The sequence below is a fragment of the Thermobia domestica genome, chromosome 12, assembly GCF_964235325.1.
Source record: "Thermobia domestica chromosome 12, izTheDome1.hap1.1, whole genome shotgun sequence".
NCBI classification, from domain to species: domain Eukaryota; kingdom Metazoa; phylum Arthropoda; class Insecta; order Zygentoma; family Lepismatidae; genus Thermobia; species Thermobia domestica.
In genome coordinates this window covers 64372207-64444295 of record NC_137465.1, presented here as the reverse complement: position 1 = coordinate 64444295, position 72089 = coordinate 64372207, and positions in this window count along the sequence as shown.

Genomic DNA, 72089 nt, shown 5'->3' with positions numbered 1-72089 from the left:
GAAAGTGATTGTCTTAATGACTTCATGACTCTTCTCGATCAAATTTTCAACATAGATGAGGTATGGTCCTGGGGTGGTTTTTATTATATCACTTTGACGGTGCAACTTAGAAGAGCCAGAAGGAGAGGAACATTTACAAATGATCGAAGACGACCGATATTAGTGTCGAATCTATAGTTTTCTGAAATGTCTCTGAGATGAACGGTGACACTTCCGATCCCGTTTAAAACAAAATTCAGCTCCTCAACTTGAGGAGAGGAAGATATATAAAAGTGATCAAAAATGATCAATAATGGTGTCAAATTAATGACCAATATAGTTTTCGGAGTTGCTGAAATAAATGGTGACACTGTCGATCCTGTTTACATTGAAATTTAGCCCTGCATCTTGGAGCAGAAGGAAAGAAATACATAAAACTGATTAAAGAAAACAACCCATATTAATGTCGAATCCATAGTTTTCCTGGTAGCTGATATGAATGGTGACACTTCCGATACCGTAATCCGCAAAACGACGTAGGAGGAAAAGACCAATAAAAATGATCGAAAATGACCGATATAATCCATAGTATTTGGAGTCGCTGAGATGAACACCGACACTTCCGATCCCATTTAAAACCAAATTCAGCCGCGCAACTTGGGAGAGTGAGAGATATATAAAAATGATCTGAAATTAGTGAAATTAGTGTCGAATCCATAGTTTACGGGGTCGCTGAGATGAACAGTGATCTTTCTGATGCCATTTACATCGATGCCACTAAGAACGAAAACAGCATATTTCATGGCAACCAAACAGATGAGATTCGATATTGTGCATTTAAATTTTCATTTTAAACCAGCGAAGTGGGCAGTCGATGCTAATACTGACTAAATTATAAGTTAAATGATGAAAACACAATTGTTTTCGCCCCAAATTTTAGCAATTCCCGACTCGGAAATTTTAAGGGAACTCCAAAAGCTGTCAAATATGGAAATTTTCCTATTTCATGCTTTGTACGATACGGACAGGGACATGTACCCAAAAATATAAACAGTCCGTACAAAATACGGACATATGGCAATCCTAGCTTTGGAGTACTACTCAGGAATATTCAAAACGTTAATATAGAACAGATTATGTGTCATTCAATAAACTTTTTGAGTTTACAAAATCCCAGAATAGTTAAGAAGGTTATAGTTCTCTAACCGTAACTACACCATCGGCAGGACACGAGCGCATACAGCGTGATTTAAATTTTTTCCATTATTTCTTCCATCAAAATGTTCAATATATTAGTGGTTCAAGTTGCTCTATAAATTCAAGTTGCTGTAGTATTCATTTGTAGATGGATAGAGGCAGGGGTGCACCCACAGGAGGTTCATCGGATCTGAAACTCGCTCCTAAAACTTTCTAACTCAACATATGTTTGTACTCTTTCTGAATAAAACTATATTTGTTAAATAAGGAGATTATTGATGTACCATGAAAACTTGATTTTAGACTTCATTTCATCTGTACCTTTTTCTAAATATAGGTCAAAGTATTTTACTATTACTTATCGTCTCTTCGGGTGCACCGTTCAATACTGCACAGATGTAGTGGCTTATAGTATTGGACCCCCAAAATTTGGACCCCTTACAACCGGTCGTTCTTTCAGAAAGTGTTCCTGGGGGCACACTTAGTATTCCTGCGGCACTGCTGGTAATATTCTATTTATTATTATATTATACATGTGTTATTTTGGTCTCCTCCGGGGGGCACTCTCAGAGCTCCGGGAGGGCAGTATCCCCCAAAAAAACGTCTAGAAGAAACACTGCTTCCAACAAAAACTTGCGCCTGGATAGAGGTGTAAAATTCAAGTAGTGTTTTGTGATCACTCTTGAGCAAACAACACATTTCTGCAACAACATAGAATTGTGATAATAAGATAATTGGTATTTTTGAATACCAGTTCTACATGCTTTGGTTTAAAGTAAGCTCTGGAAATATATTTTGAAAAAATCTACTTAGCGCTGTTTACTTCCTAGCTTCGCTCAATTTAATGTTCCGAAGTCACAGAGAAAATGAGAACGTCAATGTTAGCAGTAATTTTTGGATTTATCAAATATATTACTGGAGTTGATGCTACTTCATATCTAATGACGAACAAGGAGATTAATGATCACTATCTCGGAAGAAAGTATTTAAAATGAATTTATAAAACTCATGGTAATAAAAGGCAAAAATTTGCCAGTTGTTAAAAATTAAAGATCACATCTTTTTCTTGATTACGCACGAGATGCCATTTGTGTTGAGAAGTTCTCTGTGGTTTTGTAATTAGTAAACAAAGACACCACTGAATTAGAAAATGATTCTATTTGATTCTAGATATTTTGATAGGAGAGATTTGTTCCTGATATTTTTACTTTTGATATTGTGCGTTGAAAACAGCGAAGGATCCTGCGCATGTTCATCGCCTTACGCCCTTTAAAGTCGAAGGTCGCTTCAGAGAAATGAACGATAAATTCTTTACTAAGTCACTGCATACAATTTATAGATTTCGGAATAAAATTGTACAGAAATATACGAGACGTGCTTTTTCTTTTCTTAAAAAAAATAAATATCATTCTGAAATTCGGACGCTGCAGCGTTGTGGTCGGCATCTCACGCATGAGCGATGCCTATTTACATTAATTGTTGGCAAGGCACAGACGCCATTACATAAATATTCGACAGTGTTTACGTTTGTTTGCCAGTAGTTAGCGTACCTCTGCCCAGTCGTTCTTTCAGAAAAAATGTTCCTGAGGGTACAATTAGTATTCCGGAGGGGCACTGCAGGTACTATTCTATTTATTATTATATTATAGAGTATTATTTTGGTCTGCTCCGGGGGGGGGGGGCAGTACCCCCCAAAAAATCATGTCTGGAAGAAACACTGCCTCTGCCGATTGAGAATTCCGCTGACTGTGAAATACGAGGTGCTAAAGGCCTGAAAACTGTTGAAATTAATAGCTAGATTTCTGAAGTGTACGAAGGAACATCAAACATTATGAGCGATGGAATGAAATGGAAATGGGTTAGAATTTATAAAGATGTTTGCACGAATGTTCATAATGATGAACAAAGTGGGCGACCTTCTGTCATCACTAAAGGCTTGGTGAAGAAAGTTGACGAAAACATGAAATAGAACAGACACTTTAAGATTTCATCGTTATCTGATAAGTTTCCTCAAGTTTCAAGAAGCATCTGATTGGTCAGCGCAACTGCGAGGAGGTTGAGACCGAAATGGCCGGTTGCAATGGTTGTCAAATCAGCCGACAAACTTCTATGAAGGTGATATTCAGAACCTTGTTATACGATACGACGATAGATACCTTAATATTGGTGGAAACTACAAAAGCAGATTAAGGTACACGGTTTTTTATAGCGATAAAATTGTTAGGAAAAGAATATTTGTTTCTCTTTTTATCTCAAAATAATGCTTCAAAACACGCTTCGTAGAAGCCGGGAGTGAAATAAATGAAATTATTTCACTTTTACATGCCGTAGATGGTTTATTATGAGAAAATACACAGTAATTACTCATTTCTGCATCTTCTGCTAGTGGCAGAAAAAAAGTGTTAAACCAATTTTCTACTTTTAAATTAGTATGCTGTATTTAAATGCAAAATATAACTTTTTTTTATCTGTTAGGAACAGTGTATGCAATACCCTCACGTAAACATGGTAATTGATTTCGAATATCAAGATAATAAATTGTTCAACACAAATTTTGTGTGTGTATGTGTATTTCAGTTGTTTTCACCAAATCGAAAAATGTTCTGAAAACCGTTTTAAGATCGTAATAATATCCAAAAATTATTTAATTTCCTTAAGAAAAAGGAAAACATATAGGAAAAAATAATGATATAATTTGAAGGTAACCAAGTTAAAGAAAACGAAAGAAAAACTAAATTTTTATCGCCTTATCGCAACTTGTCTTTCATTTAAGAAGTTTAAAATTCGTTCCTGGTAGAACTTTCACAAGTATTGCACATTTCTAAACATAATATCCTCACAAGTAAAGGATACAAATGGATGAATCGAGTTGTGGGATAAGACATAGTGCGCCTGATAGAGGATGTGAAAATATGAGTATGTGCAAAGTTATAGCGGCTGAGCACCATAAGAAGGGGAAGGGGTTAAAGTGTGTATAAGAAGGGCTATGCTGTTATAGATATACATCAAATAAACTGTTAGAACGTAAAAATAGTGAAAGATAGACTATGCAAACGATGGTATATACACATATTGGCAAAAGAAGAATTGGCAGAGTAGATTACGAACTCCGCCGCCATCTTGAAATCCGCCAGTTTGAAATATGTGATTCTTTTTGAAACGGAAAGGTAGTCATGTGATATATCAATTAGGGCCAGCACATTCTCGTAAAGTCAATTATGTACTTTAGTGATCATTATCTGCACTTATTTGGAAGATTTGAGATAATCTTTATAGTTATTTACGAAAATCTGGGAGACTGATATTCATATATTGAAAGTTTGAATTATCATAAAAACATATGTAAGTTAAACATATCTACAAGCCAATAAAACTTTCAGTGAAATTTGATATCCAAGTTGTATATCATTACATAATTATTTATGTCATTACTTCCAATTTGCTTCAAATAGAGCCGAAGAGAACTGTTACGGTCTGGAAGAACCGCTTCCGCTTGACTTGTTTGTTTTTGTTTTGCATTATTTCGTTTCTTGCACTTTTCGTTGAAAACAATGTGAAATTTACATAGCTCTTGTTAAATGACATATTTACTAATATAGACCATAACACAATAAAATCTGATAGATTGGAATGCAATTATTACGTACTGTACGTAAACCGCAATATTTTTTACCACTTGCTACATTTTTCACTCAACTTTCTTTGTCCACCTTCGTAAGCAATAGAAACTTGGGATGAGTGTAACATGTGATATCTAAATGAAAAGTGGACTACTGCAGTCGAATACAACAATGAAGTTGTAGCGGAAAATAAGTTATCGGGTGAGGTGACTTTCTCGAGTGTCTGTCGGGGGACGAGGTGGCTCAGTGGCAGAGCGTTAACCTCCAGTGCTTGGGGTCCATGGTGCGATCCCAGCTCGCACCGTGTGGACTTTCTGGTGGACAAACACCGTGCCCGTGGGTTTTCTCAGGGTTCTCCCGTTTCCTCCTACTTTCTTCATTCCACCATTTCACTCATTTCTCATTATCACCGTCTCCTTTAGCCTAACCGACATAACCGTGGGACGTTAAAGTTAAAGATTTCATTTAAATTCTTTTCGAGTGTCTGTCCTGTCGAATTATGTTCGATCGATTTGTTTGAAATATGAATTTTTCGATTATTGTGACAATGTTAGCACAAGACACGATTATTGTGTCCTTCTACGATGGATCATCATTGTAAGCTCCCAACTCGCAAACCAACATTGGCACAATAATCAAAGGCGAATCAACCGCGAACCAATCTTTCAACATACGAGTATCAGTCCCCTAGATTTTCGTAAATAACTATAAAGATTATCTTAAATCTTCCAAATAAATGCAGATAATGATCACTAAAGTTTATAATTGACTTTTCGAGAACATGCTGGCTCTAATTGATATATCACATGACTAGCTTTCCATTTCAAAAAGAATCACATATTTCAAAATGGCGGATTTCAAGAGGGCGGCGGAGGTTCTCGATCTACTCTGCCAATTCTTCTTTTGCCAATATGTAAAAAATAATGATATAATTTGAAGGTAACCAAGTTAAAAAAACGAAAGAAAAACTAAATTTTTATCGCCTTATCGCAACTTGTCTTTCATTTAAGAAGTTTAAATTTCGTTCCTGGTAGAACTTCCACAAGTATTGCACATTTCTAAACATAATATCCTCACAAGTAAAGGGTCCAAATGGGTGTTATTTTTCATTATTTTTACGATTCAACAGTTTATTTGATGTATTTCAATAACATAGCATAACCCTTCTCCCACCAACTTTGATCCCTTCCTCCTCCGTTTCTTATGGCGCTCAGCCGCTATAACTTTTCACATACACATATTTTCACATCCTCTATCAGGCGCACTATGTCTCATCCCGCAACTCGATTCATCCATTTGGACCCTTTACTTGTCAGTACCGGGAGGTATTTCTAATATTTACCAGGCCGCATTTCCTTAATACTCATACTACGCACTAGAATACGAAGAACAGATCTTAAGTGTCGATTACGTGATGTATTACAATTTTGTTCTCAATGAGACGGTAGTTATCTTGAGACCAATGATTACTTCATGTTTTGAAATGTACTATAGTATGTACGTTATCGTTAGAATTATGTATGTTACTGTTTCGAGTATAAGAGGAATTGCTAGGAGTATGTGTGTTAGCACTAGAATAAGGCAAACAACATTGTTGACAGTTATTCACCTACAGTATATAGAGTTAGATAAATAAACAATCTGTCCTAGCAGAATAAAGATGATAAAAATTATGGACAACGAACAACATTCTTTTTTTAGGCCCATACATATTAGTTTTCTGTCGACTTTCTCAGAAATTACGCATGAGCATTCGCTTCTAACCATCTCATTATACTCAACTCAGTCTCATCTATTGATTGGTGTATGTAACATTATTGAATAATGCCATATTCAAACACAAATTAAAATGTTAACGTTAATCCTATGTTGGGCTATATGTCATTCATTACCCATACGTTTTTAATGTCGTTCTGCTGTTGTTATAACGAAATACTTGTTGAGAATATATTTCATGTTTTAGATCCTACTGAGATCAACTTAATCAAATTTTTGTTTATTGTATACAATTTAGCCAAAACTGTACGTCAAAATATGTCATGCTTTATTTTAATGATCGCAATGGTATTATGTTGTTAGACAATTTACTGAATGAACATAAAGATCTTGTTACTTTTTGACACGTTGTATTCGTTCCTTTTGATCATAATGTAGGGAAAATTGTAGAGCGTCAGTGTGGACAAAATTGGTGAACAACTGTGACCATCATTGGAAGAAGGGTTTCAATGATGGCCACTGCATCGTTTTCGTTTCCTTGAAATGGTTTGAATCTAATAAATTTTCTCTCCCTTTTTTTGGTGGCTGTATATCACTTCATGCACATAAACTTTTATAAGTATCATCGAAAAATCTCGCATGTTATCAAACAAAATACGTTAAGGTGGACATCCCAGCTTGCGGATTTTATGCGTCTAAAGAGGATTTTGCGGTGGACAAACACCGTGTGCGTGAATCTTCTCAAGGTTCTTTCGCTTCCTACCATTTACTTTATTGCACCATTTTATTCATTGCCTTCATGATTACGGTCTATTTTAGTCTCTTTCCATAATCGTAGGGTGATATGTTAGGAATTTAATATCATTTTCGTTACATTTCTGGAAGTGGCTATCAATTCTGGGTTAACAATTTTGTTATAAAATATTAGTTTTGATCATTTGAAACTAATCGTTCATTCATACGCCTTTATCCGAAACGATTATTCATATTAACAGTTCTTTTCATAATAGTACCAACTTTGTTTATCACACGGTAGCGCAGCTTAAACCTACTATCCGAATTTTTAAACAAGGTACTACACTAACTGTATACTTTTTTTACTGTACAATACTACGTACTGCCTTTAATCTGAAATTATATATTTCTCTTATTGTATTTTTTCCTCATGCCATTGCAGAACAGACTATAGGAAGTGGTAGGTATAAACAATATATTACGATTTCAAATATGACATCAATAATTAATGAACATTTTTACCCTACTGAGGTTTCTACGAAACCGTTGTAAAGTTATATATGTCGTATTTTACCTCTATTATTTTCAGTTTTCATTAGTTTTGTGTTTTTTCACCGCAGAGAGAGCTTCTCCACCCTATTTGTCCAAAAGAGCATGTTTTCCCCCTCTCATGTTCCACATTTGTTATCATTGGTTCCATTCATTTGACATTTTTGCAGTGAAATATGAGAATTTCTATGTAACTGGTATGGATATGCAAGAAGGGATTAAGCCAAGATGAATTAGGATACTGTACATGCCTTTCTATCTGTTTACCTGGAATTTACTGGTGAGTGCAGCCCCATACGTTGAGATTTGTATAACTATAGAAAACATGGTCATGTTCAACTCATATTCATTTTACACTGGTGCAGTGACCTAGTTTATGAAAGATTGAAAATCCAATAAGCGAGTAACAGTAAAACAAAGTTATGTTATTTTTAATTGTTGCATCATTTTCTTTAATATCATTCTCGTCTCTCTTTTTCTCTCACTTTATTTCACAGACATACACACACTCCATTAATCTACTTTCTGTATAACGTTGGGGAAGGCGTTCAGACGTGTTTCTTTGCCTCTCTCTCCTTTTTTTTTAATATACTTATATAGTCCTCAAAAAGGTTTCTACAGATATTATAAAGTTTAAATATTATTGTGTACCGTAAAATAAATATACTATAATCTCATGCTAAGTTCTACTAAAAACAAACATCCTTCACGCACATGAACTTAAAATGTAACAAATGATAGTAGTTTGTACTTGAGCCATTACTCATGTTTTCACAAGATCATTCACATCAACTTGATCGAGTATGTCCTTATGCAAATGACACAATGCCATAGTGTTCAGATCGCTTTTGCACTTTGGACTTCGTAGATAAATCTTGTGGTGTAGCAAATAGTGGCAGATCTAAAAGGTAAAAATTGGGGACCCAGCCAGAACCCAGACTATGAAAGGTGAGTTTACGCAGATCATTTAAATTTGAAATATGTTTACGCACTTCGTTAACAGGAACTAGGAATATCTAATGTTTCGAAAATTTTCCAATAAACAATAAAACACAATGCTTAGTATAAACTTTCAAAAATATATAAATAATATTTTAATTATTTTTTGTCACTCTAAAGACTAGGGGATGTAGGAACTCCTCAGCCCCGGGCTAGATCCGCCACTGACCACAAAGTGGTAAAAGTACGTTCAGCTTCGCAAAACGAATCAGGTATAGTTAGTAGTAGAGGAACCAGCGTCTCAACTTTGTTAGTCTAAATAGTACTTGAATCTGCAAAGTATCACAGGATCACTTAAAGGAGTATTTTAGGGTAAAATAAATAAATAGTTTATTTTCTTTACCATATAAATAAAGAATACTTATTGGAATTTCATATAAAGTAAATTTATTGAGATATTTACCTTTATGGCATTCAAAAAAGGCATAGATGGCTTGCAAAATAATTTGTTATTACTTTTTTGTGATCTAGTTTCCTAACTCAAGCAAATTTGAATTGAAAGATTTTTCCTGCAATGAATTTACACTAGACTCTCGCTAATCCGATCATTTCTGGCACATATGGGTGCCGGATTAGCAGAAGTGCCGGATTATTGAGTGTTTGACATTTATTTGACATTTATTTATCTTCTTTTTTTATTTATTTTGAAAACATAGGGGATATTGTGTACTGCACTTTATTAAATCGAAGGATATAATTTTAAAACAAAGAGGATATACTTTATTAAATCCAAACATCTTCTTTCTTTTTGATGTCATAAATAGTTGCTCGTCCAACATTGAACTCAGCAGCCATGGCTTTCTGCGAAGAACTTCGATTTAACTTATCTAAAATATCGAGTTTCTGCTTGAGGTCTAGCGTAACGTGTTTCCTTTTAGAAGACATGATTCCGAACTGTAAAGAATGCTACAATTTTGAATGCGTACAGTATATAAAGCATTGTTTAACTAACAAGGGAACCTTCCGAAAATGATAGTTGCAGTGAAAGATGTGGCCTATGCCAATTGAAAGAGCTGTAACAGAGATGAGCATTTCCAAAAAATTAGCTGCCCATAGCAATAGGTTCAAGAAATATAAGGGGTGGAAGTTCGGGAAACAGCAAGGTTGGACAAGGGGGAAAAGTGCAAATTCCGCAAAAAAAAAAAGGGGGCGGGGCAAAATACAATGCTGACAAGTGATGTATAGAAAGAGACTTGCCACAATAGGGAACAAATGAAGGCCACCAGTAGGGTTAACAGTGTTGCCAACCGCAATGAAAAGTACATGTTTTGCAAATAGCACTATATGTAGTGAGTGCAATATTCAGTGTCATGTAGAACATAAGATATGACGTGTATAATCAGTGGTACAATCTAACAAGAGAGAATAGAAAAAACAGAAGTACGAAAAATACGGAAAAGACGAAGTTGGCCATAATGCGCCACATTTGATCACGAGCTGTGCATATTAGAATGAACAAGACAAGAAGCACCAACTATGCAGGAAACCGACGTACCTAGAGTCGAAAAGAAAAACGAGTTCCAAAGTTGGCAGCACTGACCATGAAAATCCAGACAATTCTAATATAGTTAGGCCACTCGCTTCACAAAAAGAAAATTCCGGCAAGAGGCATTAGCCTTCGCATCATTTGTACATGCTCGTCCACATTGTACGTGCAATTATTCGATGAGACAATGGTCCAAACAGAAGATACATTTGCAGTGAGCACAGCGGAATACTGCCAATCCGTCATACGTGGTACAATGATCCCCTGTGAATGTCTCGAAACAGTACTCTAGAGGTGTCGGAACCTTTGGTGGTCTCTCTATCACATATCCACACCAATAGAAAGCAAACATAATCAAAGGCTTGATCTGCTGTGTGTTGCTGTCTGCAGTACTATCACCGCCTATATGATGTATCCAGAGTGTCCCACCTAACTCTGCGACTGAAATAGTTTCAAAGCGAAAAAAAATGTGACACATCCAGTTGTGCAGGAATGTACCCATGTCAGCGGGCAAGAAACTTCTGTGAGACGCAAGTGCCCCCAAGTCCCCCATCATAGGGTTCCAGGGGCCAACTTCAAACTTTCAAATAGCACCATCGGTTTAGTTATATTTCTTTCGATAAATCATGGAATATGCAACAACGCATATCAGAAATATTTACTATATGGGATTTCAAAATGGCCGCCAAAATATCTGCTCGGTGACAAGAACAACGTGCATTTTTGACGGCCATTTTGAAAACCGTGCTTCATATGGCAAATGTTTCTTATAGGCGGTGTTGTATCTATCCAGAGGAATATCATCCGCCCCCTGTTCCCATTTGAAATGTTCCGGTTGACCCCTCGAGCCTTATGATGGGGACCCTGGGGACTTGCTTCTTACAAAGTTTTCTTGGCCCTCGACATGAGTACATTCCTGTGCAATTGGATTTGCAACATCTCTTTTCGCTTCGCAGCAATTTGAGATCACAATGTTCGATGCCATGTTAAGACACAACATAAATTTGTGGCGGCCATTTTGAAAAACATGCTTCATATAGCATGCTTAAAATGTTTCATTTTGAAAAACATGCTTCAAATGTTTCCTATATGTGTTGTTGCACATTCCATGATCAATCGAGAGAGGTACCACTCGGTCCCTGTTGCCATGTTTGAAGTTGGCTCCTGGGGCCCTATGATGGGGATCCTGGGGGCACTTTTTTCTCACAGACTTTTATCATCCCCTGACATTGGTACATTCCTGCACAACTGGATCCGTCACATTTTTGTTCGTTTCTCAAATCTTTCAGGCCACAAAGTTTGGTGGGACACCCTGTATATTCCCACATACGACCCAACCATGACATAATGTTTACTTCTATTATAGGTTGTTGGCTGAACCCAACCATTTCATGTTCCCCGACTTGGCATTGCCTCAATCACTCTAGCATTGATGCATTCCGAGTGATGCCTGTTGCCGGAATTTTCTTTTTGTGAAGCGAGTGGCCTAACTATATTAGACTTGTCTGGATGTTCATGGTCAGTGCTGCCAACTTTGGAACTCGTTTTTCTTTTCGACTCTAGGTACGTCGGTTTCCTGCATAGTTGGTGCTTCTTGTCTTGTTCATTCTAATATGCACAGCTCGTGATCAAATGTGGCGCATTATGGCCAACTTCGTCTTTTCCGTATTTTTCGTACTTCTGTTCTTTCTATTTTCTTTTGTTAGATTGTACCACTGATTATACACGTCATATCTTATGTTCTACATGACACTGAATATTGCACTCAATTCATATAGTGCTATTTGCAAAACATGTAATTTTCATTGCAGTTGGCAACACTGTTAACCCTACTGGTGGTCTCCATTTGTTCCCTATTGTGGCAAGTCTCTTTCTATACATCACTTGTCAGCATTGTATTTTGCCCTGCCCCCCCCTTTTTTTGCGGAATTTGCACTTTTCCCCTTTGTCCAACCTTGCTGTTTCCCGAACTTCCACCCCTTATATTTCTTGAACCTATTGCTATGGGCAGCTAATTTTTTGGAAATGCTCATCTCTGTTACAGCTCTTTCAATTGGCATAGGCCATATCTTTCACTGCAACTATCATTTTCGGAAGGTTCCCTTGTAAGCATTGTCGCGCATGCGCACGATAATTATTCATTGTGCACGTGTTTTTGGTTGGATGTGCGGCGGACTACTGAAGGTCGGATTAGCGAGAGTCCAGTGTACTATGTATTTCAATTGACGCTGTACCACCTCTTATAATATAAGAAAATTATGGTTAAATGTAAATATATTTGTTAATTACTAAAGATTGTTTAAGGCAAATTCCAGTCCTGGATACAATTTAATTGATAGTGCTTAATTGATGTTAGTGTGATAATTAAGTATTATTGTTCCGTACATAATGTTGTATATTCTATGCATATTCCATTCAGTGTATTTAACCACGTTAAACGAAAAAATCTTTCTTTCACTTCTTCTGGCTATTTCATACAGAAAAGAAAGTTCCATTTTTAAATATAGTCATCCAATTTTAAAGAAGGAGGGGGGATAGGGGTTCTTGCTTTCCGGCCAGAAAGGTTTCTCCTTGGCTTTAGTTATGTTTATTTTTGTCAGAGAGTGAAGAGAGGAAACGTTCCTTGGTCCGATGCGTATAAATACGAATGGAAACTATTCATATCATCTTCAATCTGACGTAGAAGTCCTTCGGTTAAGAACATTTCGAGGATCTTATCACAGCACTTTTGGTGGCTGACGCCTTAGTGGTGTCATAGTAGCTTATAGAGATTGACAGGGTCCCTAGGACTTAGAATGTTTGGTAGAACTGAGATGAGTGATTCTGAGTTAGACTCTCACTGCTCTAATGGAAGTCCATGCTTCTTTTCTAAGATAGAAACTTGGTAGGGATAACACATGAGTTGGTTCCTTCTTGATTTAGAGAATTAATTAGGAAATCTCGATATTTTATATGAAATCATACTCCTTGTACGGATATTGAATTACTTGTTCTTCTCAGGGTATTTAAGCTCTCTATTACAGAATCTGATTTATAGTGAGGCCAGCTGTAGGGAACTTGTTTGCCGAATTCTTTGTCTTTGTGTTCGAGTTCTTCAGAAGGCAAATTACGTATATGACCTGCTGAATAGAGTGCGATAGGTATTACTAATAAATATATGACTTTAAAGACCTATATGTTTATTTGTGTTATATCGTTGAACTGATAAAGAATTATTTCACTATATGAGGGAATTTCCTTCCCAATAAAAAAACCTATCCTTTTAGATTCATTTAGACAGCATTCGTGTTTAGTAGCCCAGCCCTGATTAGACAGTGTTACGAGTAGGTATTAGGCCGGGTTCTGGATAGATTCTGAAAGCGGTTTTAGAAATTAAGAGCGTACTGAAAAGCGTAGAAGTAAATGCAAAGAAAGTGTGCTCGTAGACCTGAATATTATAGACTTTTAGAACAATTTGGGTCCACTTTCTTGATTATTGTCAGATAGAATAGGAACTATATCTTCAGAGGAGCTATAATTTAAATTGTACAACGAGATCTAGGTTAGGTCTCAACCACCATTAAAGAAAGAAACATAACTTTAACTGATTTTTTTAAAGAATGAATGTTTAAGTGGAGATCCTATGGTACAATTTGTACCATACGCGTTTTTCATGGTACATTGCGTTATTTCTCTTCTATTTGAGCTTTTTCGTCCGGTTTTTTTTCCAAGTCCAGAGGCCTTGTAGAAGACATTACGTATGGGTTCAAACCGTCCTGCGTCGAGACATAGGAGGTGATGACGTCATAAGTCAAAAATTTCTTTTCTCACTTACTAAGCCTATGTTCAATATTTTTTGGCGGGCTTATTTTTCCACGTAGAAGATTGAAATTTTGCACAAGCATTCAGTCCACAGAGTAGTATTTACCAGATGTTTTGTTCCGATGTCAGTGCTAAAACAGGGGGGGGAACCAGAGGGGCAAAAGGGTGAAAAAAGGGATATTTTTACCCCCAAAATCCCGTTTTTCGTCATTTTCTCGCCTCACGTACATGATGGGGACACGTGAGTCATACCGTCTGAAAGGCAGTTCCATTCTGAAGAGAATGACAGTCGAATCATTATCCTAGGGTAATTAGGGACGTCTCAGGGATTTTTTTGAAAAATATACTTCTATATAGGGAAAAATGGGACATAGTGGGTATATTTTTTTTGGCGGGCTTACTTTTGCACCTAGAAGATTGAAATTGTGCACAAACATTCAGTCCACCTAGTAGTATTTCTCAGATTTTTTTCAGATCTCTGCATTAAAACAGGGGGGTCCAGAGGAGGGAAAATATTGCAAAAAGGGATTTTTAGACCAATAAATCCCGTTTTTCGTCATTTTCCCGCCTCACATACATGATGGAGACACGCGAGTCATACCATCTGAAAGGCAGTTCCATTCTGAAGAGAATGACGGTCGAATTATTATTCTAGGGTAATTAGGGACGTCTCAGTGATTTTTTTTTCAGAATATACTTCTGTATAGGGTAACATGGGGAAATTTCTGAATTTTTTTCTGGTGGGCTTATTTTTGCACTTAGAAGATTGAAATTGTGCAGAAATATTCAGTCCACCGGGTAGTATTTAACAGATTTTGTTTCAGATTTCTGCGTTTAAACAGGGGGGTCCAGAGCGGCTAAAAGTTGAAAAAAGGGAAATTTAGACCACAAAAATCCCTTTTTTCTGAGATTTCCCGCCTTAGATACATGATAGAGACATGTGAATGGTACCGCCTGAAAGGCAGTTCTATTCAGAAGAGAATATGGTGGACACATGTCCCTAGGGTAATTAGGGATGTCCCAGGAAATGTTTTCCCTGAGATCATAGAGTTTTGTGGTAATTTGGGGCATTGTGGGATTTTTGATAAAATTTCTCCCGCCCTTACTATTCAAGATAGAAACTTGAAATTTGGCACACACATTAAGTATACCAAGTACTATTTATCAGATTTTTTTAGATGGCTACGTTCACACAGGGGGGATCCAGGGGGGCCAAAGTTCGAGAAAAAAATTTTCCCTCCGAAAATTTCACTTTGACATTTTTTCCCGCTTCTGGTATATGGTATGAGCATGCAAGTGGTACCATTTGAAAGCCAGCTGTATTCTGAAGAGAATGAGGTATGAACCATGATCCTAGGATAAATAGTGACGATACAGTTCTGCTTGACTGAAAGTCTAAAAAATAGCCCAAAAAGCCCGGATCCGGAAAGGGTTAAGAGGAGACAACACGAGGTTTTTTAATTAACAGGAAATGGCTCCTGGAATGTGTTTGAATAATTATACCCTAGACAAAGCCATACATATACATAGGTAACCTCTGTGTCATTAGAATATCTTTATTTCTTTTTTCATATCTTTATTTAATGTATTTTTTCTCTTCTACGATATGAATGTTTCTGGTTCTATGATATGAATTCTTATGCTTGTGTTTTATTTTAGCATTCAGCTAATTGTGTATGAAGCGATTTGCGTAACCAGAGATTTCGAAATTTCTGGACGATGCATTGCTGCTTATTTTAGGCCAAAAAATAAAGGGATTAGTTCTAACTTCTCGGAGTAAGATCACATTTATTTGATGTCACAAAGTACGTGGAAAAGTGCTATTTATGGTAACAAGAATTATAAGTAAAGAGCTCTAATTAGGGATATCATGTATGGAGTAAATATAGCATCGTACTCTCTTGATGATCTCATAACTAATATCGTAACTATTTCTGAGTCCAAGACGAGCTTTTTTCTTAATTTTGTCCATACAAGGATAACATGATCTTCTTACGAAACATATGATGTGCAGTTTTTTCTTTACTGCACAGAATCACGAACTTCCATTAATAAGTTCTTATTTTGCCCTTTTGCTTGCCTACCGCTTTTACTTTGAATGTCTGCAGATTCAGTGGACCATTCTAAAAGGAAGACTAAGGAAGGTAGGGTAATTTTACAGTAAGTTCTGAGATTATACCCAATATGAGCCGCAGATGAATTGTTTAATCCATTGTTAAAAATACGTATGGGGTGTTGCCTTCGATTCGGACTTGTTTTCGATTCAGAAATATACGGTACGAGTATTCTATATGGTATATGAAGAAAAAAATCCATTTGACATGAAGCTTTATAATAATAATAATAATAATAATAATAATAATAATAATAATAATAATAATAATAATAATAATAATAATAATAATAATAATAATAATAATATAATTTATTATTATTATTATTGCTTCTACTGGTAGTCGTAGTATTATAGTTAATAGTAGGTAAGTTTATCTATTAGTTTGGAATTTAATGTTCTTTAATTGCACGTAAATTGGTCTCATATAGGAAGTGGATCTACAGTTAATGGAAATCAACATCTTGACATCTTTGACTTTAACGTCCCACGATTATGTCCTTATGGCTGAGGAAACGGGAGTACCACGAGAAAACCCACGAACACGATGTTGTTCACCAAAAGCTTAGTTGGTCAGGAACGAACCAGGGACCCCACAAAATAGAGATAAACGCTCTATCCCTGATCAATTATGCTTCCCAATGTGAAATCAAATCATATGGATCCCAGCTGGGAATAAAACCGAAAATGTTAGAATTTAAACATAATAAAATCAAAATTTTTCATTGTGTGATGTAGTAAAATAATATCAGGTCATTTCTTGAACAGAGGTTTTTCGGATTACTGAGAGTGATTAAAATTTGATATTACACCCTATACCTATACTGTACGTAGCAGCAAGGTTTCGGGGAATATCCTCTTTTTATTTAAGATTTCCAATTGCTAAGATATGTATATAAAGTTCCATATTTCCTTTCGGATGCCATGACTAAATTAAGCAATTCGTAACACTTTTCTTACTCTTCAACTGGGAAGTTAACTTTGAAATACACAGTCGCTTTTTACATCTTCTAATACACATAGGGGTGTTTCCGAACTGCAACTATTAACTTCATATTTTTTTGTGACTACATTTAGCAGAAATGTTTTTATTCCAATTCTAAGATGAAGTTTGGAGCTAACTGAGTTCTTTAGTAAAGCGCAATTATTGATACTAGTTAGGCAGGTTTAAGTTTTAGAAAAATATAAGTACAAAATATTGTATTTATTTAGCACTTCATTTCAGCGGGATGAATTTTGACATTATCTTGATCTTCTATTGAATCTTCAGATACCAATAACATTTCGTATAGCGTCTCCAAAGTTAGAATCAGTAGCAAGCAAATGATTCAACAGCTTAATTTTTTAAAAAAGTTATTTCACAATTTCGAAAAAAAGTGTGTTTAGCAATACGCATATGGTGCCAGGGCACCCGAAGTAAATTTAAGTTGGGAAAGATTAATTAAATATTCAATTAAACAAAAACACGTCACCATATTAGTACCTCATTATTTCAACTAAGAACACAATAAAGCACACGACGTGTGACTTTTGAAGTCAAACAAACAAACGAAAAAATAATAAAAATACTGGTAGGGTGCTATTTCACCCTCTTTATACATTCCAGGGTTAAGCATTTGCACACTGTTGGCTTTCGGATTTGGTTTGAGATTAGTGCTCCTTTCAGTAGCTAGACTTCTGTATATCAGACGTGGATCTACAGCTAAACGTTAATTTCGATCTATATGAGCTCCCGCAGGAAATCGAAGTCGAGACTCCAACGCCAACTACGTTGTACATTATTAGCGTGAAGTCACAATACTGTCTTAGTGATGACAACGTAAAGGAAAGAAAAAAACTGTTTTGAAGGCTGGATTAGCGAAAATATAACGCTAATTCAAGGGCAGCAACTGAATCGTGCTCTTGTTGTAAAAATTCGGGTGTAGCAAGAAACGAACACAACTTCAAGTTCACAAACTCTGTATATTCTCTGCTTCAGGTCTTCGAAAAACAGAATCATTACTCCACCGTTGATGCTTTTTAAAGTGCTACTTTTGTGGCACTAATATTACTATACTGATAATAATAGAGCATACGGGAAAAGAATATGCCATATAGATATAAGAAAGCAATCTTCGGAAAGACTATTTTTCGTATCATGAAAGGAAGGAAATCTGATAAGCTGATCACGAAGGCATCTTTGAAATAACAACAACAAAAACTGTAAGGAGAGGAAGCATGCAGACTACTTTATCATCTGGAAGCAATTCGTGTAATGACCTCCGGGAGGCAGCAGAAAACTTTTCTGCAATCAAGCGAGAAAGATAGCCGGGGTTATGACGTCAAAACACAAAGCAGTTACTGGGAAATGGAGAAAGCAGGAAATGAAGGTTGAAGCAAATAATAAAGAAGGAAATGAGAAAAGGATGAAGAGGCAAACACACAAAGAATTAAAGAGCCAAAACGAAAAGAAACAAAGATTCTAGGAAAGTTGTGAAAGCGTAGAATTCATTAGATGAGCTTTAGAAAAACGACTAATGGCAAAAAGAATAAAGTTTACGTAATAAGACACGTTGTTACTTCGGTTAACCAGTAATACTATTGGCTCTGAATACAATATTCTACAAACGATTTCTGTATACGCTATTTCAGTTAATTAGCAACTGGAAAAAAACTTCAGTAGAAAAGTAGAATTCAAAAACAAAGATCATATCATTTACGTTTTCATTTTTTTCACTTTTTAAAATAAGGAAAAGAAGTGGAACAAGTTTCAATGTACACAAACAAAGTCAATATCAGGTTTTTTCGTGCATTGGGAAATATAGGGGAATGGGAATTCACTCTATTTCTTGATATTTCTTTAAAATATTTTAAAGAATACTGTAGAGGTAAGTGTCTTTCCTTGTTTCTAAACTGCTAAAAGTATGAAAAAATAATTAATGAAACCATCTGATTCGAATACATGAGACCGATCTATAATACTTCAAAAAATCATAAGTACATACCCATACATATGCTAACAGTTTAATCCAAAAATCCACATTTCAAAATCATGTGATGCTCATCTAATGAGGTATAGAAGATAAATCATGCTATTGCAATGATTTTCAGCGTTTATTCAAATTAAATGTTCTAACATTCATTTTGAAATACTATCTCATTTGGAAATACCAAAATTTATATCGAATTTATATCTTGTACTGTGGAATCTTTTATCCTTTTGTACTATATCATAGATATTCTGGCAATATCGGCAGGTCACTGAGAAGCTTCCATGCGCCACGGTCTTCACCTAACCTCTTCGTTTTTGCATATGACTTTTCTGTTTTGATATCGTCCATTAATTCTAGTCTCCTTCACCCCTCCGTTCTTTTCCTGCCAAAATACCCCCTAGCAAGTCCCTCATGATACAGTTCCTTCTTAGCCCATGTTCCAACCAGTTCCTCTTCCTCTTCCTAAAATGTCTAATATTGCTCTATTCTCCACCACCATTTCTAAGACCCTCTTACTCGTTTTCTGGTCTACCAAGCTAATGCACTCCATTCCTCTCCACACCCATATTTCGAAAGCTTCCAGTAGTTTATCATCATTTTAAAATAGTAGATTTAATAAATTTTAAACTAGTGAGCCTGGATTCTTCTATGTTTATATTTACAGGCTCTTCAGAACTAAAACCCACACAAATAGGCGTTCAGTGCACAGGGAAATTATGTTGAATTACCAAAGTTGTGAATGAAAGTGTATATATATATATATATATATATATATATATATATATATATATATATATATATATATATATATATATATATATATATATATATATATATAAAGTTTGTACGAAACGCTTAAGTACATGAAAATGTTAACAGTGAGTTTTGGAGAAGCATCAGATAAAGATAAGTATGTCAAAAATATTTGAAACAGACTTGGTTCCCTTGTGCACTGAAGGCGACAGATGTGAACCGCCACATAATGCTATGCTTTGCTTACATTTCTGTGAGAGTCTTTTTCAAAGCGATTGTACACGAACTAATAAAGTACGTGAGGTAACTAGGAAAGAAAGTAAAGCACGGAACAAGAACAAGATACACGCTCGTTTCAAGAAGGTTTGAAAGTTTACATGTTTTAAGACTACCAAATTATCCTGGTAGAGTTAGATATTGCATTGTATTCAGGAGAGAACCAGAGTAGGAATCATATACTAAAAGTTAAAGGTTTTCGAGGAAATTAGTGAAAAAGCCATATCGAAATAGAATAGTTCCAGAGAAATGGAAAACATGAGTAGGTAGTTGAACATAAAATTATGAAGAAAACTGACAAGATAATGAATATAAATAACAGGAGGAACTAGAAAATACAACGAAACATGGAGTAAGTACTTGCAAGTTAAATTAATAGCTACCGTATATATAAGATGAACGAGAAATCAAATAAGAGCAAAGAATATAAGCGAACATAGTAAAGTTCAGATAGATAGATGGAAACATTAGAAAATTACATGAAAGTAGGAATCAACTTTATAATATAGACCTTTTGAAGAATATAATTAAATGAAAAGGCCAAAAGAATAAATGAAGGATGAATTTTAATGAGTTCTTAGTCACAATCAGAGCGAGAATAGAAACCAGAGTAGATAATAGTCATTTCGAGTTAGTACAGAATGTGGGAGAGGTACGAGGGTGGGCTGATAAGTTCTCGGCCCTACCCAGAAGGACTTGAGCTGTAGGCATGAAAGTGTGAGGCTATTCAACATAGTCCCCTCGAAGGTCAACACACTTGGCACTTCGATGCTGCAACTTCTCCAATCCCTCAAAAAAAAAAAAAAAAAAAAAAAGGTTTCTCAAGGTCTGCAAAAAATTGTTCCGCAGCTGTTATCAACTCTTCATCAGTGTAAAATTTCTGTCCTTTCAGTGCTGTTTGGCCCTTTGGAAGGTATTCTGAGAGCAAAACACCATCCTTATCCCAGAATATTGAGGCAAGCACCTTCCCTGCGGACTTTTGTGCTTTGAATTTTTTGAGCCTTGGAGATCCTGAGTGGCGCCACTCGCATGACTGCTGTTTGGTTTCCGGATCAAAGTAATGCAACCACGTTTTATCCTGGGTAACAAGCCGATTCAAAAAATCGTCCTTGGAGTTCGCAAAATGACGTAAAATCACCTGATGCGTAAAATGATCTCACACGTTCGCGTTTCTGATTCGCGTTCAAACATTTCGGAATCCATTTCGCAGAAAGGTTGCGCATGTCCAACTGATCATGGATTATTGACCCAACACGTTCTTTGGATATGTTCATTTTGTCAGCTATCTCCTGAAGCGAAATCCGTCTGTTGCTCAAAATCAGGTCATGAATCTGGTCCACTTTTTCCTGACTTTATAATGACACTGGCCTGCCACACCTGTCACCATCTTCTGTTGAAAATTTACCACACTTGAAGTTCGCACACCATTTCTTCACATTGGAGTATGAAGGACACTGTTCACCCAATTGTGTCTAGCATGCAACCATGAATTTCTTTGAGCGATTTCTGTTGCAGGAAGAAGAACTTCATTACACCTCGCAACTCCTCTTTGGTGAATTTGATGTCTGGCTCCGCCATGGTTCATTCAATTACCTGTAAAATAAAAACCGTTCATGGTAGAATCGTGAAATTTGGTACTTAAACATATAAAACATCAACACTTCACAACACATCAATTACATCAGGGTAGTACATTCGGAAGGGGGTTGGGCCGAGAACTTATCAGCCGACCCTCGTATTTCGTATACTTTATGAAACATTTAAAAACGAGATAATAAAGAGATAGTTTCTTAGACTATAATAATTTCATTTGTAAAAGAAACAAGTATAATCTGAAATGACAAAAGTGGGGATTAATTAATTTAATATTAAATATTGCGACCAAAGATATACTATAAATATTAAACACGGAATAATGTACCAGAAAAAGTTAGGAAATAAAAGAGAACATATTTTTGGAGAATATAAAAGGCACGAAGTAGTATATTAATTTATCTAGAGCCAAGGCAAGGAAAGGACGCCTTGAAAATAATTTTGCCGAATTAGTTATATATATATATATATATATATATATATATATATATATATATATATATATATATATATATATATATATATATATATATAGATATTAATATATTTCATAGTAGTGCAAAAGAAGATTGGATAAAATAAAAGGGTTAAGAAACGTGTATACTAACACCAAGTAAAATTTACAAGTACATAATTAGATTGAAAAATTGAAATGAAATCTTTACGTTTTATGTCCTACGGTATGCCGGTTAGGCTAAAGGAGACGGTGATGATCAGTAATGAATGAAATGGTGGAATGAAGAAAGTGGGAGGAAACGGGAGAACCCCGAGGAAACCCACGCACACGGTGTTTTTCCACCATAAAGTTCACTTGGCAGGGGCTGGGAAGTAACCCGGGACCCCAAGTACCAGAGGTGAACGCTCAACCACTGAGCCACCGCGGCCCCCATAATTAGATTGAAGAGACAGGAATTTCAAGATGAATTTTGTAGAAGTATTGCTTTTCGTTTATGTTCACCATTATTATCCCATTATAATTAAAATAAATGTTTAATAGGGAGTTTCCACTGCGTAGTAAATATGGAAGAAGGTTGAAGTACATGTAAACCTTTACCAGAATGTAAAATTTAAATTAGCAGTACGAAAGAGAATCAGAAGAAAAGCAATGGGGTGTAAGGAATGGAAGAGAAAAAAATGCTCATTCGAAAGAAAAAGGGAAACGTGTCAACATAATAGTTCAAGGGGGAAAGTATTACAAGGAATTAATTTAAAATTTCTCCGTTAAGACTTGAAATGGAGAGACAAAAACCAGATCAGATATCTTAATGGATTAAGAAAAATTCTTTAAGAAGGAGAAAGGTCTACTTCGTAGATCATTCAAGAAAGAGCCATGAAGAAAACTCATCCAACTTTTTGTATTATGCTCTATGTAACATTACCATAGGTATCACATAAGAGTGAAGTTTTCGTAAGGTGAATTTAATATAGAAGGGAGGTAATTGACCGAGTACAGCAGCCATGATGATACAGTCTTATTATTACCGATTACTATTTAGTTCAACGTCCTACATTACACACCGATACTGATGGAGATAGGATAATGAGGTACGTGATAATGGTTGAATGAAGAAAGTGGGAGGAAACGGGAGAACCCTGCGGGACCCACGCACACGATATTTGTCGATCAGAACATTTAATTGATGAGAACTGGGATTTAACATGGGACCCCATGCATTAGAGATAACCGCCCTACCACCGCGCTACCGTAGAATCGAACCCCCGAATTATATAAATAATGCGTTTAGTAAACCTTTATGTAACTTGCATTTATGCACCGTACATTTATTAGTATAAATATTATTATTATCATATGCCTATATAGTGTACACTCAGTATTATTTTATAAAGGACCTCGCTCGGAGCTGATGGGAATCCGGTTTCCATTAAATTGGCTGATATTGCAGTATGTTGTGTATTTGGGTCCCTTGATGAAAAGTCTCAATGGGTACGAAGCCAGAAAACCCCACTTTTTTTTTTTTTTTTTTAGATATTTGCTGATTATTATCATCAGTTAAAGTCATAAGCTCCCTCGTAAACTGAAAATAATAATTAGGTCATTTTAACTATAAACTATGAACGAGTCTCACTAGAATATACTAGGGTTTCGGGGGTTGCTGATTCGGAATCCGAGGTAGGTTATTCTTCATCATGTCAGGTTCAAGATCATTTGAAGGTCAAATCGAGAAGGAACGTTGCAGAAATCTAAACAAAAAGTAAATAAATGTTTTTTTTGAATTGCTTTATCCGATTATGTCATTTTCTTGACCCAACAAGGTCATTGCAGGGTTATTTCAATCCGAAACTTGAAAAACTATAGAAAAAATCTGAAAAATTCATAGATGGGGTTTTAGGGTGAGCCAGTAATGTTACGTTTTAGAAATGTTTCAAGATTTAGAAAGATTACTCGATATCAGCTTTGGATACGGTTTGCAATGAGCAATGACGAATTGCCAGCCATGGAGGTAAAAGATGGTCCGATATAAGGGTATTGTTGCACTGTAAGTTTGGTGTAAGTTGTTGTGCACATGTAGCCAGTGTCCTATGGTTTTTAGGATGGGCTCGACATGAGCAACAAATCAAATACCCTAGCCGAAGTTTACTGGAATATATACAAGATGCTGGTAATCATAATGTGAACAACGAGGAAATAAAGGTGGGGGTTGAAGTTCAAGAATGATGAGATCTGAGATACAGAACAAATATTTATTAAAAAAGGAGACACTGTAAATGACTGAGAGAAAACCTAAATAGAAAATATTAATGATAAATTCGATTAGTACCGACCTCGGATTCGGAATCAGCTACCCTAAACACCTATTTATGACTTTTTTCAGATTTTTCCGACAGTTTTTCAAGTTTGACCTTAAAATGACCTTACAATGACCTTGTGAGGTCAAAAAAGTAACAATCGGATCCAGCGACTCGAAAGACCTTCATGCACTTTTTGTTCAGATTTTTGCAACGTTCCCTCTTAATTTGACTTCAAATGACTTTGAAAATGAAGTGATGGAGATCACCCGATATCTGATTCTTAATAAGCGACCCCAAAAACCCTAGTAAGACTCGTTCATACTTCATAGATAAAATGTCAACCTAATTATTATTTCCGGTTTATGAGAGAGTATATGCCTTTAAGAGACGATAATAATCAGCGGGTATCTCGAAAACTTGGGATTTTCTGGCTTCGTACCCATTGAGACTTTTCATCAACGGACGAAAGTACACAATATATTGCAATATCAGCCAATTTAACGGAAACCGGATTTTCATAAGCTCTGAGCGGGGTCCTTTAATATCGTGAAGATTGAACTATAAAACATTGAAATTGTGTAACTTATATATAAAGATTATTTTATACTGAAGTATGTATTCTTTAATAGAAATAATGTATATTAGATATATCGTTGCACATTGCACTACAATTTCATGCCCCAAACATCACAAATGAATTCATACATGCTAGTAGTTGTAATTTTCGAGATTTATTAGTAGTTGTGAATTCAAATAAGTCATGCATTACTTAAGTTACAGGCTGACTGAAGAAGAAAAAATATGAACAAATGGTAATGTTATGTTTATTTAAAAAAAATTACAGAATTTCTGCGTGGTGTAAGTAGTATTATTATATTTTCATATTTTCCTATCGCACATTATTTCTAGGAAGTAAAAAAATCATCATTATTATAATATTACATAAACGTTAAGTTATACCAGCAAAGAAGTATGGACTAATATAAAAATAATGTGTAATGTGAGAAATTTGTAAATTATTGCTTTGCTTATCTTACCTTTTATTTCGGAGGATTAAAATTTAAATGTGAGCAGCTTTATCAAAACTCTGTCACTTGGCAACTGTCAACAGGAAACAGTAGTGATCCAAAAGCATGCGAAAGAGACAAAAAATCCACAAAAGGTATTACGCGAGGAGGAAATAACTCGTAGTGGAAAAATGCGGTGTTGTGGGGAATAAATCTGCCCGCATGTTGCATTATCAGTGACACAAGCGACATCTTCTTTCCTAAAGATTAACTGTCAAATTAGGATTAGCTTTTCCTTTACGCATATAACGTTCGGTCTTTCTTTTATCACAAGAGCATTTATATTTAATAATAATAATAATAATAATAATAATAATAATAATAATAATAATAATAATAATAATAATAATAATAATAATAATAATAATAATAAAAGAAACAAAAGTGGTATTGATTGGCCTAGATTTAAAAAAAATATGTTGCTACTTATGTAGAAACAGTTTTGCATTCTGTGAAATCAAATTACAGAAAATAGACAGAGAAAATGTAAATTTTATACTATCAATTTTCGATTGAGACATCTTTATTTAACTTAAGCTTTTCTCCTAAACTTATTTCTATCTTTTCTTTATTTTTTGAGCCCTTTTTCAACGTCATTGTATATTTCATAATATATATGGCACATTCAAGTTCTAAGATCTACTTTTTCTAGATACTATTATAAGCACATACAAGGCTGCAGTGCATTATAAAAAAAAATACATGGACACTTTATGTGAAATTTCGCTGCGCACCTTCTACGCCAACCGCTGGTGTAATCCGAGTTTATGATACTACAAGATACTACAAACGGAGACGTTCAATGTGCACGAACAACCTGCAGTCATCCATTTCCTTTACCTATGTGATGCGCCACATATCGATACTCATAAACTCTTTAGTGATACATGTTACGAAGGCGTAATGGATGTGAAAAATGTGCGTTCGGGGATACGAAATTTCAACAAAGGTCGAATGTCGTGTAACAACGAATTTAAGTAGCCTCAATCACAGACAAGCTACAGTGACAACATGACTGCACTAATACAGGAAGTTATTATGGAAAATCGCCTGTTAGGTGTGAGTGATATCGCGTCTAGACTTAGCATTTCAATAGGATCTGCTGAGACAATTCTGCATAAAGTTCTGAAAATTCGAGAACATTTCTCTAAGGTGGATTCCTCGAATGCTGAACGTTGACCACAATGCTACGAAAGTAACTGTATGTCAATCAACGTTAACTTGAGAATGGTGATTTCTTTTCTTCAATAGTCACAATGGATGAGATATAGGCACCGCTGTTCAATCCTAAAACGGAACGACTGTCGTCGCAATAGAACCACACATAATCCTCGCTGCAAAAGTAATTTTGGGCTACCACCAGCATTCAGAAATTTATAGCGGACATGTTTTTGGAGAGCGAAATAATAATCCTTACGCATTGTGTTGCAGAGAGTACTACAATTACGGATGTATCTTACAAACACACATTTTGATTACTGTGCTCATTCCAACATTACTAGAGAAACTACCCGAGAAGCTTACTAGTGAACTTTTTCATTAAGATAATTCCTCCTTATTGCACACTCCTAACACAAGATTTTCTTCGTAACATCAACTTTGAAGTGATGTCTCTGCTGCCTATTTAGTAAACCTTGATCCTTGATTATTTCTAACAATGAAGAACACTCTGCGTGGACATTCATTTTTTCAGTCGGGCCGTGGCATCAGCGATTTCCCAGTTGAAAAATCACATATGTGAAAAAGGGTTGTTTATGAGCTTGGAATCATGGTGTCGACATTGCAATAATGTATACACATAAAGGGCAGATTACATTGAACACTTACATAAGTTTCAACTTCCTTAAAGTTCCATAAGCAGTGATGAAATGGGTCTTGGGTATAGAGTAACTTATGCCATGACTTCTGTCCGGGTCATCCAGGTCTGTGCCTCAATTCTCAGAGTCGGTGACCCAGAAAGAACCAAATCTCTGCAGCATTACTCCACAATATTATAGTTGATTACTGATGTTCACTACTCAAGCTTGGCCATTCATTTGTTTGATATTCAGTACGGCATTTCTTATTCAAAATACCATGTTTTGAATACATGTTTTCTCAAATGTAATTTCCTATTTATTTGTTTCGTCGCTCTTGTTTTTTGAACATAGTACATACAAAAAATAAATGAATAAGCAGGGCCCGGATTTTGTTGACAAGTCAACGTTACGCATAGGACAAGGCAAGTTCAAATAAAAATGTTATCCATCAACTCTAGGTTCTAAAATTATATTTTTTATGGTCAACTTATAGTCACTTTTTGCCGTTTTGAAGTTCCAGGTCATTTTTCACCATTTTAAGGTCACTTTTAGGTCACTTATGGTATTTTTATTCTTTTTCTTCTACATAAGTAAATCTTAAAATGAATAATGTTTATAGTACAGTAAAATTAGGCAGAAAAACACCTAAACCCGGGCATCCAAAAAAACAAAGGTTTGGCTGTTTCAAATTATTTATTACGCTTTACTCTAAGTGTGGTAAAAAAGTCTCCGCAGAAATAGTGTCGGGTTTGGGAGAGGGAAGGCGTAGAAGGAAAGAGATTAGAAAATTATTTTTTCTCTTTGTTAAAGTTCAGTTATATTTTCGCTCCGCAGATGTCTCTAAATTACAAAATCTCGACATTTCCTCTGCGTATTGTTATTTTTAAATCAGCATGTATAATTATTATTTTAAGATTAATGTTTAAAAAAATGTAAACGACATTCTCTTGTGTATCTACTTTATCTTTTACGTTTAAAACCTATTTCTGATAATTTACTATGTCTTCCAAACAAAGGCACACTGATCAAGTATAACAAGTGGTATTACCGGTAGTTGTTTCATAACAGTTTTGATTTGCTTTGTGGACGTGAAAACGATATTATTATCATTGTAAGTATGAGTTGTGTATTGCAACCTTGTGTTGATAAAGGTGGTGAACTTATTCGGTTAATTCAAAAAGGGAGAGATAGAATAATAAGAGTGTAGTGAAATTAAGCAAGATGGTGTGAAGGAGAAATTCGAAAAGGAAGTAGTGTTGGAAGTGCATAAGGAGTGTCGTAGGCGCTACACTTTAAAACCCAAGCCACCCCTAACAGTTCCAAATCCTGAGCTTAGACAAACTCCCCGTGCTCCATTTGACTTCAAAACACAGTGTTTCTTGTGTGGTCGCCAATGTGTGGACGTATCGAAATTCAGATATCCATACCAAGAAGAATGGAGTGAGGTACAGACAGTTGAGTTGATAAAAGGTATCCGTGAAGACGCAATAAGAAGAAATTGTGCTTGGGGACGAGAAGTACTTTTCAGACTTAGCAATGTCATTGACCTAGTCCAATGTGATCGTAGGTACCATAGGTATTGTTTGTCAAGATTCAAGGTGGAAGGCTCAAGTAAACCTGGAAAGCCAGCAACTAGAGGCAGATCAATAGCAGACTCTGAAAGAGCTGCAGCATTTGATAAATTATGTCAATATTTAATTGAGAATAATGAATGCCAGTACACGTTGAAGGAATTACAAAAACTGTATAACGATCTGAACCCTAACGTGGAATCATACGAAGACAGCCACCTGAAAAGAAAATTGATCGGGCGTTTTGGTTCCAACATACATGTAACAGATCTTCCCGGAAGAAGGATCGTAATTTGCTTCAGTGGAACAGCATCCAGAATCCTGTCGGACGTCTGGTACCAAAATCGGCAAGTTGTTGAAAAATATGATGAATTGAGAGTGATCAAAACTGCAGCAGCAATAATTCGACGAACACTGAAATCTCAAGCTTATGATTGTTCTCAGTTTCAACTCTTGAACAAATTCAAACGGGAAGACCAGATCTTATTCCAGAATTACTGAAGACACTACTTTATGAAATCATTAAGCCTACCAGGATAGCAGAAGAAAATTTAAAAAGTACTGAACGGAAAACAATCGCTATTGCTCATTCCATAATTGCAGTATCTCTGCCAAAATCATTTGTGTCCCCTGTTCAATTTGGTACAACAGTGTTCCTTCACAGAAGGTTTGGGTCCAGGCTCTTAATTGACTGACTGGCAAATATGGGGTTCTCTTCTTATAACGAAATATTAAAATTCGAAAGGTCAGTTACCAGCGAGGACAAATTAAACATAAATCAGGGCTACGTTCAGTATGTCTTTGATAAGCTGATTACAATGTACATACTGTGGATGGTCATGCCACTTTTCATTCCATGGGTGGTGTACTGTGTGTGACACCTGAATCTGCACTCAGTGTTGACACCTGTGTACCTCGGAGGAATGTCAGAACAAAAGAAATTGAACACAGTGGGTTAGCAGAATTACAGATATACAAACTTCCAGATACATCTGGGTATACACGTATAACTGCTTTAAATTGGAAAGTAATGCAAATTAAACCTTTATCAGCTATTACCACCCACACTTTGAATATGTTTTTGTTGTCTGGTATTTGGCTTAATTGTTCGTGTACCGATAGTAGGCCTGGTTGGAGTGGTTGTATGGAAAGGCTGCATGCTGGACAACCGCATGAAACATCAGCAGTTTTGGCTCTTCCATTTGTGAATTTAGCACCCTCAAACCCTTCCACTATTTACACCGTTCTCCTTTATGCTGCTCAGGAAGGTGCTAAGCAGGGTCAGGCTTGCACGATGGTTACGTTCGATCAACCATTATATGCCAAGGCTCGGGAAATTGTAGCTGCAGCCCCTCTCAATAACCCTCTGAACTCACTATTCATTCGCCTGGAAGGGTTTCACTTTCTCCTTTCTTTTATGGAATCAGTAGGTCACATAATGGCTGGAAGTGGTTTGGAAGACGTGTGGAGTCAAGTATACGCAAAAAAAAAAAAAAAACAGCATTCCGCAAATGATGCAGGGGAAAGCATATTCCAGATCTATTCGTGCTTTGTTCCTAACCCAAGAAGCCCTTATAACAGTTTTCCTTGAGACACACGATCCTGATGTTAACAAGAAAGATTTAAAGGCAATCTATTCGCAATCAACTTCTTGGACAATAGATGCTGATGAGATAGTGAGGTCTACTGCAGTCAAGAATTTAGCAAATACTTTAAATGAGCAGCTGCAGAATTTCAAGGAACATGGTAGAACACAAAAATTGTGGATTCAATCCATAGAAATAGTACATCTTATTAAGATGTTCATAAAAACAGAGAGAACTGGAGATTTTTACCTAAATCTTCACTGTGTGCAGCAAATACTGCCTTTTCTCCATGCCACAGGACACTTGAATTATGCGAAATCGGCGCATGTGTACCTGCAAGATTGCCTACATCTACTGAGTATATTACCCGAAGAAGAGTTCGACAAATTTATCACCAGAGGGTTCTTCACCATTCACCGAAGTAACAAATTTTGGTGCTGTGTTTGGACCGATATGACCATCGAACAAGTGTTAATGCGGGTGATGAAAAGCAGCGGTGGGTTGACTGGTGGCAGAGGAATCACTGCATCAACTATCGCTTCGATGCCTGCAAGCTCCAGAATCGTAGAGGCAGCTGAGAGATTTGCATCTATTAATTATGCCTCAGAGCAACAAGTAGAGTTACGTGATGCAAACCAGAAGCTAAATGCCAAGCACTTAAAAGTTTTAATAACTTAGTTTCGACTGCACAACCCTTTTACAAAACCTCCTCAGCTGTCTTCTCTCTCTACAGGCGTATTGGCTGACTCTACTACAAATTGTGACGAGACCAGTGATATTGGTCTTTCTGCAATAAAAGAGATCGAAGGGCTGAAATTCAGTGAAATCCATTTAAAATGAAAGTATACCGTCAAATCGTTAGCAGCCGTGACAAAATCTGTCACCACCCGAAATGACACCACTCACGTCAACCCCAACCAGTTGTTCCATCGCATGGTTTGTAGTGTGAGAACAGAAGAACATTTAAGAGAAATATTCAAATATGAACTATGTACATACCCTCCCTCACTGTTCGATGAAACTGGTTTGATGAGGAAAGGAACCAAGTCTTCAATCCTAAAAGTGTTACCAAGTGCAGGAACCAATCCACCTCCTGATGATGAGATGGCACTGAGGGTATCATATGTGGTCGATGGAGGGCATCTTCTACATCGTGTTGTTTGGCAACGCCCTGCAACGTTTCAAGTAATATGCCGACAATATAGTGACTATGTTCTCTCTCATTACGGAAGAGCTACTGTCGTGTTCGATGGTTATAGGGAAGAACTCAACACAAAAGATGAGGAACATCTGCGAAGGTCTCGCTCAGCTAGCAACATAGATGTGAAAGTAGAAGACCACTTTCACGTCACCTTTGGGCAGAGTGATTTCCTTGCCAACCAGAACAACAAGGAACAGTTAATATCCCTTCTGACATTACACTTGAAGGAAAGAGGGTGTCATGTGCTTCAAGCTTCATATGGGGATGCAGACACTTTGATTGTTTCGACAGCAATCGCAGAGGCTCAAAATGGGATGGAGGTGCGAGTAATAGGTGATGATACTGATCTGTTGGTTTTGTTAATTACTCTTGCTCCCCCATACTGCAGCTTACGCTTAAAGATGATTGTGCCTGGTAAAGGAAATCAGGCAAATAAAATTTACAATATTCAAGAAATGCAGCATGAAATAGGGGACATGAAGGAAGTTCTGTTGTGTGTTTATGCCTTTACAGGCTGTGACTCTGTGTCCTCAATATATAGGAAAGGTAAAGACAGCCCCATTAAAAAAAGTTAAAAGTGATGAGGAACTCAGAAAAAATTGCTTATTTTTAATTATCATAATGCACAGGCAGACGATATTGCTGAAGCTGGCCATGATTTTTTTTTCTATCGATATTGCTGAAGCTGGCCATGATTTTTTTCTATCTTTATATGATTCCCATAAGACATGAAATTTGGATGCTTTACGTCACCAGATATATTTAATGACAGTTGCAAGACAGCCAGTGCAAGGTGAGTTTAAGTTAGCTACTCTACCTCCAACGAAAGCTGCAGCAAGGGAACATTCACTGAGAGTCTACCACCAAGTGCAACAGTGGAATGGATTCAAGAAAAACCCACTAAAATGGGGCTGGAAGAAGGTCAGTGGATATCTGCGTCCAACACCAACAACTCTTGCTGCTGCTCCAGAATGGTTGCTACGCCTCATCTCTTGTTCATGCACAGAAGAGTGTTTAAGCGACTGTGATTGCCGAAGAAGTGCCCTTCAGTGCACAACCATGTGTACTAACTGCGCTGGATATGGATGCAGTAATACAGATTTTGCCACTGATTCTGATGTGGAAGAAGATGTGTTGACAGATGACGAGGATATGCAAGAACTTTCTGAAACAAATTCAGATACTGATGAGAATGATGAAGAGAAATGAAAACTCTCTGTGCTTAATGCGTTAAGGTAATAATGTTCGTTTTAGGTTTGTCTAATTATATATGTTTTTTTGCTTTCCATACAGTAAACTCTAATTATCCTTGTAATTGGGTGGCGCGGCAAACTTATACCGGAAAGTGCGCAAAATGAACAAAGAAGAATACATCTACACGAAATTTCTTTTGGATAATTTAATCGATCATTTGAAAATAGACACATGTTATGTGAAGCTACAATGCATACCTCTTCTTAATGTCAAATTGAATTGAAATTTACAGGTGAATCTCTACAAATAACAATATTACTACCTAAACAGACAAGTTTGTTGATTTGCTTTCTCATAAAAATGTCCACTGGCTTTGTTTTTAAGTGTTAAATTACCTTTTCCTTTTTGTGATTTTATTTTCCTTAGATTTTCTTCAGTAAAGAAGATCGCGGATAATCGAGAGTTTACTGTATTTGTTTTATAGGTGTCAAGCATATAGATTAGATGTCAAGGATTGTATCGTAAAGTATTACTTATATTATGAATATGCTTTTGATCAACAATATTATCATTTTTCTAAATTAATTTCAACAACTCATACCAACCCCCCGCCCCCCTCCAAAACCCGACAGTCTTTTGGCGGAGACTTTTTACCACATTTAAAGTAAAGTGTAATGAACAATGTGGAACACTCAAACCTTTGTTTTTTTGGATGCCCGGGTTCGGAGCTAATTTTACTGTACTATTACGGATGTGAAAAGACGAAGTTAAATAATCTCTTTTCATGCTTCCTGATTATTGGCGTGGAAAAACTGCATTCTTAACACGCTAATGAAAACAAAGCTGTAGCGAGATGACGAAAGGTGGGGGTTGGTGGGTGGCCAAACAGATAGTTTTGGGTTGTTGGCCACAAAGGTTGTTATCACGTGAATAACTAAAAATGGATTAGAAGAAGTACAAAGATTTTAAACAGAGTTTTTATCTATTATACTCATGTAGTCAGTCTACACTTACAAACTTTTATTGTTTAAGAGTGCTTCCTAGTTTCAACTCGGGAGTGAATTGACGCATTCAGTACGTATAATGCCGTACAATGGACATAAATGATCAATGGACTGCAACTAATTGAAACAAAACTTTGTGAATATGAGTGAGAAACGTTAATTAAAATCTAATATAGATTTTTAAAAATGTCAATGTTTAACGAAATAAACGTTTTTAAAAAACGTAAGTTTTAAGGTCAATTTTTATGAATTTTAGTGTCATTTTACAGGAATATTAGTGTCATTTTATAGGTCACTTTTTAAGAAAATTATATGTCAACAAGATCCGGGCCCTATTAATAAGTAACAAAACATTGTTTGGACTCACTGATATCTTTCGTATTCAAAACAACAAGTTTTACAGATCGATTAAACTTTGAAGATTCCTAATAAGATAAACATGTATCTTATATTTTCTGTTATTTTGACTCATTCGCACTGTGATACGCCTTGCAGTTATCTTTCAATGCAATGTTTGAGGCACGTAGATACCAATGACACGCTAGAAATATATATATATATATATATATATATATATATATATATATATATATATATACTTACAAGGGAGGGTCATGAAGTGGCTCCTCTGAGATCCGAACGAGATAATTGTGTTTGCATTTGATATATTATAACTAGACGAATCCCAAAGTTATACAGAGATTGTTCAGTCTACATTTGGCCAATTTCGACTTACCTAAAAATTGAGAATAATCCGTGGCGCCAGGTCCGTAAGTGTTCGATGTGTTTCCCTTGGTTCCTAACAATAGCCTGACAGCGTAATTTCCACTGTAATAGGCTTCTCTGAAGAACTGGGAGGGGAATCTTATCCCATTCCCTTTGCACAGCTTTCCAAAGTCCTTCCACAGTTGTCACACGCCGTTTTCCCAAAGCCCGCTACAGCAACCCAAATCCACAATAGTCCATAGGACTTGCATCTGGAGATTTAACAGGTACCTCATTGAAAGGTATCACCTGTATACCACTTGCCTCTTCCATCTCCCTGTCTAATGCGAAGAACGATCGTGCTGTATGTGATGAGGCCTTGTCCATGTGAATGCGCACCGGATTGGCGTCATTTTCGTACATTGTTGGAATCTCATGCTCGTAGATTGGCCGCATGATCTGCTCCTGAAAATACTGTGAATTTATTTTGCAGTTCTTCGCTACCCTACGAATCTTCAGTTTACCTCGGTAACAGTAGCCAGTAACGACCATGAACACTTTTGGGAAGGATTCTTTACAGACAAGGACCCACCTTCTGAATTTCTCGGCGCCTTTCTCTCGGTACATGATGGCTCTCGGTTTCCCACAGTCGGAAAGGTAAATCCATGCTTCATCGAGCGTTACGACGTACATCCACCTTTGTTTTGCCAGATGCCGTTCGTACAGCTTCCGGGCGTTACCTTTCGTTCCTTTTAGTGGGCATCCGTGAGAAGATGGCCGCGAGCTTTATGAACTTTTTCCAGCTTGAGTTGATGGTGTAATGTCCGGCTCACAGTCCCCAAAGACACGTTAAGACGATTAGCCATACACCTTTGTGTTGGCGGATTTTCTTGCATTGCCATTTTCTGAAGTTTCCTCTGCATGGTAGAGGTGTACTTGGTGCATTCCCGCTTCCTAGGCAACTTCGTTGGTGATCCAAATGGTGGAGTTTCATTGCCCTTGTACTTTTTAATAACATTTTTCTTCCACTTAAACTGATGTTGCAACCATTCTTCTTGCACAGTTTTCTAACGACAGAAACACTAAAGTGGGCGTCATAAAGAGCCGCAACATAGCCTTCCCAGGACCGGCTTAGTTTGGACGGCATTTTTGTTACAGAGAGGAAACCCACACACTTGGAAACAAATTTAACACAACACTAACAACAATGGCCCTGTTTTGTGCGTTATTGTCGTCCGCGCGGAAAGACAACTCCGTTCCCAGGAAGCCACTGCACAACACTGCATTACGCCACGAGCCAGGTCGGGTGAATCCATTCTACCTGGGAGGGGGAAGGAACGAATTCGGTCAAACGTAGGCTGAACAACCTCTGTACGTGCCACCAGGCGGAATATCGTGTGTTACAACATATATTTGTAATATAAAAGCTACAAAGCTGACAAAATAGTTTGAACTTGGACACTTGTTCGGAAACTGTTGGGTAAATGGAAACATCGGCGAACACGTATCCCATCATTTTCAAGGCCACACCTTTTGGGATAAAAAAAAAAGTATGCCCCAGGGTCTCTCGACGGGGTCCCAGACGGGGTTCAACTCAAAAGTTTCAAATGGCAAGGGAGTTAATTAGCAATCCTTTGAAAGCTGTTGTAAAATGAAAGAAAATTGGAGCAAGTCTCGACTCTCTAAGACAACCCTCTGCAAAATGGCGGCGGGTCAAAATGTAAACAAAAACTTAATTGAAAAGTCCATGGCCACCCCTATAAATCGGAAACGCTGAGACAGATGGGAAATGTGGCATTAGTTTCAAAGTATAACGATTTAACTTAAAATGTCTTGTTCCAGGGTCCAAGGTGGGTTCTAACTCAAACGTTTCAAACGGCAAGAGTGATTAAGTAGCACATTGTTTGAAAACTGTTGTTAAATGAAAGAAGATGGAGCAAGTCTCGACTTTCTAAGACAGTTCTATGCAAAATGGCAGCGGGTCAAAATGTGAACGAAAGCTTAATTGAAAATCTATGGTCACCTTAAATCTAAGATGGCCGCTTAAATCCTATGTTATTCATAACAGTACAAATCCACATCTCTGTTTTTCTCTATCATGTATGTAGAAGCAATAGAAAGACTAAACAACAATTGAATTTCGATTCACTTCAACCATTATTGCATTCCGTAACAACACATATATGTTTTGTTCGTAATGCATGTTCGTCACGGTTCTCTCGATATCATTTACGTGAATATAACGAAAATGCGGTGAACACACAACTCTGGCTTCCTATTCATACTGCTAAACAACAAGTTGAATAGTTGAATACCTTAGGATATCTTTTTAATTTTGTCATATGTAGTTCATACTCAAAGGACTTGCTGCACCAGTCAGGTTGGGGTCTATACTGTAACGTATTCGTGATAGTTACATTTGTATGCCATTCGTTGGTTTCATAGCAATATTTCAAGCAATATCAAATATACCAAAACAAAAAACATTCATTTACAAAATTGGCGAGCAGGACTCCACGTGTAAATCATTTCAGTACATCGACCTGCGCAAACTTTGTTGATTTGTCACAATATTCGAAGAAATAGCATTTTCATATACAAACTTATTTTTCACGCTGGCAGCCATTTATATTACAGATGATACTCTGACATTTTGTGAATATCTGCAACTAACCATAAACGTAGATATCACATTTCGTTTCTCCAACACCACTGGTTTAAGCTATACATACATTCAATATATAGTGCGGCATTTTGAACTCAAGATGTCGCATTTTTCAACATTTCGCATCTTTTGGTCACCTACTGATCAACATTCATGCCAAATTTGGTTTTCCTAGCTTCAGCAATTTGTTATGCCTATCCTTTCGATGTAGGTTTTAAGCTACCATCTTGGATTCAAGGTGGCCATAGATTTTCCGTTAAGCTTCTGTTTACATTTTCACCCGCCGCCATTTTGCATAGGGTTGTCGTTAAAAGTCTAGACTTGCTCCATTTTCTTTCATTTAACAACAGCTTTCAAACGATGCGTTACTTAGCCCCCCTTTCCATTTGAAAATTTTGAGTTGAACTCCCTCTGGGGCCCTGTAGGGGACCCTGCAGCAAAGTTTTTACCTCAAAAAGTTTGTCCTTGAAAATGATGGGATACGTTTTCGCCGAGTTTTCCATTTACCCAACCGTTTCTGAACAAATGACTCGGTTCAAACTATTCTGCCAGGTAATTTTTTGTAGCTTTTACTTTAGAAAATATTTTGTAACTCAGGATATCCTGCCCGGTGGCAATTATAACTTTAGGATTCATCTAGTTATAACATATCAAATGCAAACACAATTGCCTCGTTCGGATCTATGCGGAGCAACTTCGTGACCCTCCCTTGTTAGTGAAAAGGGAATGAGGGGCAAGAGAATTATTTCGTCTCCGGGTCCAACTGGGTCAAGGGTCTATCCAGGTCAGAGAATCTCTCCGGGTCATGGATCTGTCCGGATTCGGAGGGTCACTCCGAGTCATGGATTTGTCCAGGTTAGACTGAGCCACTCTGAGTCAAGGGCCTGTCCGAGTTGTAAGGTGTCACTCTGGGTTAGACCGGTCCACCGACTCAGGTCAATCCTGGTTACCGTGTCTGGTGAGTGATGGGTTTGATTATTTATTTGGCCTCTGAGTCATGATCACGAAGTTCATTACTCATTCCATCACTGGCGGTAAGTATTTTATGAAAAATAGACCTTAGAACTTGAACACACCTTATATAAAGTCACTGACAAGGAGAAGGCACACTTTGGTAAGTGAACTTCGGGGCCATTTTTTGCGAGGTGATAGTGCACATTAAATAGTTAATATTACAAACTGGGAGAGCGCAATGGGCAAAAATGACGGAGAAAAACCATCTTAAAGTTTTCTACTCGACGCATATATCGTATGACGCGGAAACGTATCAAATAACGTTGTGGCATAGTGAGAAGGATCAGCGAGTCAAGTGCAAAGGGTCCCGGGTTCGATTCTCGTTCGAGTCACACTTTTTTCTTGTTTTTTACTTCAACCAATACAGTAGGCATTTCTAACTATAAGTAAAATATTAATTCACTATATGTTTATAATGAATAAAACAGAAATTTTCAATCTCTTTGTAAACTCTTTTGATGTTGCATGTCAACTAGGAACAAAATTTAATATCTCCCGTAAATATTATTGTTACTGCAGTCGTTGTGTAAAAAATGTTCTTGAAGCTTCGTGTCTACATCTGTTGACAGTGTGAGAATTACAAGAAGAATGTGGGGGAAATCTGCTTTGGTTATAGTAACATCCAAAGGGGATTTCCCCCCTCAACTCCTTTGTAAATCGCACACTGTCAACAGATGTAGACACGAAGCGTCAAGAACATTTATTACACAATGACTGTCGCCAAGCGCGCCGATTATGACCTCTCCCCAAGCTCACGTGGGCCCCATGTATTTTTATGAATATGTATTTTCATATATATTTTTTATTGTTACATGTTTTGTTGTATGTATTTTTATGAATGCCCTCCCCGAATTTACAGAGAAATCGGCGCCGTTGACTGTCGTAACGATAATACAACTTGTGATATCAGTATATTTACGGAATAGATAAAATTTTCTTGCTAATTAACATGGAATATTGAAAGGTTTTGAGAGTGATTTTAAAATTTCTATTGTTTTATTCGTTATAAACATATGGTGAATTAATATTTTATTTATAGTTACAAATGGTTACTTTATTAGTTGAAGGAAAATGAAAACGAAGATTGACTCTAACGGGAATCGAACCCGGTACCCTTTGTATATAAGTTGCACACTTTACTCATTCTGCCACGCCGTCACTTAACAAATTTGCGCGTCGCACAGTATATATGGCGAGCAGAAAACTTTTGAAGACGGGTTTTCTCCCTTATTTTTGCCCATTGCGCTCTTCCAGTTTGTAATATTAACTTTTTAAATGTGCACTACCTCCTCGCAAAAAATGACCCCGAAGTTTACTTACCAAAGTCTGCCTTCTCCTTGTGAGATTTATAATAAAAAAATAATATGTGCTTTGAAATACCGGTCAACGACAGTACATTCCATCTAGTTATCAACTCCGACGACACGTGTACAAAAGGGAATACTTCTCTAATTTAAAAGAAGTAACTTGTTTCGTTTTTTTCTTTGACTATGACAGAACACGAGTACTAAGTAAAAATCTGTATAACAATGTTTCTTTTTGTACTTTTACAATGTCACTTAAACATTTTCTGCACAAAAGTAACTGGAGAATGAAGACATGAACATGAAAAGAGCACATAGAAATAACAAGCTATTCTTCATAAATGAAAAAATTTACGGTTCATTTTCTTAAAATATTATGTTTACTTATAGTTTTCTTTACCTCAATATGTATTAGCCTAATAGGTTTTTTTAGTATTATGCATTGATCTTGAATTTCCTACTTTGGATTTCTTTGGTGAGGTATAAAAGAAAGGAAGTGTTTGCTTTTTTGTCTATTTGACAACATTATGCTAATACATTTAAATATGTAGTTCCTTCCGACAGTGATCCGGTTGGCCGAGTTTCTTTAAAAAGAACATCACATCGGATCATTAAGTGCTCAAAGTGTTTAACTCAGGATTCACTCTTAATAAATCAAAACTAGAATTAAATTTGTCACTGTGTTCCCGTCTCCTTTTTGTCATAGAAGATCTGTCGTAGAGCATTCGCCTAATACTAATGAGTTTCTAAGTTTGTTTGAAGCCATTTCAGCTTCTAGTGAACAATATTGTGTTCTTAAGATTTCTCAGGATTCTCGCTTTTCTAATCTTTTGTTATATTTAACATCCATCATTTATAGCCTAATGAGATTAGAATGACCATTTCATTTCCCCGTCACTCTCTATTTCACGTTTCCATTAATTACGTGTTTTAGTTGGCAGACGTGTTTGAAATCAAAAACGTAATTGCTTTTAGAAACGGTTCTCAGATACAAAAATGGAAAATAATTTTGTGTGTGATTCTAGAGGAACTTGCTACAATCCAATATATTCTGCCAATTAATGTGATGTATCTGAGTTGTACGCTGTACAAAATGAAAAGAAAATCTTAGTAATTGTTTAATGAATAGTAATGTTATATTTTCTGTTAACAAATATAAGTTTAGCAATCAGGTTCAAGGAGAGAATGTGAATGAACTATTCAATTTCCACTGCAAAATAAGTGTCAAAATGTGTCTGAGTAATTAATCTTCTAAGATGTAAACACTCAATGGTTGATTACGAATTAACAAACCAGGAGACATGTGACAAATCATGATTTAGTTCACCATCACTCTTATTTCCGAACATACTACTAGAAAGTAAGCTAAAAATAAGAACGATAAGTCTGTGTTTACATCTTCACATTAAACTGATGATCATAAGCATGTGTGACATGTTACCCTAGAATATTAGTTTTCGAGAGCTTGATTCTATATGATACATTAAATAGCGTATGTTACTTGCTACCGGAACAGCGAAAAACAAATATTTTAGGTGTAGAACTGTATATTAGCTGCCTAGCAAGACGTACTAGCATTTTACAGTTTGTATAAAATCTCAGAGAGAATTATCACAATATTTGTTCTAGTATGCTGTTTGATAAATTAGAGCTTAACGTTCTCTCTGCCACACCTTTGTGCACAAGAGAGGATGTATTTATTAAATTGGGATAACTGTTTCGAGGATCGGATTCGTCTTGCATAGAAACCAAACTCATGGAAATAACCAACTTTCACAATAGATTATATTAATAGTACTTCCTAAAAATTGAACTAGTAGACACCGAGAATCAACTCACCCAAATATATGTATATAGTTACTCCACGTTTCGTAAAGTATTAAAACATGTCTCTTTACGCATCTAAAAGACAACTCATATCTCGCAATTGTTATCTGAACTCAAATTGCATAAGGATTCTGAAGCAAATAGTGCATGTAGCATTCCCCCTTTTGTTTTATGGTATTTAGATGATGTTGAGAGGAGTTGAAGCAGTTCATGATTTCCAACCTTGTCTTGAAATTGATTATTTATTGTTTCAAATTGAATGTGATCGCAAAATTGACTGTGTAATTTGCTGTTTAACTCCTACACTATATGCAACCATTCCTACTTTTCTGTAATTTAGGTTGCGAGGCTAAGGGAAAATAAGATGGATGGAAGATAATTGTGGGATGATGAAAGGAAAAACTCCAAGAAAATCCACATATATGGTGATCGTTCACAATAAAGTTCCCTTGGAGGCGGCTGGAACCAAACTAGAATCCCACACGCCAGAGATGAGAACTCAAATTTCATACATTCCAAGCCCTTAACATCTTAACTCAGTATGCATGACTTCGGTGGCGAACAGCGGTAATTTTGCATCTTCCGGTATGTCTGTATCATCGTTATCTGGTATTGTCAATATTTTTAAGCAAAATTTTAAGATTATTGAAGTGAACATGGCGACTTTATACCATGCCATTCAACCATCATTTATATATTTGCCTATTGTCTTTCTCACGATAACTTTCGTAAAAATTATCCAATTTTATTGAAACATGTCACACTCCTTTCTTTAACCTTAGGGAATAAGCCTATTTTTTGAGGTTGACAAGGTTTAAGAATACTTTAAGAATAATGGGATAAAAGAGGTAAAGTTTATTCTATGTTGAAACTACACATATTCATAAAATAATTTTCCAGCATAGGCTAAGAAAATATTCGACTATTCATACCACAAGAATGTCTGTCCAGAGTAAAAATGAAACTGTCTCTACCCGGTTAAAAAGAAAACTATAACTTACACTACCTTACTTTTCATTCAAAATATTCAATTGTGGAATAGTATACATTTTACTCAGGCTTCCCAATTATCCGTACGGTTTTAGTTTAAAATCAATACAGAATGTGAGAATGAATTCATCTCCCATATACGTGATTGAGGAGATATGTTCCACAATAACCGATACTTTCATGAAAATTATTCGATTTTGATGCAATATAGTGTATATGTTCTATGAACCTTTACTACAATTCCTACTGCCTATGGTTGAAATCAATAAATAATAAGGAAGATTTTTACCCGTTCCGGAAATCTAAGGAAAAATAACATTTTGTAAAATTTCTCCGATTTTTATGAAACAGAGTAAAATTCTTAAGTGATGAACAATGAGACGATGCATTTATTTATTTATTTATTTATTACTAGCAGCGTTCACCCCGCTTCGCTGCGGTCACCCCGGAACGCAATAAACTTTGTTACTTAGATAATTTTTACTTTTTCGCTTTCAAGTGATATGATAAAAACCATAGAAGATTGCAGTAAATGTTAACATTATATCGCCTGTCATTTATGTTAACCCGCCCCGCTTCGCTGCGGTCACCCCGGAACGCAATAAACGTTGTTACTTAGATAATTTTTACTTTTTCGCTTTCAAGTGATATGATAAAAACCATAGTAGATTGCAGTAAATGTTAACATTATATCGCCTGTCATTTATGTTAACCCGCCGAGTGACACGGTCATGCGGGTTGCATATAAATACGTTTATTTTTACCTATGATGACCTAACAAAGGATTTGTACGTTATGGACACTTGAATGGTCAATTATCTCAAGACACTGGTAATTAAAAATTAAAGTGATATGATAAAAACCATCTAGGGTCCAAATCCTAATAACCCCCCAAAAATGAAAGAAATTGGTTCAGCCGTATTAGCGTGATGAGGGAACAAAGGATTTGTGCGTTCTCTTTTATATATAAGATTTTGATATATTTATTTATTACGGGCTTATCTGTGATGTTTATACCCCTTAGGGAAAAATGAGAAATGAGAAATGATAGTGAAATAAACAATGCAAAACTTGCATATTCTGATAAAATGAGAACTGCAACAAATAGGTTTGGCCACTACCAGACTAACGCCGTAGATATTGCAAGCTTTAACATTAAGGAAAATAGCACTTTCTCAATGTAAGAGTTTGGAATTGATAATATACACGATTTACAAGGCAATAGTTTTCAAGGCAAGCCGGTAACACAACACATGGAACATGTTAATCTTCTTATCTACTATTTCTGTCATAAAAGTGTACAATGATAATTGAATTTTCGTGTGGGAATGGTATCTTTCTCTAATATTCGATTGGGTACGTGCAAAATTGCACGAACTTCTGCAAATAATATGAAAGTTTATTTTATGGCTAATGGTTTCAAATGTAGGAGGCAATATTGAGTAAAGTTTGTTGAAATGTTACCGTAAGGAAGGCCACACTATAGGTACATAATAAGAACATCGTGGAGTGAGAGATGGCTGTGGTTGATATTAACATTACACATAATTTGTTTAAATAGCTCAAGAACTCAGTAGCTTCAAGAAAAAAAAAACTTATAACATAGTGTACATCTATATCAATTGTTGGGATCTCTACTCAAACACAATAAACAATACGACTTAGAAGATGATTATAATAACCACTAAATATTGGTACAACATTTTCATAGCTTTAGGTTATGAATAGATCAATTAGAGCAGTTAGGTAATTACGTGCTTAGGACATAATATAGCAAACACAAACAGTAAAACTGAAAATAAACACCATTCTTTGCTCTGGTAATATGATTACGTGAAGAAAAATGAATTTCTTTTCGAGAAACTGATACACTTAACCGATGTAGGTAACTCGAACAAGAGAATTAATCATTCGTTACATAAGAGAAGAAAACAGGATAGTCTGTGCGTATGTTACAGTCACCAACAAGAGCATCTTCTGCTGGCAGTTTTAGCTCCATTAGGTCTAATCCAGCACTTTCGGTGGTGTCACAAACGCCTGGATAGATGCAAGCCAACTTACATATTATCTTTCAAGCAGTCATCGACATTTGGAAATATTATGGAGCACTGAAACAGGTTTTGCTGTAGAGTGGATACGCAAATAATTCTCCATTTTTAGATGAATTCTCTGTTTGGAGAGCGTTGTCCCATGAGCACAATATATCAATCATGTTATAACTCATTGTGTACTTACGATGTATTATTTCACTACGTACTACATATAAAAAAGCTTTGATGATAAATGAGTTAGAAAATAGTTGAGATGAACTGAAAATATCAAGATCTGGAACCAATTAAAGAAAATAAATTTGTAAATCTCTGTCTCCATTTACGGACCTACTCCAATTCCCCGTCGAACATCTTTGTGCTTCTTCACAAGAGATCTTCGTGCGGCATTGAGTGTGGTTGAAATTGAAATTTAAACAAATTAAAAACTACCAGTCTGACAGGATTCGAACCTGGACCTCCTGTGTAGAAATTCAGTGTAGTAACCACTTACCTATACCTACTTGTTTTTATTAGGATTAATTAAGAAGAAAAAGTATTCTTTTTACATTAATACACAGTCAATCAGTATTTTACACGTGAATATCACTACATTTATAAGTAAAATGACATGAAGTGAGATAAACAACGGGAATCATGTAAGAATATTATACAGGGTGTTTCAAAACAACACTGACAACGTTGGGAGGTGATTCCTGACACTAAAATAAGTCAAAAGTGCAGACCAACCTGGGTGCACAAATGCATCCTTTCGGAGTTATTGGCTGCCGAAAACATGAAAATGAACTTCAGAGGTCCATAGCTAAAAAATATGGGTCCTACCGTAGTCGGGCCAAGACTTCACTTAGGAACTAGTATGTGGCCTATCCAAACATTCATGTTTCAGAATCCTGTGGTAGAACCACAACATTTTTACAGAGGTAATTGGTGAGTATTTCAGATTATATGCCCGTAACCAAACTGCCTCTATAACAATTGTTGCGTGAGTGCCTTAGGATTCTGAAACATGTACTTTTAGATAGGGCATATATTAGTTCCTAAGTGAAGCTTTGACCCGACTACGGTAGGTCCCATAGTTTTGAAGATATGGACCTTCAAAGTTCATTTTTTCATGTTTTCGGCAGCCTATAATTCCGAAAGGAAGCATTTGTGCATCCAGGTTTATCTATACTTTTTGTCTTATCTTGGTGTCAGGAATCACCTCCCAAACGTTGTTGGTGTTGTTTTGAAACACTCTGTATAATACTAAGAAGTAAAAGGCGCAAGGCAACAAGACGATGCTGTAAATTTCTGAATATACGATGATGCTATAAGAAATCTTATTAATAAGCAAAAGTATAACAACAAATAACATATCAAATGAAGAAAAGAAAATATCGCTCTTAGCAAACTATCTTGGTATGGGTAGTGCTAAACTGCTATTGAAATATCGCCACTGCATCTTGGTTTCGAAATGTATTCATCATGACCACCACAAGAAGTCAATATGGGTGGTAGCATCAAGAAGAAGCTTAAACGTTGTAAATAATTCACTCGGCATGCTACAATATAGAGAACACTATTTTGTTTCCCGAAAGAACAAAAGGCAAAAAAATCAGGGAAGAGAACGAACTGTGATGATGTTCGACCGATGTGACCTAACAGTAAGAGTTATGTAAGTAACCTCTATATGGGCAAGAAGCGGACAAAAGACATAATGATGCCCCGCAGTGTCTCTGTTGACAAGTTAAACCTAAAATCCGTAGGGGAAGAATGAATAGCATAAAGCTTTCCATAGGTTTGGAACAATTAATGCACGTCCTGATATCACTTAGGTTGCATATATAGGAGACTCGGGGATGTAAAAGTATTGCAAACACCTGTCCTCAATAATGCTACAGGTAACACTTCGAAATCAACAATATTGTAGTCACAGTCGCGTTATTAAGTAAACTATCGGTGGATAATCTCCCCATCCCCCTGACAAAATGTGAAATGCTACTACTGCACACTAGGATTATCAGTTTGTAATGCCCTGCTATTGTGCATCAGCACCGCATTACAGATTTTCTAAATTGTATGTGGCAGTGTGGACATCGGTCTGTATCAGAAGATATAATTCTCGATTTAGATTTTTTCTAATAGAAAATAATACAAACTAAATCAACTAATCTAAAACATTTTGGAATGAATTAAGAATTTATACGTGAAGAGTGATTAAATTGATATACATATCAAAACATCCGCTGAGAAGTGCTGGAAAGGGAAAATAAATATTCCAGGTAATCTTAGTAAATAAAGAAAAGTTAAATGTTTTCAAGAAGAGTAATCCAAATAAAAATGCAGTTTTAATCTAAAGTGCAGGTCGGGAGAAACTTCCCTCTCCCTTTCCTCCATAAATGAGCTCCACTGCCAATAAATGGATTAATTAAATTCAAAATTTTTCAAAGCTAAATAAGTTTTCTAAATTTCATGTATCTAATTTCATTATTTGGATTCTATTGATGAAAAATATAATCTAATTGTGCACACTAACGTAATACTTACCATGTTCCATATATGATAACAATTGAGTTTATCACTTGAAATAACATCATGATACTATATTTATTTTAATACAGAACTATTATTATTATTAATTTTAATGGATCCCACTTAAATCCACCAAAAGTTATCTATGCTATTTGATTATAAAAAATGCTTAAAAATATAAAAGAAAATATAAATGAAACATTATATATATATGAGTAAGAAGATAAAAATACGATAAATATTTATGATGATGATGAATGGTTTACTACAAGAGGAAGAATATAATTTATAAAATGGCGGAGATGAGTAAATGTTCTGTGCAAATAATAATAATAATAATAATAAGCAATATTTATGAGCAGAAATGTATAACTATCGAGATATCATGGGAACATTGGAATAAGATACGATCAAGCAAGTTATCCAATCGATAAACCAAATGCATGGATTGCATAGTCATTCTAATTCTGCATGTTTTACTAACTGTTATTGTTATTATTTCATGTAACTTTTTTTTGCAATAGACGATAAAACTGCATGTATACATTGTGTATCTTATGTTTTATTTGTTTTCTGTGTCTGTCTTGGATCAAAATCATATATATATATATATATATATATATATATATATATATATATATATATATATATATATATATATATATATATATATATAATGAATCTGGATACCTTCTGAAGATCCCAAGCCGTTACGCGCGAGGGTGGCGACTCTGTTGATGCCGGGACAAATTTGATAGATGTCTAGGTCTACATACAAATTATAAGTATCGCCATTTTCCTAACCATCTCATCTACGGGTCGAGGAGGTGTAGTTCAAGTTGATAAGTTGACGCCTTACTCACTACGCTGTTGAACCTCTTGTACAATCCGCGGCAGAAAACCTGCAACATGAGGATGTAAGTTTATTGTGAAACTACGCCTAACAACACAGGGAATGAACATGACGTCTAAGTGGAACGAATCACGCCAGGATAAACCTCGGCCTCCTCCCGTGCACACTTATTTTGGAGCAAAAGACTTCGTCATTTCACAATAAACTTATATGCTCATGTTGCAGGTTTTTTGCCGCAGATTGTACAATGCGAAACATGTATTTTCTTGAAGTTAAAGAACTACTCCTGTTTACTGGAATGGCAACTGGTAAACCGTAAAGCGATATAAATATTAAACTTTAATAAAATGTTAGTTCAATAAAATATTAATGAAATCACATTGTTGGTGATACGGTTTATTCTCTGTTTCCACACCACGGTTTTTGATAGCTCAATTCGTAAATTTTATCTTCATTCCCAAGACGAAACAGTACTTGACATTGATGAACAGCTCATGAGTACAGTGTCTTACATCAATAAGCTTTTCACATTTAAAAAGAAATTAAATAACATTACTTTCTGTATTATATCGTTTCAGTCCTTATTAAAGTGTTACACATATTCTACTTTCTTATTTAGAAAATACAAAAAGTACAAAAACGAAATGCAACTCGGTCCGACATCAAGATGCTCCTCGCAGTAAGGTGAACGATCACAGCAGAAGTGGTTTATATTCTGGCAAAAGTTGAGCAAGGCTATATTCTAAGCATTAATGACATTGCTAATTACCTAAACATTCATCACTAAATAATGTTAAACTATTTGTTGATAAATAGATACAAAAGAAGCTGGACTTTTCGGTGGTCCAGCTGGACCTTTTGAAATGTAATGAACTTGAGCTATTTCTGAAGCGCTTGCTCACCAATAATGAAAATTGTATAACACGAAAACAACGGGAAAAAGTGATCGTGGTCGAAGTGAGGATAAGCTCCACAGACTGTGACGAAAGCCAAATTGACGTCAAGGAAGGTTATACTGTGTGTTTGGTAGCAATTTTCAAATCGGATTATTGGGAGAGCCTCCAGTTTTAATGTTGGGGGGACATATATCCCCATTTCCTCTTAATTTGTGGCCGTACCTATAACTGAGACAACTTTCCAGCATGAGGAGAGGGGCATATATATCGAGAGAAGAGATATGAATTTAACCAGGATCTATGCACCGAAGGTATTTTAGCAGATATCTACAAACTTTTCTAACCAATAAATTCAAGGTTGACCCAGTACACAAAAATAAACCGGACATAAAAATGAATACAATCATGGGCGGGGGCCTACACGACTTATTTCAAAGACAGAGCAAATATCTACCACATATAAGAATATCAAAGAGCGCTCGAAAGAGAATCAGGTAGGAAAAGTCATAGTATCCTAGTAATAATTTACATGTATTTAATAACATCCTTATCATAATTTACATTTTCTCGTGAATCTAATTCTATATCTCCGGTAACCTCCCTCCGATTTCAGAACTACATTACTTATATCAAAGACAGGTCACATATCTACCACATATATGAGTATCGAAGTGCCAAAGTAAACATATAACGGATATAAATTATGACTAAGATTCTATTGCCTTTTCCACCAGATTCACTCTTGAGCGCGCTTTGATACTCATATGTTTGGTAGATATGTGTTCTGTCTTTGAAATAAGTTATGTAGTTATGAATTCGGAGGGGGATCACCGGAGATATAAAATTAGATTCACGAAGAAATGTTAATAAATATATGTAAATTATGATTAGGATTCTATGACGTTTTCCACTTTATTGACTTTCCAGTGCACTTTGATATCCTTATATGTGGTAGATATTTGCTCTGTCTTTAAAATAAGTCGTGTAGGCCCCCGCCCATGATTGTATTAATTTTTATATCCGGTTTATTTTTGTGTACTGGGTCAACCTTGAATTTATTGGTTAGAAAAGTTTGTAGATATCTGCTAAAAATACCCTCTGTGCATAGATCCTGGTTTAATTCATATCTCTTCTCTCGATACATATGAACCTCTCCTCATACTGGAAAGTTGTCTCAGCTGTAGGTACGGCCACAAATTAAGGGGAAATGGGGGATATATGGCCCCCAACATTGAAACTGGAGGCTCTCCCAACAATCCGATTTGAAAATTGCTATTTGCAGATAAGTATGATGATTTGTGTCCGACTGCCACAAAGGAAAGTGAGATGAAATTATTCTCTCTTGGCTTTTCCATTTTTAATGAAAATGAAGGTGTGCGGCTGTACGTGACGTAGCCTGATGCGAAATCTTATCTCCTCCTCTCCCCTAGGCCCTAGCATACGAAGAGTATATAGACTACCCATCTTTTCAGTAAATGCGCATTTCATCTATTTGTAGTATCAGCCTAGGCATCTACTATGCTTCGTAAGCTAACTAACTCTAGGACCTATGAAACCCGGAGGTTCAATGCCGCGTTCACAAAAACTCTCCACTAACTTCTATCCTTAGCCAACTGGGTCTAGTTTCTACTTTGGATTCCTCTTTCTGTGAGATCCATTTTAATATTATCCTCCCGTCTGCGCCTTGGTCTTCCTAATGGTCGTTTTCCGATTGGTTTTCAAGTTAAGACTTTAAAAGCGTTTCTACTTTCTTCCATCTTAGCTACATGACCTGCCCTTGTTTCAGGCATCTCCTTGTTTCAGGACATTCTCGACGTGAAAACTCGTGGACAAAAATTTTTAGGCCGGACTTTACTTTGGGATTTGTTTAAACATACCTTAATTAATCTAATTAGCTTTTTCGGTATTCCAAATTCTGTAAGAACGTTGTATAATGTTTCTCTCCTAACCGAGTCGTAAGCCTTTCTAAAATCAATAAATAGTTGATGTACCGGGGTATTGTATCCCCACTCCTTTTCGAGTATTTGGCGAATTGTAAATAGTGATGGGCAAACCACCGGGAAAATATTTTTGGTTTTTTCCCTGGCTTTAAACCCGGGATTTTTCCCATTTTGGGAAAATGTGAGAGCTTTATCTCATGTAACGACGAGAAAAAATATATATTTTTATCTACAGTTATCAAAAATAGTAGCCAATGACGTGCCACGAGTCAAAGTAACAGTAAGTAGGCCCTATCACTCAAAATAACTTAAGCTTACACAAATTTTATGTAGTTATTTCATTCAGATTTAATAGCCAACGTAATTTTGCCTCTTTTCTCTTCTCTGCTAGTTTAATGCATTCCTGGTCGAACCATGGTTTGTTCTTACGTATTTCCGCGTGTCCCAATTTTTCTTTTGAGAGAGAGTGTTTCGTTATTGCTAGAATATTTTACTCCATAATCTTAAGGTTACATCTATTAACTAAAGAGTATATGACATGTGTAAGATTTCTGTAACGATTCCTATAATGCTATTGATATTATCATCATTTTGCTCAAATAAGAATATTGTTGCGTCATACCTAATTAATATTCTTTCTTCATAGTTTTGGCGATGTCATTATTTATATTATTATAAAACAATTTTAACGTGGATCTTTGTGGATGCCTAATTAGAAACATACCAATTATAAATACTCGTATGCATGTATTCATATTTCAGTGATTCGTAATACACGTGTTCACGGCAGTGATTTGAAATACTAATATGTACTACTACTTCATCTACATCGCCTAATATACATTATACTCTACAACAGGTTCATCTCAGAAATCAGATTCATCTACCGTAATATGAGTTTCATCTCCCTTCCCTAGAATAAGCCTCAAATCTGCCCACCTCCCAATGTTGAAGACAAAGAATGGTGTATTTAGGATTTTGTTTCGAGGGGCTATGCCCATCACAGGAAAGGAAATGGGCCATTGCCCACCTGAGTTTGAGAATTAAATATATTTTAATGTATGCATAAATTGAAGTTATAATCGCAAGAATCGCAGACCGATAAATCCTATATGATATGATACAAAAATTTAGGAGTGAATCTAACCCTTTATTCTATTCATACAAAAAATAGGAAGCATCCTCTTGGCCAACCTAATTTCCCGGGCTAATTATTCCCCCGTTTTCATTTTTTTTAAATTCAAACGCAGTATTATTTCTGAAGAAAGAGCGTAAGAAAATGGAAAGTCAATGACATTCTTAGAAATGGTAAGAAGGATTACTGTTGTACGTGGAATGCGAAAAACTAACAAATTTATTTCGGGGGGGGGGCTTGAGCCCGATAGCCCCCTAAATATGCCACTGAAGACGATTCTGCTCCCCTGATCCATCACAGCATTGTTTTTCAACTTCATAAATATTTTGAGAATCGCTTATATATATGGGAATGCTCTTACCCCCCTCCCTCTTCCCCCAATGTTGAAGACAAATTTGCGCCGACGTAGCTGTGAATAGAAACAGTCAAAGTGTTTTGACTATTACGTGACGCAAGAATAACAACACCCATCAGACGAACGATAACGAGCGTCTCGTTTTCTTACACAGCAGAAATGAAAGCAACTTTTATATAATTCCTAAGCCCGGAACCAAGAATTCAATTGTTGACGGAGTCATATATCTTTTCTTTAAACAATTTCAAACTATAAAATATGAACACTATGTGCGACAAACCTATTGATATATGTAAAATTAGGTAGCTTTTTCTTAAAAATGTAAATATATGAATTAAAGGTATAAAAATATGGACAATCAGATGTGTCTATTGGTAATTTGTCAAGCTAAAAATAAATCGTAGATCTGATAACAGTAATCGTTTAATGAGATGCCCTTTCGTTATATTAGACAAAATAAAACTAAAGAAGTTGAAGATTGAATCTCATAGCAAGAGTCGAAATAAGACTTGCAATAAGAAAATAAAATAAAATATGTAATATAAACTTTAGGGAAGTATATAAAATTTTTGGAGTATTACTCAGTGTAAATATATGGAAGATATTAAGAAAAAAATAACTCTGGTACACATCCCGCAGACTTAGTTAATATAACTTCATCTCGTTATTCACCCTAGTATTATTTTCGTCAACCATCTCCCTTGGAACGACCACATCTCCAATTTACAAGCTAATATTCGTCGTTGAATCAACTTGTTACGGAGTTTAAAAGGCACTAACTGGGGTCTTAACAACAAACTCTTCTTTATACATATAAAGTTTAAGGTTGTCCTGCTTTTACGCATGGACATGTCGCCATATCGGCTCCACAGAAGTATTATGATAAACTGCAAGTTCTGGAACGCCATGTTTTACGCATTGCTTACTTCTTATCACCATGGACGCCAACACAAAAGGTCTACCATCGCAAATCTATACCAACACTCTTACCACATCTGTAAAGTCTTCGTTCTCGTTACATTCAACACCGTATAGCAGACGCTCATCCGATTCTCCATGAATTCTTAAAAGGGAACATCTTATATTGATAATAGTATTGCCCAATTAAACAATGTGCAATCGATAGAGGAGTCAAGAAAAGTGAGAAATCCAAAGTTTTACGGGCCGACACCCAGAAACACAGGAGATATATTGGAAAGAAGAATCATGTAGAGATAGCAATGCAGAAGATACGCTGACACAGAAAGAACTTCAAAATGATTAAAGTAATCAAAATGACATTTACAGAGGAGTATGGTAAGCAAACATTGTACCCACAGACATGCTCAATAACATCATATGTAATGCAGTGTTTCCAACTGAGCACAAAATGAAGTTTTGTTAAATGGCACGGGACACAAATTATAACATGTAGAAAATCTAATTATGATTAGAACCATACCTGTAAATTCATGGTGTACAATGTTGCCAACATTTGAAGATAGGCCTATATGAATGTCGGATGTAGAAGAGTACATACATTACCAACACACTATGGAGCGCTTTATCAACAGCAACACTGAAAAATTGACTACAAATAAAGTGTTAGGTGATACAATATTACGTGCATCAGAAAAGTTATCATGCTAATCAATTGCCAATCCAAGAGCATGCATTATTTCAATTTTGTGTGTTGTGTTTGATACTATCCTGATTTTCCACTTGGGCAAACCTGCTTTGACACTGTGCTGCGTCCCTTATTTTCGTACTTCAGTGATTATATTCTTGTTTGTGGTCTCATAGTTTGGTTTTAACAAGTTTGAATCATGCACTGTATGTTCTCTTCTACATCCGAGATTCATATAGAAATTTATATAGGCCTATCTTCAAACGTTGGCACCACAGTACATCATGATTTCATAAGTATGGTTCTACTCATAATTAGATTTTCTACATGTTATAATTTGTATTCCGTGCCATTTAACAAAACTTCATTTTGTGCTCAGTTGGCAGCACTACATAACATATGATGTTATTGAGCATGTCTGTGGGTACAATGATTGCTTACTATACTGTTGTGTAAATGTCATTTTGATTACTTTAATCGTTTTTAAGTTCTTTCTGTGTCAGTGTATCTTTTGCATTGCCATTTTTACATGATTCTAAATCCTTCTTTCCTCTGTATCTCCTATGTTTCTGGGTGTCGGCCCGTAAAACTTTGGATTTCTCACTTTTCTTGACTCCTCTATCGATTACACATTGTTTGATTGGGCAACGCTACTATCAATATAAGATGTTCCCTTGTTAGACCAGACTCCAGCTCTACAACGTTACGTATATTCACCGTTAGATCACGTTCTTGCTATCTATGAACATGATGAGGCCACTGCTTACTATAATCCCCGTTCTCGTTTATATTATCACCATCCATACATCCATTGCACATAATTTCATCAATGAACTCCTTTGTTTTCTAATTAACAGGGTTCCAAGTGATTAAACTCGCTCTGAGTAGCCCCAGAACTGAAGACTAACACCAACTAACATCATATATTCTTGTGTTCTGTTACTGCACTTCATTTCATCAAATAAATTAGATACCATGTTCAGGTCACTTCCTGTATGCCTAACCACGTGAATATATCAATAAATATATACATCTTGATACTCATCTTGCAGTGATACTACCAATAATGAATGTTTATGACCTAGAGGAGGCGTTACCTTCTACACCCCCCATCTTCGAAAGGGAATAAAATTACACATTAAAAAAACTTATCGTAGTCGATATCCACAGCCAGAAATATAAATATAAAGAGATTGGATTGAAAAAACTACCATTTTAGGTTGAAAACCATGTATTTTTAACAATGTTCCCGTCTTTTTTACCTTTACTTATAACATAGTTAGCCTATGAAATCGAACTTTTTATACGCCCTGATATATATAATATGTATAATCTTTTACCTTGTTGATTTAAAGCACTCGTAACCTATAAAAATATACCAAGACTTTTGTACTAATGTGCTTTCGCTAGATAAATAAACTTCTATATGTACACGAAATATATTTTAGCATACTTAAAAGTTCTGAATTCAGTTAAAAGTTTCTATCGTAGCTAACATATCACATCAAAAGAAAAGTTTTATCATTTATTGAACGATAATGCATCCCTCCGTTCATCCAACATAACTTGAATTTTAAAGCGTGAACACAAACTGCTCCAGATTATCTTGAATTTTGCGCCCATCATTTGTTCCTAAATGTAAACCTCCAACGTCCCACAGGAAATGAAAACATCGTACCCGCGAAATGGTGACTAAGAATAAGTTGTAGAGGATCATTCTGGGAAATTTCCGGATTCATTTTCTCGCTGACGCTGTGTCCATTTCAGATAATTTATGTAAATGTTTCCTTTTACAGCACCAAATCCATTCCCTCTGATGCTAGCCATTTCAGCTTAGATATAGTGTTGCTAACCTACGAGGAACAGCTCGGTAGTTTTACACCAAGAGAAATTTGCACAAGCGGATTTCTGATAGTCTACAACTCATGAAACTAATGTGAAAGAATGCAGAGGTGTCCAACAAGGAATTACGACCTCAAGAGATCATATAAAAGTTTATTGATATAATAATAATAATAATAATAATAATAATAATAATACGAAGAAGAAGAAGAAGAAGAAGAAGAATAGCGTATCATTAGTAGCTAACGCCAGGGTTTCTGTGTGTGACGTTCCGGGTTTGATTCTCGGTGGGAGTATATGACACAGACATGTTATAACTAAGTAAATAGTTATAGCCCATTTTTAGCAGTAAGCTTACCTCATACAGCATTGCTGATGAGAAGGATATGAAACTTCAATACATACAGTGAAACCTGTGAATTATAATGGACACCAATGAAACATGATTAAACAAGTAGGATCTGCTCCAGAGAGGCTACACAAACTTAGGTTACTACCAGCTCATGATTTAATTGCATGCACTATACATATTAGTTATGAATATAAATATATGTTAATTTCAAAATCCTATAATCAATATTGTAATTACTAGGGAGATTTTTCGAAGAGAGAGTGTGTTCTTGGCCGTACGACTGACTTTTCACAATTGTTTGCTTATTGAAAGTTTTCTAGCATTCCCATCAGAAAGCAGTTCATTGTGAATAGAAAAAAGAACTTCAATTTCAACTTGTAACTATTTAATTAAATTATGACAAAGATATTTTATGGGAACAGATGGTTTTTAATCCAATAAGCTGTATCTCTTGCTTATTTTCAAATTGAAGAAATAATATCCATGTTAATCACATATGATCTGAAAATAATTACACGTCATGAAGAGGGCACTAAATGTTCGAGGATAAAAAAAACTGTCAGTCTCTATATCTGAGAGTGTTTGTAAAAGGAGGAGTTCTGTTCCGTAAAACTCAAAGATTTAGTTTCATTTTCATTTGCCAAAACCGCCACTGAAAATATGAAATGAAGTCTTTACGTTTCACGTCCCAGGCTTATGTCGGTTAAGCTAAAGGAGACGGTGATGATGAGTGTAATTGTGGAATGAAGGAAGTGGGAGGAAACGGGAGAACCCCGAGAAAACCCACGAGCACGGTGTTTGTCCACCACAAAGTCCACACGGCGCGACCTGGGATCGAATCAGGGACCCCAAGCACCGGAGGTGAACGCTCTACCCGTAAGTAAAAAGAGATAATGAAATGTAACTTATCACAGTAATAGATAATGTTATTCTGCACCCGAAAACAGGAATCAAAAAATTTTCTGTGTTGCCATCCATAGAAATTACAGTGACCAGAATATGAAATACCCAAGACTCTAGGTTAAAGCAGCGACAAGATAGATGGACTCAACGGTAGTTAATGATTTGCCACGTTGTCTTCGTTCCTCGTTAACTATTTTCTAAATATTTATTTTCTAATAAACAGTACAAAATAAATACAAATATTATTTAAAATGTAGTTAAGAAGATTCGTATTTTCGAGTGTAGAATAACATTATCAATTATTGTGGTAAGTTACGTTTCATTATCTTTTTTACTTACGAAAAACGGGCAAAAGAAAAATGGTTAGCTTTCGTATCATTTTTAGTAGTCTGTCCCCTTTAATTGACGGTCACAACCAGCTCCAGTTTGATCCGGATGAATTCTAAGATCATATTGTGGCTATCAACCGTCAGTAAGTTTCTCTTCTGTTAATCTGGTGTTTATGTGCCCTATTAATTTCTAAATCTTGAGAACAAACGCTGATAAACTTTCGGTATGGCTAACTGAAATGTGAGTTTTTCAGAAGGTAAGAATAGATTTATGGAAAAAGATTGAAAGTATATTTGAACTTTTTTTTATCCACTTACGGTGCGTACTTGAAACAAAAGTGAAATTAAGAAAACTCGGGTCGAAATTTACATATAGATAATTATACATTAAGAAATTTATTTCGGACGGTTCAATCATTATTATTTTAAAACATTTAGGCTGATTTTCAACCATAGAATATTCATTTGAATCAAAGTGAAATTATAAGAACCCAGGTCGACCCAAACGCAATGCATGTCAAAAAATAAAATGAAATCTTTCCGTTTAACGCCCCACGATAAGGCAAGTGAATGTTATTTGGAGAATTAGTGAAACGAGAATGTGGAAGAAAACAAGAGTGCCTTGAGAAAACCCACGAAAACGATGTTGTCTACCAAAACCTTACTTGGCCGTATTGAACTAGGGACCCCACGTACCAGAGGTAAGCTTTCTCCACCATTGAGTCACCTTGCCCTGTTGGAAATTGGATTCTAACCGGTTAAAAATTTTCTCGCTTTGGATATTTTATGAATTGAAAATGGAAATTAAGATATTCTTTTCAGAAAATGCCCGTTTCCCCTAGACGCGGAAGTTTCCAAACCAACGGAGCAAGGAATTTATGTACCGAAGTTTATCTCTTTAATGTGATAAGCTCGTGAGATACTATATATTCGGCTCAATTTTTAATAAATTCTTTTCTTTTAGTATACGCATTTAAAAGAAAATCAGTATGTAAATCGGGCTCTATTTATGATTTCATTTGGTTTGAGTTTATTTTCAGTAGCGATGTTATAAGGGAAATGAAATTACAGCTTATCGTGGGATTCAAACCACATGAGCTCTCGCCGGAATTCTAACTGAATCTCCGACGCCAAAGGCACGTATGCAAACGAGGAAGCTCAAGATATTAAACTTTTGTAACCATGTTATTATGTTTACAACTATTGGAAACTATATATGTGATTGAATGTGAGACTTTCTGAACAGTTTTTCGAAATAAACATTGTGAAAGAAGTCAAATTTTCAGCTTCTTATAAGTTTGTTGCGACTTATTCCAAACGCGTCATATCTTGACCATGATATTCAACACCAAGGCACTTTGGACGTGGATTGTATCGTGCGTCTCACTTGAGATAACACTGTTGTAGACGCCTTTGGCGTAGGAGGCCCGGGTTCGATTCCCGACGGGAGCTCATGTGGTTCGGATTCCACGTTAATCAGTAGGTCCACGTCTTACATAGCCTCGCTCCTGAACGAGACGTTAAACTCAACTCCACAGCAACAACAACAACACTGTTGTAGAGGCTTTCGAAATTGGGATGTTTTCGATACTGTAGCATCTGTAGTCTCACCAAGCACTAGTTGTAGTTTCAACACAAAATAATACTACAATGACTGAAGTGAACATGCCAGGAATAAGACTAACCTCGAAATTCAGGAAAGGCAGGGTGCAGCTTTACAGGTATTATATTTCTATCTAGGAATGACACTTCCAAATGTCAGTGACATCTCCTACCAACGGAGGGGGCCTACTTTGTACTCACCAATTAAAAATAGCAAATTTATGAGACACACTAATATTCAATTTGCACCGCCGAAAGGTATAGGATTTAGCTAAATATGTTTAGCAATAACGTATATTTGTTTTCACCATTTTAAAGAAACAATTACACTGAGAAAAATTCGTTCTCCGGATAGTGGTATATTGTACAAATATACGGAATCCTCTTGCTTACTGCAGAAATCAGTACGGAGCATACGTTATCCATAAGCTACATAGGCACTGCTCTTAGATATTACATCATTCCGTTTCACGATGTCTGATATCTAAAAGTTTTCCTTATATTACATACATATATGTTAACCTTCGTCAGCTATATGTAAGGGATGCGCACGAGACAAGATTTGCGGCTGTCTCGTCTCGAAAATGTGCTGTAAAAGTGATGTCTCGACTCGAAAAATGTATATTTTTTTATTAGAAGAGCCGTGTCTCGACTCAAATTTTGTCAGGAAAATCCTGTCTCGATTGGTCTCGTGCGCATCCCTATATGTGTTATATAAGTCCATTTATATGTGAGATCCTGACCACTTATATTGCTTCATAGGGAAAGTACATATAGATGAAACACTTATACAGAAAGTATAATAAAACATACGTTTTCAGTTAAACGTTTGCTGTACGTTAAGTCTAAAAACTACAAGGATTTACAAATGTAAAATACGATTTTACGTACGCCACATACGATGTTTTTCTCAGTGTGGAAAAGTAATCGAAAAAACCATACTGTGATGGGCACAGAGTACTCCCCTCCTCCGTTAGTAATGCAAGGGCTAATATGGTGCTTTAAAATAAGTGATTAATCTGACATAGCGTTGTTTGAAAAATACAACTTAAATTGTTTATTAATGTTGTTAATCCAGTGGTATTGTAATGTATGTTAGACCATTTGTATTTGAGTTGTATATATATTAATTCAAAAGTTACAAGGGCGTTTCAAGATTAAGTGTCCACCCTGTATATCACATTACAAAGTTACGCGTTGATAATATTATAGAACCTACTAACGTCAATTATCCCCTTCGCTGGGTTAAAGTAAGGAATATTAGTAATAGCCTATATTCCATTAGTCAGTCACTTTTACTGTTACTGGAGCACTCTCAAATCGATAGAAAAAAAATGAACGAAAAATCAGAAAATAATAAGTAATTTATATAAATAAAAATTAAATGTTACTATTTTTGGCTGAATTTTGATTAGACTGCAGCAGAAGTGTCACTGTTCATCTCAGCGACCCCGAAAACTATGGATTCGACAATAATATCTGTCATTTTTGATAATTTTCATATATCTCCCTCTTCCTCTAAATTGCACCGTGAAAGTGAAGTAATGGAAACCATTCCAAGCCCGAACCTCATCTTTGTTAAAAATTTGATCGAGTTCGGTCATTATTAAGTTACAAACATAGTCACTTTCATTGTAATATATGTAGATTAAAAATTGGGATTTACAATGGTGTGGCATTAAAAATGTACAGTAGGCATTAAAAATAAACAAGCTAATATCAATAATATAAATAAAAATAAATATTAATATGAGTGATAAAAATAAATAAATTTCTGTCTCAAAATCCTTACATTAATTTGAATAACGTTTCGTGTAATACGGAAAAACCCACGTTCCCTTTAATTTAGAAATATATGTTCAAACGAATATAATTAATTCGAAGTTACTCTGAAAAGAAATTAAATGCGCAAAGGGTGTCCACTTTATCTGGCGGCTGTCCCGATGACCCAGTAATCATAAAGATATCCTCATATTTTATATTCGAATATATTTCTCAGTGAAATGCAATCTGACTTTAAAACAAAAGAGTATCCAAGTGAAGACAGTGTAATGGCTGTTTGAGACCAGCGGATGGACGTGTGTTGTGCAGAAGACAGACGCGGAATCATGACAAACGAAACACGGGCTGTCAGTACGGAAGTTTATTCTCTCTTACATAAAAGGAGGAGTTCACTAGAGCGGAGAAAATTAATATATGGATATGCGAGTTGTGAGATAGACTTTTGCAACGTGAATATTATAGTGTCCCCATCTAGGGACATAACTTGGAATTACCGGCTCTCTCTCGGCTAGTAGGTCTGGTGCCAAGGGAGCATTTGAGATAAGCTATGACCGAATTTTTCCCGCGCAAGAAGAGAGAAAGAAAGCGATTCGTTCAAGTTGATATCTCCATATATTTGCCTCTCCTAAAATATGAGGTATTAAGACTACAATGCCTGCAAGATAGTTTTTCTCATTTGAGTAATGTGCTTCCTATTATTTTTTACCATTTTTTTTTTTTTTTTTTTTTTGTAAAAAAATGGAAAATGCTGATACACCATTTTCCCTAAACTCTGAATATACATATACTTCCTTACGACAATATTACTTACACGATTCATTCCCTCAGCTGAAAATTTGCACTACACTGTTCTATTTTGTTTCTTTTTTCAAAATTTAATTCGAATTTATAAAGTTTAATTAGTAAAACAGGATCAGGCAAACACTCAAATTATCAATCATTTAATTCTTTGTATCATACTGTTTTTGCAAAGAGAAACATACCCATTTCTATGTTTCTGTGATAATAAAACTTCAGACTGTTTTAATTTAATCCGTTTATTTGTATATGTTATGTATAGTTGTATTAAGTTCTTAACTTCTATAATTTTTATTCTATTTCGATGTAGTTTAGCTTGCTGATAAAATTCAACTTTCCTCAATTTTGGTCTATCAAAATAATCTTAATGTATATAAATTCTGATAATTTCTGCAGCCAATATTGATATTAGTTCTTCAGCCTATCACAGTTTTGATTTGTTTGTAGGTTCTGTTGGGGATACGTTTCTAGGGCCGGTATCAAGGCTATTATACTGAGATAAGTTCTTGATTTAAATTTCATCCATGTTAATTCTATTTAATATGGTCTACACAATCAGCGTATGCTCCTTCGTGGCTAAGCAGTTAGCCTTTGGCGTGGAGGACCCGGGTTCGATTCCCGGTGGGAGCTCATGTGGTTCGGATTCCACGTTAATCAGTAGGTCCCGTCTGATATATCCTCGCTGCTGAAAAGGACGTTACACTCAAAATCCAGCGCATGTGTTCTCAGTCTTCCTTGATTAACATTTATTACATTATGTGCTAGATACCCCTACTCAGCTAGACCTACTATAATATTACATTGAAATGAAATATTTAATTAAACGCCTCACACTTACGTCCTTTAAACTAAAAGGATGATTAATTAAAGTGAATGATTATGCGATAAGGATGTTGAAGGAAACGGGAGAACTCCGAGAAAACCCATATGTTATTTTCCAAAATTGAATTTGTATTTCACAGTGTTATTGTAATTTGAACGTGGAACTTAAATTTAAATCTACACTCAGTTACTACCAAATAACCATGACACGTTTTAATGTTCTTTTAGAACTATTATCCAGTTAGGATTAATTGTTTTACATTCCTACTAAACACTGATTTATGTTACTCATAAATATACACATACAATGATCTCGAATTTTTGTAGCTTCAATTTACTGTGATATTACACATGTTTGTCGAGTCACCCCCTAACATTATAACTCCTAAATACTTTATAAAGTATACAAAGTAATTACATTAAATACAAAACTTTTATTCAGGTTTACTATATCCAGATCTATTGCAAATCACAAGCAAATAATTGCATCAGAGATTAACTCTACTTACCTACAAATACAAAGTATGTGCGTCTACTTTGTTACTGCTCATAAAGCCAACACCATGGAAACAGTATTATCTCCCACAAACTTATATGACCTGAGATGGAACAAAGGACACTCGCACAAAATTAGAGCGTTTTACCACTAGATCATTGTGTTTCAATTCCTCGAAATTTTATAATATTAATAGCATAGAACGGAAAGAAATATCTAAGAATGGTACGCAAACCAATCCAGAGATCTTATTGATAGACTATTAACAAAATAATATTGGCGAATCTAAATTTGTGTTTGTAGTTCTCGAGAAAATTCAGAGAATGAATATTATGGCACTAGAATGTATGTCCTTCGTTGCGAATAGCAATTTAGCTTTTATTCTGCTGAAATAAATTATTTATATATGAAAAATAAGCACTTGAATCTATTGTTTTTGTCCTCCGGTACGGTAACTCACATACTGTTAACAGCAACACAGTACTCACAACACTGTTGCACATACCATTTACAAACTTATTATAACTTTTGTTCATAGGCAATAGTAGCAAGAACTTCATAATTTATACGGTTTACCAAATATTATTAGGGTTATCAAGTCAAAAAGCTGAGGTGGGAAGGTCATGTAGCCAGGCTGGAAGAAAGTAGGAAATCTTTCAAAGTTCTAAATGGAAATCCAATCTGAAAACGACCATTAGGAAGATCTAGACGCAGATAGGTGGACAATATTAAGATGGATCTCGGAGAAATAGGAATACAAAGTAGAAACTGGATCCAATTGGCTAACGTCAGAAGTCAATGGAGAGCGTTTGTGAACGCGGCATTGAACCTTCGGGTTCCGTAAGCCATAGAGATAGTTAGGTAGATAGTTAATAGTAGTAATAATGCTTTACCTTGTTTTTTTTTAAGGTATTTACTATAGGTTATAATAAGCTAAATTATTCAACTTCCCTGAATTTTAAGCGAAGTTGTAAGGGCGATAAAAGTTATTACTTTATCTCACTTTCTTTAATTTTCCCTCTGACAGTACTCATTATTTTCCTTTACCATTAGTTTAGTATATGTTTAAGTAATTTTCGAGCTCAACTTCAGAACGCAGTAAAATTGAATGCGGAGAATATAACTGAAGTGTTATTTATTTATTTATAATCATGGTATAATGCTAGTAGATATCAGCTAGAATCACTTAACAACAATTATAACAGCCATGTGCAACAGGCGGTCCCCGGGCCAGTCCCGGTCCACTGAATCCTTTCATCCGGCCCGACTAGCTCGTTATTGAAAATATATTTACATAAATTGAAAAAAAAATCCTGAATAACTGATGTCCACCTTCGCAAATATCCGTATTTGAACATCCAGTAAACACGGAACATTGAGAGATTTGTTTAGAACATGAAGAATCAAGCTTCCTGTTAAAATGTTAGGTTAATATGATCTTTATGCTTTTCTACAGTATTTTGGTTATTGTTATAACAGTTTTTGTGTTTCTGTGATGAAAGTGTAGGATGAACGAATTTTCGAACGAATAAATATGGTCATTCGATTGTTATGAAAATGTTGTACATGTCTCATACGGTCCTCGACGTCGGTAAGTCTTCTGTGATCGGCCCACTTCCTGTTCCAACTTCCACATACATGAATTATAACATAGCGTGAAATCAATTTAAACAATGTTTGAATCATTGTTGCCAACCGTAGCAGAATTCCACTACGCGTAGCGACTTTTCGTTGTCCTGGCGACAAAGCGGCGACGGACGAAAAATACGGAAAATGTAGCGAATTTTGAAAACGAATTTTGAAAACCTATCTTAAAAATTCCAATTTTCCGCCAAAGCTTGAAAGAAGTGAACAAAGTAGATTACAAAACATTTCTGTTAAATTAGAAAACATGTGACAAAATTTAATCAATTCGGGTCTTATGCAGAGTCGTTCTGACGTCTGATTAGTGCCATACTAAAGAGTTCTACTAACATATGTTTCCTGCATTAGTCAGGCCTTTAGTATGATGCTAATCATACGTCAAAACGACTGAGCATAAGACCAAATCTATCTTGTGCAATTATTGCTTGTCCAGGCCGTAAACGAAAAAATATTTTTTCTTGTAAGTAATTGTAATGAAACATTTTATTTATTTTATATTTGATACATGTATCAACATTATTTGCTCGCTAATCTTTGTTTAGTTTGCTGTCAAGTGACATCATTATAATTATTCTTCCTGTATAATTTGGAAGTCATTCCACGCAGTGACGGATAAAACATATATATTCCTTTCCTTTCATTTATTCTAATTTTTAAAAGAAAAATTGTTTACACTTACAACTGATGTTACAAAGTAGTAATATGTTAATAAAGAACGTTATAATAAAAGAATAATAAGCATTGACCATGACTTTTACTTTAATAATATGCATTGACCATGACTTTTACTTTTAAGTAAGTGAATTCTTTTTTTTTTTTTTAATTCATAAAATTTAGTGAAGCATTAAATCATTTCCATTTAATGATTTAAATCATAAAATTTAGTGAAAATCATTTCCATTTAAAATTTAGGCTTATTAGTAATGTGTGAAATATTTTGCAGTTTTATTAACAGCGTTCTGTTTATTTATCATTTTAGTTTAGTTTTATAATGTAGCGGAAAAATAGCAGAATTTCAGTAAGGGTAGAAGAGCGTGGCGGAATTTTGACGGCACAGTAGTGATTTTCCGAGCTTCGAACCTGGCAACACTGGTTTGAATATATTGCAGAATGTATTGCAAGTTGAATCACCTACGTTGTTTTATATAAATTGTTCTAATAAACTTAGGAGGTCCTATTCAAAGTCATTTTTGTATTAAGAGCTTGACTAACACGTGATGCTAACTTTGGTATAAAGTAACACGTAAGTGAACAACGATTTATATCGAAAAATGTCGTCCTCGACATTTTTGCAGGGTTGTTCAATCATCTTAGGAGATAGCAAGTTAAGTAAGTCCCATTCTTTCTTATATTGATTTCTCCTATTGTATTTGGACAACTCTGCGGAAAAGTCGTTGTTGTCGTCTTTCAATATAAATCGCTGTTAACATCATTTACGTGTTACAAAATATCACGTGTTAGTCAAACTCTTAACACAACACTAAAAACGACTCTACTTAACCAAGTCGGTCCCGGTGTCCCCCACAGTGGACATAAAATATGACGCAATTATTATTTTTTTACAACTTTAAAATCAGACTGGTAACATTGAAAACTGCTTACAGGAAATGATCATAGATGGATCATCCCCTGTAAACGGTTTTCAATGTTGCCAGTCTGATTTTAAAGTTATATGGGGCAGAGATGGACCCAGGATGGACTTCTGGGGGCCGGTGGGTTGTAATACTGTTACTTAGAGCTACTTTCAAGAGCTCCAAACTCTGGGATGGGTTTTATTTATATATAAATTAAAAAAAGTTTCCTCTTCTGGGAGGGGCCGATCGCTAACCTGGATCCCCCACTGGTATGGAGAATGGCGGAAACTTCATAACGAGGAACTACATAATTTATACGGTTTACTAAACAATCTTAGGATCATCAAGTCTAGGAGGCTTAGGTGGGCAGGTCATGTAGCTAGAATGGAAGAAAGTAGAAACGCTTTCAAAGTCTTGACTGAAAGACCAATTGGAAAACGACCATTAGGAAGACCTAGGCGCAGATGGGAGAACAAAATTGAGATGGATCTCGCAGAGATAGGAATACAAAGTAGAAACTGGATCCAATTAGCTAAGGATAGAAGTCAGTGGAGAGCTTTTGTGAACGCGGCATTGAACCTCCGGGTCCCATAGGCCATAGAGTTAGAGTTAGTTAATGTGCTTCAACTGCCCAACGAATTCTTGTAACAAACCTGGTATCATTTGCTTCTGCAGTGGACAATTGTGTTTGTTTGCCTTTAAATATAGGCATAGAAACCTCATAATTTACTAATAGGAATTAATAGGAACTACTAATTTACTAATAGAAAACGTACAATTCTTATGTAGATGAGGGACTTGCCCCCCAAGGAAAATCGCAACAGGCGCTCTTGGCTGTCAGTATTCCTTTTTTCGCGACAAATTCACACAATCACAAAGATTCATTGTTTCGTGTTTGTTTTAAAGCGACAAGGGTGTTTATTCCCAAATAAAGTGTTAAATATAAACAGTTTCATTATATCCCAAAGTAGATATGGGGGCGTCACAGGCCATCAAATGGGCCTAAGTAAATTTGGCACTTCAGGTATGATTTCTCATTCATTCACGTGGCAAATATGCTAAAGCTACATCAATAGCTGTTCTTTTTGCATTTGCTCCCTTAAAGGTGTGGTATGGCTAGTTTTGGCTAGTTTTGACCATGGCGTATCCGTGATACAATTTTAAAAAAATGTATCTGATTGTAGGGTTAAAGCGACACCTAAAATTCATTTTTTCATAATTGTGCTCGCAGACCATCCTAGGTAAAAAGGGGCTCAAAATATTGAATCGAATTTTTTGAGAGGGGAAATGATCAGGGGGAGATTTTTTTTTTTCAGACAAAGCCCTTGTATACACTTATACATACATCCAAGTTTGGACAAAATCGATTAAGCCATTCTTGAGAAATAAACTAATCCCACTTTTCCGATTTCGCGCCATTTCTAATGAAATAATGAAAGTTGAAGTTTGAAACGTGAGGGATTAATGTATATTGGGGGTCGTCCCAAGATTCATCTGGAGCCATTTCACTATACCTATCCACCTATACCCTTTATCGGAGTCAACACAATACATAATCAGTGGCCTGCTGCGTATAAGTGTGTGCAAGTGAGTAAAGAAGTTAAAAAGTGGCCGAAAAAAGTGACAAACGAAAAATGAGCTGGATGTGCATCAACTATCATCACGTAACTGCTAAAACAATCAAGGCGATGAAGTTTTGAGCAGAATAGTCACAGAAGATGGAACATGAGTTCCTCATTATGAGCCAGAATTCAAAGAGACAGTGTGAGGTGCCAATACTCAGGAATGCTAATGAAAAAGAAATACAAGCTTAAACTTCCGCAGGAAAGGTGATGATAAACAGGTAATGGAACTGAAAATTTCTATACTGGAAGGCTACCTGGAAAGAACAATTTTAAATGTTATTGAAAAGAGGAAGAGAAACTGGTTGGGTCATTGACTCAGAAGGAACTGTGTCATGAAGGACGTGTTAAAGGGTATCGTGGCAGAAAAAAGAGGCAGAGGCGAAATAAACTACAATTGAGGACTGGTATTAATGGGAAAATCGTGCCTAAAGACGAAGAGGTTTGCTGAATACCATGATTCATGGAAGCTTCTCAGTTGCCGCAAGAGACCTGCCAATAATGGCAGAATACTTTGACGATGATAATATATTGTTATTTGTGATTCTTTAACTCCAACACACACTTTTTCACGTACATACTGCTTGCAATATATTAAAACAAAGATGGTGAAAAAGCTCCAATAACATCTTACCTGACCAGAGAGAAATTAGTGGTTTTGAAACTAACTAATTAAGCTTTAAATGCTGCAATGCTTTAAAATAACATACAAATTTCCATGAGAAATTCTCTATTTGTATTTATTCTTGGGCAAAGCAAAACCAATTAACAAATTTAATGGAACGAAGAAGTCATAAAAGTCATAAAATGCGTAACAGAGTGAAGATTGGGACAACCTATTACAGAAGATAAGAATAGGAAAAATGATTAAATGGCCATTATTGAACTCCAAATGACAAATGTTTGTCATCGTTGCTGATAAGAAACAATGAGCTGTAGAATCTGTTCCAATGGCCTTAAAAATTGGAGAGGGTCCAATGTGGGTTCACTGCCTACTGTTGAAGAGAGGAAATCAGACGACACCAACAAATATTTTATTAATCTGAATTACCATTGATTCAAATAAATTATTGCAGAAGTTATTGTAATATCGATCGTGCATGCCTTTTGTTTTAATCCACACATTTCTTCCAAACGAAGCATAATTGTGAAAGGTTAAATTGTGCTTGCAGTATTCTGTAGTTTTCAAACATTTGCTGCTTCAGAATCAGAACATCTAAACTTAGATCTTAGAAATAAAGTAACTTAATTCAACATTCTTTTACAATTATTTTCTGTTTAAACACAATCAAGTTCGTTTTAAAACATTGAAATATCTTCACATAATTGCCATAATATTTATTATTACTTAATGAAACTGTCTTGTCCATGGAGGGGCCGCGGTGGCTCAGTGTAGAACGTTCACCTCTGGTGCTTGGGGTCCCGGGTTCAATCCCAGGCCCCGCCAAGTGAACTTTGTGGTGGGGCCTGGGATCGATTCCGGTGGGGCACACGGTATTTGAGTTAGACAAACACCGTGTGCGTGGGTTTTCTCGGGGTTCTCCCGTTTCCTCCCACCTTCTTCATTCCACCATTTCATTCATTCCTCATCATCACCATCTCGTTTAGCCTAACCGGCATAACCGCGGGACGTAAAACTTAAAAATTCCATTTCATTTTTTTTGTCTTGTCCATGCACCTCGCGTCAAGTGAACTTTGTGGTGGACAAACACCGCGTGTGTGGATTTCCTCGGGATTTTCCGTTTCCTCCACTTTCTTCTTTTTACCGTTTCCTTCATTTCTCATTATCATTGTCTTCTTTAGCCTAGCCGGCATAATCATGGGACGTAAAACGCAAAGATTTTGTCTTGCCCATGCCTGATTACCCTATGTAGTCTGTTAAGGCTAATTTTTCTTATAATCTCAATGCAGTGTTTTAAAAAGGTATTAACAATTGGGAATATAGGACTACAATATGATATAAATTCTTGAGATTGTAACTTTTCTAACAGCTCACCTAGATAATTCTATGTCGTGTATCGTGCCAAAAAAAATTAATACACAAAAGGATGGTCAAGTATAATCTATGATTTCCTTTCTTCTCTCAAAGTTCAGTCGGGTATAGTTGAGTAATTCAATGTTGCAACATCCCTTTATTCAAAATTAACGAAAAAAACTATAAAACAAATGGAAAGTTTTAGAGGTTACACTTATTAAAGCCAATCGTCTTTCAATTGCAGCCATTTCACTTACGTTCGTATTCGTTTTGTCGTTTTGTTTTGTCTATTGTTATGAGGCTGAGTCATGTATCCCAACAAAATAATTCTTAACGCAAAATTGTCTCATAATTTGTGAATTTGTCTTTTTGCGTTCTTTAAGTTTTTACGTCCCACGTTTATGCCTACTAGGCTAAAGGAGACAGTGATCATGAGAAATGAACGAAATGGTGGAATGAAGAAAGTGGAAGGTAACGGGAGAACCCCGAGAAAACCCACTCACACGGTGTTTGATTTGTGAATTTGTGTTTAACGCTCTCATTGTTAAATCTAGAACATCTAACTACCAAGAAATCGCTAGCCATTCATAAAGTTGTCACATCTTTTTGGATACTGCTATGTTGCGAGTAGCAAACGTTTCTTCATGAGAAAGCACTTACCATGTATATACAGTAAGTTAATCGAATATTTAGTTATGATATATGAACAAAATTGAGCAAATTGAGGAAACATATGTCACATTTTCTAACTTTTGAGTAAACCGGGAAAGAAGTTTCAACATTCCCATGCAATTCAATGCAATGACAAATACCAAACAAGCTTTCCCTGCCTTCTGGAGGTACATTTTTTAAATAAAACTAGAACATATTTTCTGGGATTCGGTCACAACCCATTACACCTAATTTATTTATTTATTTCCTCCAACATAGAAACACTTCTAAAATTAATGAATAATACATTAAATAATGCAGTCTTATATTCAAAATCTAAACAGTAGGTGTAGTTTAATATAGAATAATTTCATTTTCCATTCCACAAATAATATACATTGAAAATGTCGTCTTTTTGAAAAAATGAAATCTTTGAGTTTGACATCCCTCGATTTATGCCTCTTAGGTTAAGGGAGACGATGATCAAAGCAAGTGAATGATTATGGAAGAATCAGCGGAATGAGGAAGTCGGAGGAAACGGGAGTACCCTGAAAAAACCCACGAGCACGATGTTGTCCACCGCAAACTTACTTATCAGGACCCCATCCACCAGAGATAAACATCTTTTTATATGCTCACATGAGCACATACACCCATATATATAAATACATACATACATACACACACACACATATATATATATATATATATATATATATATATATATATATATATATATATATATATATATATATATATATATATCGGGTGTTGCAAAATAAGTGTTACAACTCTTGGAAGGTGACTCCTGCCACTGAGACAAGAAAAAAATTTCTTTTGAACTTTCGGCTATGGGACATAGTTGTAACACTTATTAGCCACATTTCAATATCGATCATGCGATCCCACTAGTGGCATTCCTTTAGTTTACCCAGTTCCTTTGTGAGTCCCCTTGCACAATTTTAACTTGGCCTCAGTTGCTACATCCTTATTGGTATGCAACCGTGTAGATGATATTGTATCGAATTGATGGAATATTATTGGTGAATTGGCAATGGCTTTCATGTTCTTGATGCTATCGCTTACATTTCCGACGCGACGCTTTGAACTCACGTTTACTGAGTGTGAGTGCATTTCTGGCCATTTTTTATTGTTTCCACACATGTGAATCACCCTGCTTCATCTGTTGTGCTCTAATGACACTCCAGATGTCTTTCTAGAACATTTGAGTACAATTTCGCTACATTGAATACTCAGAACGTCACTGTTGGCTAGCGTTCGTACCTGGCGATTATGCAACCACACTTAACGGGCATGAAGGTGTCCGCTATTTTGTATTTACTCCAGATATCGACTTAATACAAACGAATTATCGTTACCTGGTAGAAACCCTATCAATTCATATCCATTTAGACCAATTTTCATTTGGCAGATTATCCCGGACTCCCTACGTTCCTTTGGGAAATCCCTTGCGCGTGCATGGTAGGATTGTGAAACATGCAAAATTCAATACAGCAGGTATGACTTCTTCAGTAAATTTTTTACCCGCCCTCTTTACGTTGGATAGTTTCCGAACTATTGGCGTCCGAAAGTCATTTTCCAACGCTTTCGGTATGTTGTAGATCCGAAACTATATCCGATAGCCGAAAGTTCAAGAGAACTTTTTTTCTTGTGTCAGTGGCAGGAGTTGCCTCCCAAGAGTGGTAACACTTATTTTGCAACACCCGACATATATATATATATATATATATATATATATATATATATATATATATATATATATATATATGTGTGTGTGTGTGTGTGTGTGTGTGTGTGTGTGTGTAACTACATATACGTAAACACAATACTCACATATAACACATATATATACACGCACACACAGA